This window comes from Quercus lobata, chromosome 5, assembly GCF_001633185.2.
Source record: "Quercus lobata isolate SW786 chromosome 5, ValleyOak3.0 Primary Assembly, whole genome shotgun sequence".
Taxonomy (NCBI): Eukaryota; Viridiplantae; Streptophyta; class Magnoliopsida; order Fagales; family Fagaceae; genus Quercus; species Quercus lobata.
This window is the reverse complement of record NC_044908.1, coordinates 36,171,494-36,235,659: the sequence shown is the minus strand read 5'-3', so window position 1 is coordinate 36,235,659 and position 64,166 is coordinate 36,171,494. Positions and strand designations below refer to the sequence as shown.

The window sequence follows — 64,166 nt, the reverse complement described above, 5'->3', positions numbered from 1 at the left end:
ATTTTCAATCTGATATTGATGATAGAAAATCCATTTCTGGATTTGTATTCACTCTTGGCAATGGAGCAATAAGTTAGAGAAGTTGCAAGCAAGAAACTACTGTAGACTCTACTATAGAAGCAGAGTATATAGTTGCAAGTGAAGTTGCAAAGGAAGCTGTGTGGATTTGTAAGTTCATTCAAGAACTTGAAGTTGTTCCTTCTGTTGAGTCACCCATTACTATCTATTGTGACAATAGTGGGGCTGTTGCAAATGCAGTAGAACCAAGGGCTCATCAAAGGACAAAACATATTGCACGTAAATATCACTTGATACATGATATCATACATAAAGCAAATGTAGCAATAAGAAAGATTGCCTTTGCCAATAATGTTGCAGATCCACTCACAAAGGCATTGTCTCAAAAGGTGTTTGAGAAACATTTGGAAGCAATGGGTATTAAATACATGTATGATTGGTTTTAAGTGCAAGTGGGAGATTGTTAGAATTATGTGCCCTAAAAAACAATACTATGCATTTTTATTTGATAATAAAATTTTATTTTCACATTCATAATTTTTATAGGTATATTTCATTGTTTAAATGTGGCATGTGATGTCACCTCTGTAGAAAAATCATGTTAATGGTTAAAGAACCAAAGATAGGGAGTAATGATTTTTCATAGATTATTAAATTGTTCTAGGTTGTGGATAGTGGGTGTAATGTAACAAGTACATACACTGAATCAGATCCGATCAAGAACACCTTATGGAGTGATCATTGTTAATTAAAAGGTTGTTCTATCACAAATTTTCTATTGTCCTCAAACATGAGAGATTTGTGTATATTTATTTATTATGCACATAATTTTGACAATGTCAACTAGTGATGATAATTTTAAAGGCTATATACAGACATGTTAGGTTATGTGTTTAATGAGTAAAATATGTAAATGCTCAACAATGAATCCGCCAGTCTCTAAAGAAGATAGTATATTCAGTTGATTTTTATATTGAAGTTGGACTCAAAACAAAACCGGTCGATGACATTTTTCAAAAATGTTTTTCATATATATGATATTGTGTGTGTATATATATATATATATATATATATTTAAAGAGTTTTTCAAAGATATTTTGGAGTCCAATAGAAATTATGAAATCAAGAAATTAAGGGTTACATAAGCTAGGGACATTACAGTGATATTAATCTAGTCCTAGTGGCTTGTGGGAATATAGCGTGGCAGAAGAACATAGATATAAAATTGAAAGCAATGGGACCTCAATTGTAATTCTCTAATCTTCAGGGGTGAATTGCAATGTGTTGATGGACATTATTGCAATCTATAGAAGTTCAACTATTTTCTTGATATGGTGGGGAAAATTAAGGAATAATTTTGAAAGAGTTTCAAGATAAGTAAATAACATTCAAAAAGTTATTGATTAATCCTATAGCTGAAGATTATGATCCCTACGGATCTCACGTCCAATCTCTCTCTCAGGTTTCTAGAAGTCTTAAATAAAAATAAGATTAATATATATATATATATATATATCATATCAGTTGTTGGCCATCAGAACTACTGAGTGATACTGTAGTCTTTTGAAAATCAGAACTATAGTAGGTGCAGTCACGTCTACCCTTCATTGAAGACTCAAGTTCATCTCTAAAAATCAGTTGATCATTATTTTGACTGAAGAGCCCATGACTATCTTGCAAGAGACATCTATTCCTTACATCAATGCCAACGCCTTCCTTAAAACATTTGTCCATAGCTTCGAGCTAGTTTCCATGATCCATAATGGTTCAAAGCCTGAGTCCAGCTAGCCCGCAGTAGTTCTAATGGCCATGAAAGAAATGCTCAAGTTTGGTTACAAATTAGGCCAAGGCCTTGGAGCCATAGGATGTGGGAGCCCTACTCTCGTTGAACTCTCAGATAACAAAGGAAGATTTGGTTTGGGGTACGAACCCACTTATGAAGAACTCTTTCAAGCTTCTAGAGCCAAGAAGAGGAATTGTGACACTTCAGAGATGTCTATTCCCCATATTAGAACCACTTTTCTGACTCCAGCCGAAGTCATTTTGCTAGAACCTTTGAAGGAGTTGGAAGATGAAGAGCCAAATCTAGTTTGCATTATTTGGTTTTGTCCCGAAGAGTTCTCCATGAACGCTATCATATTTCCCAAAGATATCTGACTTCTACTATCTGACCAAGGATACTAGGTGAGATGGCAGACCTTTGGACCATCGAGCCTTGCTTTGTGGTTGCACTAGTTGAGTAAGGAGTATTCCCTCATTGAGTGATTGAGCCTCCTGATCACCTGGAAAGGTTGGAATAGCATATCTAGTTTGTTTTGCATGCTTATGTTATTTCCTGCTCTATTTGTATTCCTTGTTCATTTCCCCAATTTGTTTTCCCAGAAACAACAAAAAAGCGCATTTTCCTTTTATCATTATCAGGCATGAACTTTATTTCCCCCTACCCATAATCCATTAATGAAATATTCAATGTATTATTCAGGAAATTCTTGCATCTCTCTTTATTTACTTTCCTATGAATATGTGTGTGCAAATTATCTTATGTTTCTCTGTATATGTTTCGCTCTATAGGATCTGCTTTAATTCCTAAGTGGGTACATCGTCCTTTTGCCATAACGAAGGTGTAGATGATGTGAATGAGACAATAAAGTTGGATCACGATATTGAAGGATGGAAGAGGTCTCGAACTTACCTTGGGACATCCTAGAAGCTCTGAACAGAGGGAGCGAAGGTTCTAAGCCCAATATAGAGGAGATGGAGGTGATAAACCTAGCCGATGAAGGCAAGATAGAAAAACCTGTCAAGATCGGGGTGAACTTTCCTAAAGACGTGAAAGACCAGCTCATGGCTCTACCGAAGGAATTCAAGGAAATATTTTCTTGGTATTATCAAGATATGCCAGGACTAGATATTGAGATCATTGTTTGCAAGATTCCAGTTAAATCTGAATATCCCGGTATGGCAAGCCCTTTGAAGGATAAAGTCAAAGATTATCCTGTAAAACAAAGAAGAAGTAGAAAAGAAGTTGAAATCCCATTTTCTAACCACCATAGCCTACTTTGACTAGGTTGCCAACATTGTTCCCATGCAAAATAAAGATGGGAAAGTACACATGTGCGTTGATTATGGAGATTTGAATCGGGCTAGCTCGAAGGATAGTTTTCCCTTGCCATATATCGATACCTTAATTGATAAAACCACGACCAACATGTTCTTCTCCTTAATGGATGGATTCTCGGGTTGTAATTAGATCAAGATGGGTGAAGAAGACAAATCCAAAACAACGTTCACCACTCATTAGGGAACTTACACCTACGATGTCATGCCATTCAGTTTGAAGAATACCAAGGCAACCTACCTACGAGTCGTGGTAACCTTATTCCATGATATGATGCACAAGGAGATTGAAGTCTACGTGGACAATATGGTCGCCAAGTCGCGCACTTCTAGAGATCATTTGACAGATTTAAGAAAGTTATTCAAGCACCTCGTCAAGTACAGGTTAAGGCTTAACCCTAACAAGTGTGTCTTCCAAGCCAGTTCAAGGAAATTGCTCAGTTCATCGTCAACCAGAGAGGAAAAGTCCAGTCCATTAGGGACATGTCTGCACCAAAAACCAAGAAACAAGTTCGAAGCTTCTTAGGAAGGATTAATTACATAGCCTGCTACATAGTGCAATTGACCACCATGTGTGATCCCTTGTTCAAGATCTTGAAGAAGGATACGAAGATATAATAGATAGATGAATGTCAAGTGGCCTTTGACAAGATTAAGCAGTATTTGTTGAACCGCCTATTCTGGTTCCCCTAACGCCGGAACATCCATTGATTCTCTACCTAGCAGTGCAAGAGGCATCCATGGGTTGCATGTTAGGCCAGCTAAATGAATCTGATAAAAAAGAGAAGGTGATTTAATACCTGAGTAAGAAGTTAACTAGTTGTGAGATCAACTACATTGCTATTGAGAAGATGTGCTGCGCCCTAACATGGGCCTTATGCAAGTTGCGGCAGTACATGCTCTACTATACCACATGGTTGATTTCCCACATAGACCTTATCAAGTACATCTTTGAAAAGCCTTCCCTTACAGGGAAGATCTCCCATTGGCAAATGTTGCTATTCGAATTCGATATTGTGTTTATGACGCGAAAGGCTGTAAGGTTGAATTTATTCAACCATCTAATTGGTTTTATTCCGTGTCAAATTTGCTTGTAATTCAGCATTTAGTAACCCTGTATTTAGGTGGGTTTGATGTAAGGGTAGTGAGTGAGAGAGAGTGAAGATTGCTCAAGAGTGTGCAAGAAAACAGAGACTCGCGGTTGGGACTCGCGGGTGACTCGCGGCTGCAAGCCGCCAGACGCAGCACACGTGCCAAGCATGCTGGAAGGTGAACAGTCATGCAAGCTGGAGCACTACAGGACAAAACAGGACAACTGGCCATACGGTTATCTCGCGACTGGATCTCGCGACTTAGTCAAGCCGCGAGGTCAAGCCACGAGCCACCCCTGTTTTGTTAAACCTGACGTTTCACATTCCTCTCCCACTCCCAGTATAAATACCCCTTTTACCCACGATTGTGAGAGAGCTTCCAGAGAGAATTTTGAGAGAGAAACCCTAAAGAAAAACAAGATTGATTCACCCACAATCTATACCTTAGAGCCTCTTCAAATTCCTCAACTCTCTTCCTCTCCATTGTCAAATCCTTGAGAGGCATTATACCAAACCTGGTTCTCACCATCATCATCACTGTGAGACAGTGTTTGGATTTCTGGGAAGCAGTTAGGAAGGAACCAATCTTCATTGGTTGATGCTATGGTCTAGTAGCGGAATCCGGAAGCTAGAAAAGAAAAAGGTTCGGCGCAACCTCGTTGGAGCAAGAAGCTTGGAGGGCTTAGGTGCACTGGGTAGATTAGGCTTGGAGGGTCTATTGCTGTCCATGTATCCCAACTGTATTTTCTAGTGGATTGTTTACCGCTTGGAGGGCGGCGGAGAGGTTTTACGCCGAGGGCTTCGGTTTCCTCTTCGATAACACATCGCGTGTTGTTTTTGTGTTTGCATCTTCCTTCCTCTCTATCTTTGCCTTTTTATTATTTGCTGTGGATTATGTTTTGTTTTGGCTTAGATAGTTTTTAACCAATTTCATATTATAGCATATGTTAAGTTTCCGCACACTAATTGTTTGACATATTGCTTGAATTGGTTAAGTTGTAATTTGAGGGTCTAAACATTCAAAGGTGTTTATACACGTTTTTGAACTTTCAAAGGCCATTAAGGGCCAAGCCATAGCCGATTACCTAGCGGACCAATCGTTGAACGATCTAGAATTTTCAGAATCCCTCTTCCCAGATGAGGGTGTTTTGGCAATAGAGCCTGAACCAAGCAATGTAGAACCATGGCATTTGATGCTTTATTTTGATGGAGCTACAAATAGCATTGGAAATGGGGTGGGAGCAGTTCTAGTATCCTTGAAAGGCTAACAAATCCCTGTTTTAGTCAAGCTAAATTTTGATTGCACCAACAATGTCAAAGTATGAGGCGTGCATAGTAGGCCTGCAAGTTGCCTTAGAGTTCGGTGTGTACGATCTAAGTGTCTTTAGAGATTCCCTGTTGATCATCTCCCAAATAGAGGGAAAGTGGGAAGCTTGAGACACCAAGTTGATTTCGTATCAGAAATGTGTCAGTCGTTTAATCTCGAAGTTCCAGAAAAATACCTTTGCTTATTTGCCCCGCAAATACAACCAGTTCGTAGATGCTTTAGCCAACTTGGCTAGCATGATTAAGTTGGCAAAAGGAGATGATATGCTACAATTGCGCATAAAGTTCTGTGGCGTGCCAGCCTATTGCATGAATATCAAAGAATGCATGAACGTCAAAATTGCAGTCGATAGGAAGCCATGGTACCATGATATCAAGGCTTATATCAAAGATAGTGAATACTCGCCTGGGCCACAAACATTGAGAAGAAGTTCATTAAGTGCATGGTGTGCCAATTCTTGTTGAGTGGGGAAGTCCTGTACAAAAGGAACCATGATACAACCTCGCTTTGATGCATAAATGCCCCTGAGGCTAACCATTTGATGGAAGAGATGCATGAAGGCTTGCTTGGAGCCCATGCCAGTGGACCCCTATTGGCCCGAAAAATCATAAAAGCCAGCTACTATTGGCTCACCATGGAAAGCAATTGCATCAAGCATGTCAGGACGTGCCACTGTTGCCAAGTCTATTAGAATAGAATGAATGTTCCTCCCTAACCTCTGCACTCTCTAGTAGTGCCATGGCCTTTTTCAACCTGGGGAATGGACATCATTGAACCCGTGATTCCAAAAGTGTCCAATGGGCATGTGTATATCTTGGTGACCATCAATTACTTCACCAAGTAGGTCCATTTCCTACAAAAGTGTCACCTAAGCTGTGGTGGCTAGATTCTTGAAACAGAACATCATTTATCGCTACGACATACTAGGGGAGCTCAATACCAATAATGGGAAAAACCTAAATGGGAAAATGATCGAGCAACTTTGCCAACAATGATAGATTGAACATTGGAATTCGGTTCCCTACCGTCCTTGGATGAATGGTGTAGTAGAAGCTTCCAACAAGAACATAAAGATGATTTTAGTGTAGATGACAGACACCTATAAGGATTGGCACGAGTTCTTTCCGTTTACCTTGTATGCCTATTGCACTTCTATTTGTACTTCCATGGGGGAAACCTCGTATTCCTTGATCTACGGTATGGAAGCCGTCCTCCCTGTAGAGGTAGAGATCCCATCTATCAGAATCTTGTCACAAATAGAGCTGTCAAAAGCTGAATGGGCTCGTTCCCGATATGAACAATTGAACATGATAGACGAGAAGTGCATGACCATAACGTGCCATGTTCAACTCCCAAAAGTGACAAAAATGCCCTCAGTAGGCAAGGAGCACAAAGACCCTAAAAGAGCATCCCCAATGGATCGAAAGCATCAAAACATCCCTTGATGGACCAGAAATCATCATGAAAACTTCTCTATGAGTCAAGAACATCAACTAAATTCCAAGTAAATCCAGTATCATAGACCGACTCCCCAGTGAATCCAAGGCACAAAAGCAGCTCCCTCAATTGTTGCAAAGCAAAATTTCCCTAATAGAATTTGGTAAAACCCCTTCGAGGGTGAATTAAACATCAATCCTCAATGACTCACAAGAAAGAAGAAGATAGTTATTTCCCAAAGGAAGAAAGTTCCCTAGTGAACAACACACCATCAGAAAATCCCTAGTAAGCTACCCCTTCTTCAGTGGGCCGTACACCATCAAGACTTCGTGGTAGGTCGGAATCATCAGCCAAAACACTTTTCAATAGAATTATACTCCCCAGTGAGTCCTCCCGCATTCCCATTGGATCTTTCATCTAAAAATAGTCAAGCATGTTAGAACACAAAACTTTTGCACATATCCTCTAGGAATTGAATATGAAGGCATGAAACCCCATACAAGTCATAAAGGTAGAACACAAAACTTGTACACATATCCTCCTGGAATTGAATATGCAAGCATAGATCCCATACAACATAGAATCCGTGCACATATCCTACGAGAATTAAATGTGCAGGCACGAAACCCCATGCAAGTCAGAAAGGAAGAAAACAGAACTTGTGCACATATCCTTTGGGAGTTGAACATGTAGGCACATCATACAAATTTCGTGCACATATCCTACAAGAATTGAACATGCAGGCATGGTAGAAAAGGTAGAGATAGAGATGGAAACCAAGGTCACCCCGAGGAAAGAGCCTCACCGTAACTAGAAGAGACAGAGATGGAGATGGAAGACAAGTACCACTCGGAGAAGTTTGAGGTAAGAGCCCCAAATGGACATCACAAATATATATATATATATATATATCCTTTTTAAGCTCGTAAAAGCACCCTTGTTTGTTTGTTTAAGCTCATAAGAGCACCTTTATTTTTGTTTTTATTTTTAGTGACTCTAGGATAATGAGTCACTTACCTTTTGCTTGCAATTGGCAAGACAAGTTCTAGGATAGTGAACCTGTCATTGCTCATTTCCCGAGCAGCAAAGGTGGGAATTCAGACATACGAATCCCACGCAACTCTTCATAGTTGCACCTCGCTCCATGTATGTGTAATGTGTGTCGTGTGCATGGGTTGGGCTCAAGCTGTACGTCGAAACAAAATGTTTTGTCTCTTATTCTTTTAATTCCATTAATGAAGCTCACGAATCAAAAGAGGAGCATTTGTAGACACCACATTTTGTACCCCTTACGAATTGGGCCCCCATTCCCCAATAATGTTGAATTCTAAGACCCAAGGTTGGTTTGAGGCCCAATTAGATGTTAGAATGACTTAAGAAATGTTAAAATGAAAAATATAACTTTTAATGAGCAAATAAATATATTTTTGAAAAGGTGAGGCCAACGAAACCCTCACTATGCACACGCAAAAATCAGCTTGCACACGCAAGCACGATCCTACACGCACATAACGAATTCTAGAAACTAAACAAGGCATATTTTTAGCATTAATGTTGAGATTTAGAGCGAATGCCACATCGTCTGAGAGTCGTTCCAAACCCCTATTTTCACATTATAAGTAGCCTAACATGGTATATTTTTGGAACACACAGAAATCCCATAGGAAAACACAGATTCACTAGAAATAGTGAATCAAAGAGGGAGTTTTTCACAAAACATCCTCAAGTCAATTTTCTTTTGATTAGAGCCTTTTCTGCCTTGATCTTTGAGTTTAAGATTACTAATCACTCTTTTATTGAAATTATGAATAAATTTGACTGAGGGGAATGATCAAAAATGAATCTTGAAGAGCTCTTCGAGGTATAATTCTAAACTTTTTCTTTTATTTTCTTTAGTCTAATTCTGCTTTTGTTTGTTTCTTTGCTTGTTTTATGTTTCAATATGTTTATGTAGTCTAGGTTTACATTTTTGTATGTCTAAAGTGCATGTTAGGACGTTAGATTTAGCGTTCTAAATCTTTGCTGTGTTTCTAGGGTTTATGGATAGAAACTCACATACGCATAATCTTGCCTGTGCACGCAAGCTTGATTATGTGCACGCAGGGTTGTTCATGTGTGCACATGAACCTGCCTAGAAAACCTTAATTTTGTTTTTTCTGTTTTTGCTGTTGGTTTCAATTGTATACCTCTGTTTAGATCCTTTTTCATGTATTCATGGTTCTAGGTCTTTGTTTCACATGTTTGTTTGCTTGTTTGCTTTTCACATGTTAAAATTTGGGTTTATCTTGTGTTTTCCTTGTTTGATGCCATTAACATGCATTCACATGCTCATGCAAAATGTCATAGGTGTTGAGTTACTGCAAGGTAAGTGAGGTAAGTCATGCATCAGTATGAACATGCATTTTAATGATGTAATGTGTTTGTTTGATGTTTGATTTCATGTCGAAAATCTTGGAATACATGTGATGATATATGTTTGCTTGCCATGCCTATGTTTCTACCTTGAATGGATATAATGATAGTAACATGCTAGGGTTTATGCCATGCCATGCTAAATGGATGCTAGTTTGGTTGACATATATGCTAGATGAATGTTAGGATTAATGACTTGATGAGATGCTTGATTAGATGAATGTTAGGCTTTGGTTGACAAGCATGATGGATGTATGGTTAGGGATGATTGATGCCATGTTGTGTGTTTAGATGCATGTTAGTGTGTGTGTGTGTGTGTGTGTGTGTGAGTTAGGTAGCAATATTGAGTGTGCCTTTAATAGGGTTAAGACATAAGACACAATGAGAGGAAGCCAACCTTAGGGTTAGGCGGTTTTGGGTGCCTAACACCTTCCCATAACCGTACCTTGATTGCGAACCCATATATCTAGTAGTAAGATCAATGGCCCTTCCTTAAGATGACGCTATATATATGATTCCTAGACCATTGTAAAAACTAGGTGGAGACTCCCATTTTCGTTGTGTCCACACCCCAAGGTATGTTCATCCTCAAACACTCCATGCGGATTTGAGGCTCATCGATAAGCCCAAAGTACAGTCTCATTGCCGAAGTAAAGGGATAGTTGATGCCCAAAAGCTCACTCATAACATCGAAGTCCACAAACTCAGTCGTGACTAGATACCCACCGACTAAGGCCCAAGATGGCCGTCTAGTCAAGGGGAAGGACTGCATACTCCCCACAGCTCTCCACGTGGAACCACTGCACCAAAGTCTTGCTATCGTGTACCTCAAAGCCCTGCTCAATAAAAAATGCACAGTAGCGCACATGAGTCATAGAGTCAAATGAGCGAATAAGGAATGAAGACCAAGCTCCCTAACCATGAGTCCCTACAGCAACCTGCACTTGAAATCAGAAAAACTACCAGTTAGCATGTATATCTACATATCCAGAATTGACAGGTGGAAGAGAAAAAGGAACATACCTGACCCTTCCAAGCCTGAGTAGAAGGATGCCTCTTCAGATCATGCTGAAGATAGGTATCATCTATGCTATCATTAATCTCTCCAGTGTATGCCTTGGCCCCAACCAGGCAAGGCGAAAATCTTGGCTTACAACTATAGTGCCTCAGATCACCTGGACCCCATCTGGCCATGTCATTAGCCTCCAAATCCACATCTAGATCGAACATGAGCTCATCCTTTAGATCCACGCCCCCTGAGCCTCCTCCCTCCTCAGTCTAAGGGAACTATGAAGAACCGCCTCTTGAACTAGTGCGGGACTAAGATAAGGCATTGGCTATCTCCACTAAACATCGGCTCCTGGTGCGATGTGCTATGTATATGCCCCCAGGGGGCACAGTGTCATCACCACCTTGGTCAAAACGCTGCTGAAGGATCCACGTAACCTGCACACTAGCCGAGACAGTGTCATCATCACTACAAATGAGTCTACTCAAGATGGAACAATAGCAGGAGCCTTCTCGCGATCCCCGCTAGATCTCACCCATTAAGACATGATCTACAAAAGCAAATTCAGATTTGATAAGTAAGCCCAAAACATATGGCAATGCAAATAAGCGAGTAAGTATGTCTAATCCTACTGCCTAACATATATCATGCATGTTCATACCAAAATGTCATGTTTTCTCATAATATCAAAGTTTTCAAAATGCCTCTCTTAGGATTTATATTCAGCGGCGGTCGTTTAATCCTATCTCTTTTGCCTCAAAAGTATTCATGTTTTCAAAATGCCTCTCTCAAGATTTATATTCGGTGGCAATCGTTTAATCCTATCTCTATTTTCTCAAAATATCAAAATTTTCAAAATGCCTCTCTTTGAATTTATAGTCGGTGGTGGTCGTTTAATCTATCTCTTTTGCCTCAAAAGTATTCAAGTTTTCAAAATGCCTCTTTCCCAGGATTTATATTTGGTTGCGGTCGTTTAATCCTATCTCTTTGCCTCAAAAGTATTCAAGTTTTCAAAATGCCTCTCTCAGGGTTTATATTCTGTGGCAATCTTTTAATCCTATCTCTTTTGCCTCAAAAGTATTCAAGTTTTCAAAATTCCTATCTTAGGATTTATATTCGGCAGCGGTCGTTTAATCCTATTTCTTTTGCCTCAAAAGTTTTCAAGTTTTCAAAATACCTATCTCAAGATTTATATTCAGCGACGGTAATTTAATCCTATCTCTTTTGCCTCAAAAGTATTCAAGTTTTCAATATGCCTCTCTCTTAGGATTTATAGTCGATGGCAGTCATTTAATCCTATCTCTTTTGCCTCAAAAGTATTCAAGTTTTCAAAATGCCTCTCTTAGGATTTATATTCGGTGGAGGTCGTTTAATCTCTTCTAGGGTTTATATTCGGTGATGGTCGTTTAATCCTATCCATCTTTTCTAGATTAATATTTGGTGGCGGTCATTTAATCTCTTTCAGGGTTTATATTTGGCAGCAATCATTTAATCCTATCCATCTTTTTGAGATTTATATTCCACAGCAGTCGTTTAATCTCTTTTAGGGTATATATTCAGCGGCGATCGTTTAATCCTATCCATCTTTTCGAGATTTATATTTGGCGGCGGTTGTTTATTCTTTTCCAGGGTTTATATTCAGCGGTGGTCGTTTAATCTCTTTCAGGGTTTATATTCGACGACAGTTGTTTAATCCTATCCATCTCTTTCAGGGTTTATATCTGGTGGTAGTCGTCTAATCCTACGTTTCCAAAATTACTTCCATCTCAAAATCACATTGTTTTCACATGTTCAATTCACTCAAAATTTTCCATCTTTATCATGCATAGTCTCTCATATTTACCTAGCTTTTCTTTTAGATTTCATAGAGTTCATGTGTTCTCTTAGCATCCAACATATGCAAGTTCGCCAGTGCTACTTAAATATGTGAATAGATATATTTTCCAACATCATCATAGCATAAATAAATAAAAAGAAAAAAGAAAAGAAAAGAAAAAACAACAACAACAACAACGTATATGCAAAATACCAAAAAAATAATAAAATAAACTCTAGCATGCTTTCTTAGTTGCTTTGCTGCTAACATATTTGCAGAAAATAAGAAGAGAGAGAAAATAGACACTGACCTCAAGTGCATAACAGAAGACTGAAGCTGTGAACTAAAGTTGAAAGCTAGACCCACTAAACCACGACTTGCTCTAGAGAACTTTTAGAAGTGAGAACTCAGAGAAATGGAGTTGAAATGGGAAAAACAAAGCCTCGGGACCCCTTTTATAGGCCCTTGTACAGCCTAGGCAACTCGGTGCACCTTATGTGGCTGCTAGGTCTATCCGGCATACATTGTATGGCCGTCGGTCAGCATTGACCTGGTCAACGTTTATCGATTAACCTTTGACCCAAAAAAAAAAAAAAAACAAGAGTGTTTTACCAAATTCCGAGGACTAAGTGAGAAAATTTCTCCATACCAACTATAGCAGCTCAACCTTGTCAAGTAAAACCAGTCTCGATCCTTGAACGGCGCGATTTCCGCACGAAATTTTGGGGCAAAAAAATGCAAAATTACGTTCTTTATCTGACAGCTCTCATTTCACTCAAGATATTAGATAAGAAGGGGCAGCTGTAAATACTGTATTTTGTTTGCCCTCGATTTGCGTGTTGAACCACGAAAATTCCAAAAATATTATCTTTTCTCCATAGGGCCATGGAAACATCTAACTTGACATGGCTCAACTTGTTCAAGCATCGAAGCACTAGAAGTGCCTTTCCCGGTCAAATTGACTAAAATGCCCCACATCTACCTTGGGTTGACTGAAAGTCAAACGAGGTCAAAGTCCACTTGAATCATTATTTTCCATGCTTTTACATCAAACCCAAGCCACTTGGATATTTTTCTCAACTTTGACCAAGTTTAATCGAGTTTGACCCGACATTGACTCTCAAGGGCCCCAATAACCCTAATTTTGATTCGGCCATCAGAATGGGTTGTGACCAACTCCATTGCGAAGATTATCAAATTCCATTTCCAACGACTATTCATGGGTCGAAATTGGAGTTAAAACGATTGAGATATCCAAAAAACCGTGCAAAGCGCATCAGCACACTTCCCGAGACCATAACTTTTGATTTAACTGTCTGATTTCCAATTTTTTAAGTGTTCTAAAAACTAGACATCCAAATATTTCCAAGGACACCAAGATCAGCTCATTCCAAGTCTGGGAAGACCTTCAAATACATGTCTAAAGTTGAACTAGAAAAAGCTAAAACTGCTGATGTCAGTAAAGGTGGCTGGTAGCCCTTGTGTGGCCGACAGCGATGGCCGGCGCACATTGTATGGCCGCCAGAAGCTAAAGGGTCATAATTCAACTATAAATGCTTCTAGACCCCTCATTTTGCAAAAAATAAAAATAAAATAATAATAATAATAATTATTATTATTATGGGTAGCTTTTTGGCCAGATTCTCTCTCTCATCTCTCTAATTTCTCTCCCAAACACATCCAAACACATCTAAACACATCCAAACACCTTTGATTCTTCTCTTTTCTCCACAATCACAAGGTAGGGTTCTTGCACCCAACCTTTGTCTCCTTGGTTCCATACCTTGGATTTGAGGTTTAGGGGTATAGATGTAGATTTTTAGCTACAATTCACACCCTTTTTTAATAGATTTTTCTACCATTTTCTTGTTTAATAATATGCTTTATTGCTTTTGCTGGCATGTTTTATGGTTTTTCTAGCTTGTTTCCTTGCTTTTTTCCATGATTTACCACTTTGATGTTGTTGGCCTAGCCTAAGAAGGCTAGGATATGTCTAAATTTAATTTTTATGCTTAGATCCACATGATTTTAGGCTCCTTGCCATGTTGATGCTTAGATCTACATGCCTATGTGTTCTTTGCCATGTTTATGCTTAGATCCATGTGTTTATGTACTTTGTGCCTTGTTTATGTACTTAGGTTGCTATGCCATGTGTTTCTAAAACCCTTTTGCTCCCTGATGTCTCTCTTTCTTGTGTTTTGGCCCTTGTAGGTGGGGTGCAGATCTAGATCCTGTGGTCTAAGCCTACAGCTATACACCTAGGCCTATATCAAAGTGTTTAGATCATTTCCTTTATGCATGTTTTCTTGCTTGATTCTATGTTTTATCTCCATGTTTGCATGTCTAGATCTAGGCTTTACCATGCTTTGTGTCCTCTGTGGGCTTGTGCTTGTCAGTCTTTGGGGCCATTTGCTTGTGTGGCTACATCTATCCTTCCTAGGGCTTGTTTGGATGTAACCACTTGTGAGATACACCTCTATGGTATTGGTATGCCTGATACACACCTTTCTCCACTCCGTGAAATGTTGATATGCTTGCCTTGCTTGTTTTGTGCCACCCATTTGGCTTTCTTTGCTTCTTCGCATACTTGCTTGCTTGTGTCGTCAATACTCCAATCTAATGGATCTATGGACACTTGATCCAAACCTATATTTGTCCTCCTAGGACACCCTCTTTTGTTTGATAACATGCTTGTTTGCCCTTTCATATGCTTAGCATGCTTTGTTTGTCCCTGTTTGGCTCTCTTTATTAGTATGTTCTTTGCATGCTCTCCTTATCTCCTTTGCTTGTCTGCTAGCTTGTTTCCTTGTCTGTTGCATGTACACTCATAGAGCATGGACACTTGGAGCAAGGGTATGACCTCCTAGGTGCAAGCAAAAAGGGCGAGGATGCAAAAAAGAAAATGGAAGCCCACAAAGGGCAAAGTTCAATAAATTAGGGGGCCTAGCCCCTCCAGAGTGGATTTCTCTTTCTCTCTTTCTTTAAGCCTCTTCTCTAGATCAGGGTTCCCCCTCCCCTTGTACCCTTTATCTTTTCTTGCTCTTTGCTTGGGCCGCGTTCCCTAGGTATGGAAATGTTTGTTTTACTTTCCTACTTTGTGTGATAGCCTTGTGCATGATGTATGTGTGTGTATGTGTGTGTGTATATATATGCCTACGTGTGTGTGGATGATTGTGCACTTTGTATGATGGACTCTCATGATTACATGAATGACCCTCTTTGGCCATAAGCACTCTTGACCTTGTGGCATGAGTATGTGCTCAAGGCGATTGCAGTAGGTGCATATTCGTGTCATACTATGTGCATAGTCACCGCGGTGTGATCGTCCCGATCCATGTACCAAGTGACATTGATTTCCTCGTGTATGCATCACATACCAATGTGTTTAAACTCTTTGAGGGGCTCCGACTCGTCCTAGCATGAGCATGTCGGCACACGTCGTATGCATAGGCACGAAACCCTACTGATGCACCATAGTGCACCAAACGTGAAACTCTACCCGATTTTCACCATGAAAATGGGGCATCTTCAATGCCATATTCTCATGTCGAAAGCTTGGTGAGAATAAAATTTTGTGTGCTATGACGCATTTAAGGCAAAGTGCTGTTGGATTTCCACCACGAAAATAAGGTGAAATGCTGCTGGATATTCACCATGGAAATTTGGCAACGATTCCAAACACATTTGGAAAGCATCGATTGAGACCACACCCATTCTGAAACCAAACCTCAAAGTCCAATGCGTTTAAAGCCTCGAAAGTTAATGCCAATAGCTCATATTCAATTGCCAATGTCCAAAAATTATGATTTTACCAAAACAAAGGATTGTCTACAGACAGGCGTTGTGGGGTGCCTAACACCTTCCACACACGTAACTAGACTTCCGAACTCAAGAATAAAGATTTTTTACCCATCCATATTAGATTAGGAAAAATGTCATTTTTCTTAGCCTAGGATCAGTAATAAAATCAAATAGAGTCAGGTGACTAATTACACCTTAGAAAACCCAATGATTGGTAGCGACTTCACTTACCCTTGGTAATTTCCTTAAAAACGACTCATATTCCAATCACACACGCGAGGTACAACACCCCTCCATATCCATATATTCTCACACCAAGAAAGGTGTGCAAGCGTCACCATGATGGGTGGTTGAGCAGCCATAAGGCGTCGACATATAGAACAATAGAGATAAAGAGTGCAATAAATAAAGGGGGTGAGGATGAGTAAAATGTAAATGGGATGACAAATAAATAAAACGCATGCGGATGAGCATAAATGTAAATGGGATGATAAATAAATAATGGGGATGGAGATGATAATAAATGTAAATGGGATGACAAATAAATAAAGGGGATGGGGATGAACATATATTTAAATAGGAAGCAAATAAATAAAGGGGATGGAGATGAACATAAATGTAAATGGGAAGACAAGTAAATAAAGGGGATGAGGATGAACATAAATGTAAATGGGTAACAAATATATAACAATGTAAATAAATGAGCAATAAAGTAAATGGAACAACAAAAATGTTCCTAGATGCCTAGAAGAGATGCGACCTCTTCCCCCTAAGGGTGCTTCTGATACAATGCCTAAGTGAATGTTCAATACCCATCTAGGAACCCACAATAATATAACAAGATAAACATTTACCAACAAATAGAATATGAGCAAGGAAATAGAGATATAGATATAAACAATAACAAAAATAAAGAACTAGAAATATAAAGCAAGATTCTAATGAAACAATAAGTAAGAAGAGTACTTTCATATATGGAATGTGTGATATTACAAAGGAAAAGAGGAGATAAGGGATGGGTGTAGCTATATAGAAGCGACCCCATCCCTATACAACTTACCCACTTACCAAAAATATTACAAAAAAGGAAAGGAGCTGAAATTTTGGGAGGGGTTTCCTAAATAAGAGAGAGAATTATTTTAGAATTTTTCTAGGGTTCTTTTTCCTGATTTTCTAGTCTCCAAAAACTTACTAAAACTTTTTTTTTTTTCATACAAAATGGGAGGAGTATTTATAGAGAAACAAATGGGGGGTGGAGGCTATGTGATTGTGTTCCAGGACACCATCACATAACCTCCTAATTGTCCTCCAAGTTTTAGCTATTTGTCTTTTTCTCAGTTTCTGGTTTGATATTCGTGCTATTATTTGAAGGCTTTTTCGAGCTCAGATTTCTTTAAAATTGATATCCATGAAAATCTTTGGATGTCTAGTTTCCATAAACTCTGACTTTGCAAGCATCCGGAAGAAAGGTGACTAGTGTCTGAAATTCTATAACATTTTTCCTTGAAGAATTCATTTCTTCCAATTCGTAGTAGATATTGTCGAGCCCTTTTTGTGAGAGGTAGTTGAGACCTCATACTTCAAGTTGGATTAAACGGATTGCTCCAATTCTTACTCAATCGGTACAATTTTTTTGCACAAAATTGGTCAAACAATAGCCCTTTTAACTTGAAAAAAAAAAAAAAAAGAAAGAAAGAAAGAAAGAAAAAGAAAAAGAAAGGTGAAACATTTAATCAAGGTTTTGAAGTTTTATTGATATCTCATCCGTTTCAATTCCAATTTTGGCCCATGAACTATTTTTTTGAAGGGAAAAATATGTCCTACGAGATGGTCCAAACTTCAGCTTGATTAGACGGTCGGATCAAAAAGTCAACTTTTTGACCACCCTATAGTTAGAGTTTTTGGTCTCAATTCTAATCAAAAGGGTTTTAATTGTTGCGAATTTTTGATTTACCATCCGATCATGTTGCATTTATTTACTACCCTTTTTTTGGCTTTGAAACTTCTGATTTGCACTTTTTTTTTTTTAATTTTCTTTTTTTTTTGGATTTTGATATTTGTTTTGACGCATTAATCGGATCTAGATAAAATACAGTATCGACAATAGCTATTGTAAAAGACTCCCATAATATGAATATTTTTCCAAGTTTTATCTGGCTTTTTCCACTTACAATTTTTCTTTTAAATTAACTTAACGAGTTAGGGACAAGGATTATTGGATGAGAAGGTTAAAAGGACAAATTTTTTTCTGCATTCCTACTCCACTCCCATCCCAAACTAGGGAAGTGGACCTCACATCAGATAAATGACTTTTGAAGGTAACATTAATGCTCTGTTTGGATGTTAGAGAAAGGAGGGGGAGTAATTAAATTACTTTGTTTAGAAGCTTTTTAAGGAAGGAGGGGGAGGGGTTTGAAGGGGCTTGGAGGGGTTTTAACTACCTCTAACCCTTCATTTTTAATTCCCCCAAATTGGAGAGATTTGGAGGGAGAATAGAGTACAAAAATTCTTGTCCAAATGAATTACCTAATTTACCCTTGTCATTTTAATTAAATTACAAAGTGATATCAAATTAATTTGTAAAAAGGTTGTAAGGAGCATTAGCGAAAAGTAATTTGCAACATAATTTTTTTTTAATGCTGCACCAATTACATGCACCAAAAAATTCTTCACTACGTAAAATTGTTTGTAACGTTACAAATTATACTTTTACCCAAAAAAAAAAAATTAACGATAAAAAATTAATGACATGCACCAAAAAGTTTTTTTAATGCTGCACCAATGACATGCACCAAAAAAATTAATTTGTAATGTTAAAAATTTTTAACGATAAAAATTAAAATCTGTAACGTTACAAATTAATGACCCTTTTACAAAACAATTTTTAACATTACAAAATAATTTTCTAAGGTTACAAATTATATTTCAAAAAATTGACTGTTTTTAGTTTGCATTACTTTTTTTTTTTTTTTTTTTGAGAAATATATATTCTGCAATTAATCAACTACTTCTTGAACCTTTTTTGGTCAGCAAGGAGTAGCAGTGAAAAAAAAAAAATAGTAATTATAGACATATAATTATTTAATCTAACAAATTAATCATATTAATCATAGGCCAATATTGCAAGTCCATTTTTAAATAGAGGTAAATTCGTCTATTTAAATATATTTAATCATTTCCATCCTAATTTTTAGAATATCCAAACAAAATGAATAGTTAACTATTCTCCTCCCCTTACTTAATTTTAAAAACATCAAAACAAAGTAGGGGATAATCATTCTCCTTTACTCTCATTTCTACTGCTCTCCTCCCTCTCCAAACTTCCAAACATAGCATAACTAAGATTATGTTGTTCAATAAAATAAAAAATTTAAATTAAAAAAAAAAAAAAAAAAAAAAAAAAAAAAAAAAACCTAAGATTATGGTCCTGCTTGCCAAGCAGTGTTTGGTCAGAGATTTGGGCCTGTCAGCATATCATCTCCCTTCTTGGGCTGGTTCTGAAAAGGATGGTAGGTTACGCTCTGGCCTTCTTTTATATATATATATATATATATATATATATATTATTTTATATATATATATATATATATTTTTTTTTTCTCTTTTGAGGCAAAAAAGCTTTTTATACTCGGTATAGAACTAAACTTGTGTAACTACACTACACTACTTTAGGATAAAACTAAGGAAGAGTAGCTCAGTGCAGTATATTTGCTATACAACTAAATTCGATGACGTAATTGTATAATTGTATTGACCAATAAAATATAAATACAAATACACCGATATTATTCTTAAGCATAATTAAATTTCAATACATTTATGTATTACACCTAATATATTATACTTAAGTTTTACCACTAATTTTGTTGTATACTGTCGAGAGAGGGAAAAAAAAAAAAAAAAGTTACATGTCTGACTATTCATTCAATACAGACTGATATGAGAAATATCACGAACATCCATTACGAAGGCAAAAGTGAAAAAAGAAAATGCATACGTGAACGTAGAAATTAGTTGCCAAAATTCCAGTAGTACACTGGATATTTGTTCCCCAATCGCTTTCAGAGTACAGTCATCAGTCATCACGTATTCTCAATACAAAAACTTTTCAATTTGGCGGGGGTGGGAATCAATTTTGGTTCCATTCCATCAGCTAGCTGCCTCGTTCACTTTCATACCTCCAGAGTAAATTTGTTCTTAGACTCTCTGTGTGCGCATATATCCCTTTCAAGGAGAGTTCAAGTTCCATATTGATTCACCAACTCTGGAGAAGAATGCCTAATTAGTACACTTTATGTCACTCTCATGTACAGGGGAATCCAGAGAACTTCAGGGTTCATCTTGAATTTTGACTACCAAGACTTTGTTGATAATGGATCATGACCTAAATGTAAATGCATGCATAATTTTTTTTTTTTTTTTTTTTAAAAAAAAAAAAAAACATTGCTTGAGGGTAAATAAAAAAAAGAAAAAGAAGAAGAAGAAGAAGAAAAATATGTTTTGAAGTACTTAATATATATTAATATTACTAATTTTATCTTATTATACATTGACATGATGTATGTGAATATTTTTGGGTTTTTGAGCTACTAGGAAACCTTGACCAGAAGAGCATATATAAAAAAAACTTGTCAACGTTTTGAACTAATCGTATACCATACTGCTTCCTAACATGTTGATGGTATTGGTATGTGGGCACGACCTGGGAGAAACAATTATTTGTCTTAGTTCTGTTTCTCTTATTCTTACCTTTTTCATTTTTCAATCCAATCACGTAATTGGACATGGTAAAAATACTATTCAAGCTCCGTGTGAAAGTTGTAGAAGTTGAAGATAAATAGCATCTTAAAAATCATGTTATTATTTCAAGTTCATTGGACCAACATGAGGTTTTGAAAAAGAATCTCCCAGGTTATCGAGAGGTCAAACCTCGTGTTTATTCCTTTGACTATCTGTTTGGCATTATGCTTATACAATTCTATTTTTGGACCAATCAGTGTCACTCAACTTGGATTAAACGTACAGGGCCGGCTATACATGTTCGGCCTGATATAAAAGTCACGCAGTCTATATATGATAACTTCCCAAACAACCTTGTGGTTGAATCAATAAGCAAACATGATCATTTGTCAAAGGTGTGCTGAGAAGTAAGACCACAACATTTGAATTCTAATGCTTTTCTTAGAGTCGAGTTCCCAAAACTGGTCGTGGTATTAATTGGACGTGGACATGAAAAACCCATTCATGAATGTGAACATGGTTAGACTATTTTTCTTTTGGGTTCATTGGACTGACTACATTACCAATATTACTGGTATTAAGTCGGTCATGATGGTCCAGACTCCAGAGTATAGTCTTCTTGTACTTAAATTTTGGATTAGGTACATGACTTTTTATGCTTATGTGATGTAGCCCATGACCTAATTGCCATGGGTTACCGCATCATCCAAATTTAAACTTGTGTCTTCAATTATAGAAACTAACTTATAACCTCATGTATATACATAGATACACTTAAAGATATATAATAAGATGTATAATATAATTCATAAATATATAATTTAATACTATTGATAGTCATTTTTATATTTTATTAACTCTTTAAAAAATTTTGTAAAGATATTATTAGGTATAAAATGTAAATTGTCCATATATTTTTTTTAAATTATTGTGAAGCACTTTTTTTTTATGATTCATTTATTCTAAACTCTTTGGTTTTTATACTTAATAACTTACTTGGATAAATATTTATGATGTGGTCTCACATTTGATTCTAAAATTAAAAAATAAAACTCTTTAAGAAAAAAAATTTAAGACACAGTGCAAAATTGGAACTCTAATTTGGAATTCTAATTTGAGTTTCTCTCAGTTTCATCTATTATTATACATATAGATTAATGAAAATAAATTTTCCAAATGTATAAAAGTTTATTTTTGATATTTAAAATATATATATATATATATATATTCTATATTTTGTGTTGACTGATCTTAAAAAATTACATGTAAATTAAACACTAGATTGGTGATATACTAATCTAGTGTAATATTCACATTAAACACTAGATTGGTCGTATAGGCAATTGTTGTCTCATGTGGTATAACGTAATGGAGCTTTTGGTTTGTCGATAATTTACAACCACAATACTTTTTTTTTTTTTGAGAAAATACAACCACAATACTTTAATGTGAATATTACAGTTATTGGTTCGTTTATTATACACAACATTACAATAATGTAATATTCCCAACATTTTAACATTACCATAAATTATGGTAATCATTTTTTTTTTAAGAAAAAGACACACACACTGGGAAAATTATTAGATACTCCTAGAGTACCATAAATGCGTACTCCCCCCTCTCACATGAATGGTGGGTCCCACCATAAATTTAATTAGTGTGACCCACCATTCATGTGAGAGGAGTTGGTGGGACCCACCATTCATGTGAGAGGAGTGAGTACACATTTATGATACTCCGGGAGTACACAATAATTTCCCCACACACTGACACAAACAAGAGAGAGAGAAAGAGATTCTAACAAAAATGCACACCATCAATTCCATTCAAAAGCCACAATAAATTTTAAGGGAGAGTAATTTGATTACCTTATTAAACAATAGTAATCTTATATTACATATTTACGAAAATATGATAACTTTTTCAATTGCGAATTGTCTTGCATATATTTTTTTAAGACCTTATCTAGTTGTCCTCTCTCTCCCTCACTCTTTTGCCAAATTCAAACCCTAGAAAATTCTCTCTCTCTCTCTCTCTCCAAATTCAAACCCTAGAGAATTTTCTCACTCAAACTCTCTCTCCACTCCATCAAAAACCACTGCGGTTGTATATTTATTCTTATCTCACTACCTCTCTCTCTCTTTTTCTCTCACATTTTCTAAGCAACAAAACAAATCTTAACCATACTACCAAACAAACAAACTCAAATGGCTTCAAAAACACTGCTAAATGTAATGCAACAACACATTCTTATGCGATAAGTTGGAATCAATTGGGAGAGAGATCAACAAGCCACCAAGCATCAAAATCAAATTGAGGTCTCTCTTGCCATGTAGACATTCGGTTGGTGAGAAAGTGAAATAAAATTTTATTTAGTTGTTTTGTTGTTATTTACTCATGAATATGATGGGTTACAATTGTTTGAGTGGTGAGAAAGTGCAAGAAATTTGTATTATTTTTTATAGATCTGAGTTGATTGGTAGAAAATAGAAGAAGGTAAATAAATTTTTTTATTTTTTCATTAAAAATATAATTTTGTTTAGTTATTTCGAATGGAAATTTGTGAAAATTCATTCTAAAAATTTTAATGATTGCTAAGAATGTTAAGAACCTACCAAACAAAGCAATGTTACATTCTTGGAATGTCATGGGAATCTATATATATATATATATATATATATATATAAAAAGGTAAAGATAAGAAAAAATCCAATTAAATTTCAAATTAGATTAAAAATGTAGTCTAATTTTGAACCATGTGTCCTATCTATATATATTTTTTAACCTTCTAGGTGAGTTAATATTGTGCAAAAGACAGTCAAAAAAAAAAAAAAAAAAAACCCAATAAAAAGGAGTAAACTCATGTTTATATCCAAAAAATAAAATAAATAAAGAAGAAAGAAAGAGTAAAAAACTAATGTATATATCTATAACTTAAAAAAGGTATAATTTGAATTCATATATGTGTAATTATGTTGTTTTTAATTGTACCATGCATATGATGAATTATATACATGTATATATTAATAGGTAAAGCTTAGAGAAAGTTCAATTAGAATTTGAAATTAGACTCTAATTTTGCACTATATGTCTAAATTTATGTAGAGATCACATCATAATTATTCACTTAAATTTGTACCATGTGTCCACTTAAGTTTTTTAATCTCTGTGTCAAGTGACTTAATGAGTGCAAAATATTAAGAATCTAATATTAATGAACTATAAAATAAATAAATAAACAATCACATATACTCAATAAAAGTCACCACTAAAAAAATCACCACATGTTCTATTTTATTAAAAATTAGAAGAAAAAAATGATCATAAGTAGTATTAAATTTATGTAAGAATTTTAATATGTGACTATTTACGTTTACTTTTAAAAAATATATATAGTTTGACTAATTACCTGTATTTTTATGATAAAAATTGTGTTTAATTTTAAATGTATCTATATGTATGCATTAATGCATACGTTGCATGCTGTTTTTTTATTTTTTATTTTATATATATATATATATATAATAATTTGACTAATAATTTATATTTTTATAATAAAAATTATGTTTAATTTTAAATGCATCAATGCGTTTGCATAAGTAACATGTTAGTGTAACTAATGAACCAAACATTACAATGCAATGTAATATTACGTGATCCAAATGCCCTTTGAGTGTAATGTGTCAAATGACATGCTTTTGCCATTTAACTCATTATAAATATATTTAAATTATTAATATAGAATGAAGGTCTTTAACTTTTTTCTTTTTTTCTTTTACGTCTTGTAATATTACCACATAAATTGTTAAAATCCTACATTTTAATGGATACTTTTTATTTGATTTTTAGAATCATAAATAATGTTAAATTAATTTTTAAAAGTAATTTTCTTTTTAGATAAAAGACTCTATTGCTCTAACTCTAAATAAATTCTAATTATTTTAGGTATTTTCTCTTTTACATATTCTTATAATTTGAGTTTATACGTACTTATTAATATTTATTAATTAAATTCATGATATAGAAATATTTTTCTATTTAATATTTTAGTGCTACATTTACAATATTTTCACAATAAATTATATGTAGTAAACTGTTATTGATTATAATTTAAACCTGCCATTAAAATTAATTTCTAACTCATTAATAACAAACCAATGAAAATCTCAAATTTAAAATTTGTTTGGAAAGTTTTTTTTTTTTTTTGGAAAGGATTTGTTTGGAAAGTTTAATATATATTTATTTATTTGCTAAAGTAATCGATAAGACGGTTTATATTCAAAGACGAGTGGAAAACGTGTGATCCCCACCCCAAAAATAAAAAAATAAAATCCGAGAAAGTACTTGTCAAGTCAAACTAGAAAGTTTACATGACTTATCTAGATATTAATATAACACGTGTGACGTGCCTTTCACGATGTCAAATTGCGAGTAGATTGCTGAGTAGTAAGTAGTTGTACTTATAGTCAACTCCCACTCCTAGACTTTGCTTCTTCTTTTTTAATAAATGGCTGAGAAAATGAGATGACTTTGCAATTCTCAAACAATTTAAACGATCACCATTATATATTGCTAGTACTGTTCCGATTTCGGCTAGAGTATTATCCCAACAGGTTTTAAGCAATTCAAATGTTTTGGAATTTGATATTTTGAAAATGTTTTTGCCCCAAATTTTCCTTTTTAAAGTATAAAAAGACAAAAAAACGTCACTTACAAGTTACAAATAAAGAACTCATGATCATGAATGACTTGTTAAATCGGAATAAGAATCGATGAAAATTAATCATATAATTTCAAAAGAATATGAAATTGACGGACAAACTGCTTTCAAAGAAATCGAGAATAAGTAGGTGAAGCTTGAAAATAGTGGTATGAACGCAGTGTGTACACAACCAATGGTTGCGTGTACTGCTTATCTCATGCATGGCATCATATGCAATCTGTTGTATTTATGCCTAAAATGGTATTGGGTGAAGCGTCAACTCGTGGCACTTGGGCAGTGGGTTTGATCCATCAATCTAAAATACAAGACGGTTATGGATTGTTCAGAGGTGGCTTCTAGCTATGGTTGGCCTGCTTGCTTGAATTCAACCTATTTTTAGTTGTTTAACTATCCCAAAGTAGGTGTAGCTTTGGTACTAAATTTAAGAGATTAAATTTAAATGATACGGTTCAATAGCATTTAAACAATTTCTTAGAGACATTCAAGTGATGGGTTAAATTGATTTGAAAGTTGTGTTGTAAATTTGAATGTTCTAAGTTCCATTTTCAACACTATCTGTTCATAAGATTTTTAGAATGTTTTAAAGGTAGGGAGTGGAATAAAATTGTACAACAAAAACTTCCTCTACAATAAACTCCAATTATTTTAATTATAATTTTGATATAATGATATTAATGTTTTTGCAATAAAAAATTTATTACTTCGAATGTCTTATAAAAATAAGCTATTAATTACTTCACGAATCTTAATTGTAATAGATTGTAAATAATTGACGAAAATTATTTGAATCAAATAATTACATCATATAAGTGGGTAGACCTTGTGAAAATGGACAAATTAGAGAAAGAAATAACATACATTAAAAATTTGACAATATTTTTTACACTTACCAATGGCAAGCTTGTATAGTATTGATTCTCATTTAAACTCATTATTGACATCACTTTTTTTAACTACTATTAATAATCTATCATATCAGCAAGTGTCAATTTTTTTTGTGTCTATAGACTTTCTCTTAAGAGAAATGCTACAAGAAGAAATGTTAATTGGAACAAAATAATAATAAGTACAATAACATCAGAATCATCATAATAGTTTTTGTGATGTTTTGCAATAAAATTTGAGGCAATAAGTTTATGCAACGAAAAATTCGGTTCCAATAAACTTCATATATTTTAATGATAACTTTGATACAATAATATATAAGTTGTTGCAATAAACAATTTATTGCTTCTAATATCTTGTAACTATAGATTATTGTTTCACGAATCTTATTGCAATGATACATTCTTTGCAATAGATAATTGTTTCAAATTTGTCATTAAATTAGATTGTAAAATTATTTATATTAGGTTATTGCAATGATATCTTCATTGCAACTTTATGTTTTTCATTACAAAAATAAATTGTAAAATAATTAATATCAATCTATTACAATGATATCTTCATCGTAGCTCTTTATGTTTATGATTACAATAGATTGTAACATAACTAGTATTAAGTTATTATAATGATATATTCATTGCAATAAGCTATCGCTTTAAAACTTTTGTTCTGGTAGATTGCAAAAATAATTTGTATCAAGTTATTGGAATGATCTCTTTATTTTAAGTTATTTCAACAAATTATTCTAGTGCAATAAGGTATTTAAGCCACTATTTTAATTGAAAATTATAAGTTATTGCAACTAATAATTGTTGATACAATAATTGATCACTTTTAAGTTACTATTGCAACAACTTTTAATTTGTAGATGTGATATTGTGTCTAATACCACCACACTAATTTTGTTGAATTAACACTTGTTGTAATAGACTTATTTTGCTATAGTGAGGTGATATATATATTGTATCGACCATTAAACTAGTATCAATACCCTTCTGAAAAGTATCAAATAAAATATCAAGTTGTACTATAAATTTTTCAGGTGTTTAGGTTGGTATTGATGTTTTAGACAATACAATAAAAATGAATAATTAAAAAATAATATAATATATTATTTAAGCTAATATACTGGGTTAATATACCTCTATAAGCTAAAATTTAAGCATATAAAATATATGCATTTTAAATTATATCTTTATAAACATATAAATAAATACACAAATATATAAATAATGGTAATCTTGAAATGGTACACCAAAATTCATCAATACCAAAACATTTTGTTCTCCATGTTAAAAACCAAAATAGTATTCGGTACAATACTAACTCCCTTCTTCTTCTTCTTCTTCTTCTTATTATTATTATTATTATTATTATTATTATTATTATTATTATTATTATTAACTTAAATGGTTTAAATAAACAGTAGCAATCTTCAATGTTTGGAGGGAATCTTGAGATCATGACTTCAAGGTGATCCATTGACTAGGGGTGGCAAAATTGGACACGATCCATAAACCTGACATGACACAACATGAAATTAGTAGGTTATGAGTTGAGACTTAATGGATTCGTGTCATATTCGAGTTGACATGACTAATTCATTTAATAAACGAATTGGGTTAGTGTTCAACCTATGAAACCCGTTTGACCTGTTTAATTAAATGACATTTTACTAATATACCCTTCAAACCCTAGGTATATAAATTTATTAGTTGTTGTGGTTGATTTTCTTTGACATAATGTGATCGATTATTTATGATATTGAGATATGCTTTTGTGGGGCCCAATAATTTAAGGACCAAGCCCGATTGTTCCTGGAAAATCCGAAGGCCCAGTCCGAGGAGAGCTGTGGCCCAAGCTCTACAGTACAGAGCACAAAACAATTTTGGAAGGCAGCCGAGGACAGTTTGGTCCTCGGTAGATCCTGAATCCCACCGAAATAAAGGGGTAAAACTGGTATAGGGACGAATTTGTAAGGAGATCCAAAATATCTTGGGGAAGTTATCCTTACTACCCTTCCAGATAAGACCCAACACATGACAGAGCCGTACTCTGCAGCCTTATCAACCATACCCAACAATTCTGGGATTAGACTGATGGGACAAATATCAGTCTTGTAAAGATTGACCCTACACGTGGACGAAGGACAATTAACGCAGACGAGTATAAAAGAAGAAAGCAAGTAAATCTAAAGGGGGATCCCATCCCACCTCCGAAAAAGGAGGATCACATGGGAGAGAACATCTCAACAACACCGGACTTCACTGAAGAAAGTCCGTCTTTGGATAACCGGGGTTAGGCCTCAATGGTCCTCGGATCAACTCCGAGGAGTCCCATCCATATGGTGCGATGTCTTAGGGCTTAAATGTTCAGGCCCAACACCTTTTTTTACCTGAATTCCTCTAAAACCAGGATCGGACATCGCCCCGCGACCAGCGGCTAGCTTTTTAAGCCCACTCTCTACAAATTATATTGTGAGGGATCTTCCGTGCGCGAGCCCAACATCCTTATTGGGCCGCCAGAGAATCGTGTCCTTACAATTGGCGCCGTCTGTGGGAACGCTTGCGCGTTGGCGCAGGTGGCGGTGGAATCAACTCATTGGCAAGCAGAAATTTCTGGGATCTCCTCCATCTCCGGCGGCATATAGTTGTTGCTCCGACGTAAACTTCTGCTAGGGGCTACGCCTCGCAGTGCTAAGGGCGCGGGCGTCTCTAGGGGCTTCCAGCCCCAGGCCAACTGTCCCCGCCTTGGTGTAGGGGCTGGTGGTTGAAAAATAAAACAAATAAAAAGATCATAAGTTTTGGACAGAACCAAGGCCTTGCATGGTCCTCGGACTCAAGCCTATGGGGAAACCAAGTACATAAAACGATCATAAGTTTTGGACAGAACCAAGGCCTTGCATGGTCCTCGGACTCAAGCCTATGGGGAAACCAAGTACATAAAAAGATCATAAGTTTTGGACAGAACCAAGGCCTTGCATGGTCCTCGGACTCAAGCCTATGGGGAAACCAAGTACATAAAAAGATCATAAGTTTTGGACAGAACCAAGGCCTTGCATGGTCCTCGGACTCAAGCCTATGGGGAAACCAAGTACAAAAAATCTAAGTTTTGGACAGAACAAGGCCTTGCATGGTCCTCGGACTCAAGCCTATGGGGAAACCAAGTACAAAAAAGATCATAAGTTTTGGACAGAACCAAGGCCTTGCATGGTCCTCGGACTCAAGCCTATGAAACCAAGTGGTTTTGGACAGAACCAAGGCCTTGCATGGTCCACGGACTCAAGCCTATGGGGAAACCAAGTACATAAAAGAAATCATAAGTTTTGGACAGAACCAAGGCCTTGCATGGTCTCGGACTCAAGCCTAAAACCAGTACATAAAAGGGGACAGACCAAGGCCTTGCATGGTCCACGGACTCAAGCCTAAAAACCAAGTACAAAAAGATCATAAGTTTTGGACAGAACCAAGGCCTTGCATGGTCCTCGGACTCAAGCCTATGGGGAAACCAAGTACATTAAAAGGATCATAAGTTTTGGACAGAACCAAGGCCTTGCATGGTCCTCGGACTCAAGCCTATGGGAAACCAAGTACATTAAAAAGATCATAAGTTTTGGACAGAACCAAGGCCTTGCATGGTCCTCGGACTCAAGCCTATGGGGAAACCAAGTACATTAAAAAGATCATAAGTTTTGGACAGAACCAAGGCCTTGCATGGTCCTCGGACTCAAGCCTATGGGGAAACCAAGTACATTAAAAGATCATAAGTTTTGGACAGAACCAAGGCCTTGCATGGTCCTCGGACTCAAGCCTATGGGGAAACCAAGTACATTAAAAGATCATAAGTTTTGGACAGAACCAAGGCCTTGCATGGTCCTCGGACTCAAGCCTATGGGGAAACCAAGTACATTAAAAGATCATAAGTTTTGGACAGAACCAAGGCCTTGCATGGTCCACGGACTCAAGCCTATGGGGAAACCAAGTACATAAAAAAGACCACAAGTTTTGGACAGAACCAAGGCCTCGCATGGTCCACGGACTCAAGCCTATGGGGAAACCAACTAAAAAAAAAAAAAAAAGAGAAAGAAACTACTATGGCATATAAACCTCAAAATCCATCCGAAGAGAACTTCTCGTTAACAGTTGGGTCAATCTTTAATTGCACGGGTTCCCCGGTCTACCCTCAGATCCCCAGTGCCAAAGGGGCTAATACGATACGGCACAGTATGTTACCCCAAGGGCACGATCCAAATCCATCGCTGCTCGGCTGCCCTCTCGGATATTCGTTTAGCGTGCATCACGCAGCGCTCAGCAGCTATCTCGGTTAGTTCCATGAATTCAATCTATTGAGGATTGCCATTGTTATACTTGATAATATTTGCGAGTTTAAACTAATAAGGGTTTGTATTAAAGTGTTCTTCCGTCCAGAATATTGTTAAAGGCAGGCTTAGACTTAATATTCAGACCCAAAGTGGTAGTTGCAAAAAAAAAAAAAGTATGTATAAAGAAATAAACACATCTTTTATTAAGACAAAAGAACAGTACAGTGTACAATAAAAGCTGAAACCAGCTTACATTAGAGTTAACTGCGTAAGCAAAAGAAAAGTACAAAAGAGTGAAGATGGTGCCGAGGAGATATCTCAGAGGAGAGGTTGGCTACTGTTCCAAGATGTCGTCTAAGGAAACTATTCCTCGACGCTTCTACATGCCCATAACTCAGGCAGCCAAAGAACCTGACCTCAGGCTAACACCATCTACGGAAAAGATGCAGGGAGCCGGAAGTTGGGAAGCCCCCGCAGAAATTTGCCTGCTACAAGGCAGACGGCGCTGATGGCGGAAATTCCTTCTTCGGGCATACCAAAAATCTGGCATGACCAGAACCTGCTTCGGATTTTGACTAAAAGAGGGAGAAACATCCTTTCCCCTCTCTCGAACTGAAATATTCTCTTGAGTCTACGCCTCCCTGGCCCGCACCTCACTATCTGGAGTCGCAGGAAGACACGACGCTTTCGTGGCGGAGAGAGCTCCTTTGCCCCAATCCTCGCCTCAAACATGATGTACTAAGAGGGGAGACTGAAGAATTCGTGTGAAAGTAAAGCAACCTTCTCTCCTATTTATTTAAAAGATGAGGTGATGGCATTTAATTCACGCAGCGTCCCAAGGAACGCTACAGACAAAATGTCTCCGGCTCGATTTCCAATGCCGTCTGCAACCCTGAGATTAAAGGAGCCTCGTGAAGACGCACCTCGAATACTGGGACGCCAAAAAGTACCGCGTGACCAAAGACTACGGAAATGCCTCTAAATCTGTGGGCCTAATAAATTCGCGGCTCAGGCCCGTTCTGCATGGAAGCCCGCGGACTATGGCCCACACCAAGGAATAACCGTTACCGAGGACAACTTCCTGGTCGGCAACTTATGAGACACCTGAGGAAAGACAGGTGCAAAGAGAAAAAGGGAAGGGCATAAAGTTTTGGACAGAACCAAGGCCTTGTATGGTCCTCGGACTCAAGCCTATGGGGAAACCAAGTACGAAAAGTTATTATTATTACAAGTTTTGGACAGAACCAAGGCCTTGTATGGTCCTCGGACTCAAGCCTATGGGGAAACCAAGTACAAAAAGTTATTATTATTACAAGTTTTGGACAGAACCAAGGCCTTGTATGGTCCTCGGACTCAAGCCTATGGGGAAACCAAGTACGAAAAGTTATTATTATTACAAGTTTTGGACAGAACCAAGGCCTTGTATGGTCCTCGGACTCAAGCCTATGGGGAAACCAAGTACAAAAAGTTATTATTATTACAAGTTTTGGACAGAACCAAGGCCTTGTATGGTCCTCGGACTCAAGCCTATGGGGAAACCAAGTACAAAAAGTTATTATTATTACAAGTTTTGGACAGAACCAAGGCCTTGTATGGTCCTCGGACTCAAGCCTATGGGGAAACCAAATACAAAAAATTATTATTATTACAAGTTTTGGACAGAACCAAGGCCTTGTATGGTCCTCGGACTCAAACCTATGGGGAAACCAAGTACAAAAATTATTATTATTACAAGTTCTGGACATAACCGAGGCCTTGTATGGTCCTCGGACCCAAGCCAAGGTGGTAAGTACTACTTTTTATTGGTCTGCCCTATTGTGCCAAGCACTCCTATTAAGATTATGGCAACATCTTTTTATTATTAAGTATTTTGGTCTTAGTCGTCATTGATTTAGATGCGGTATTATTGAGCCGAGCAGCACTTGCAAATTTATAAAAACAAAGAGACAGAACATGTAAAGTGAAATAGAAACAACTTTTATTAATATAAAAAAATTATTACAATGTACAAAAAGAGGCTTCAACAAGCCTATACAAAAGAGGGGCTGCCGAAGCAATACTAACATCCACAGTACAGATAAGCAAACGATCAAGCGCCTTTTTGAACTTGTCTTCAAAGTCTCTCCAATCTCTGCCTCAGTGTTGCTCATACTAAAAGAAGAACTCACTTCAAAAAAAAAAAGAGAACGAAGAAGAAGGAAATAGTAAGGAAGAAATCAATGAAGAAGATGGAGGACATGAGTAAGAGAAGGAGGAGAAGAAGAGTGGGAGAAATGAAAAGACAAAGAGAGGAGCAAAAGAGGGAGAAGGACAGCACCAAGGCGGAACTGGTGCTGGGAAGACTATAAGAGGAAGACGGAGGAGGGCACCAGTGAGCAAGGAAAGGGAGAAGCAGAAGCACTTCGCCCCTGCCTCAACCCTGACTCCTAACACACTGGTGCCATGTTAGGTACGCTCGTGAGGAGCCGAGTGGTGCTGATATTGGGTGTTCTCGACTCAGTCACGCCAAGAGTTTGACATGACGAGCCCTTGCTTCGGATTTTGGCTGAAAGAGAGGCGGGACAGATCTTAAGTCTACGCCACCCTTGCCCCGATCGAGCCATTTCAAGCTTTATCGGAACATGGTGTTTTGAGGAAGGGCATGGTTCCTTCATCGTTCGTTATGGTAGGCGTGTACTGATATGGCGTATAACAAACGGGCTAAGCAGGCGCTAAAGGAGGCTACGGGTTTCAGATCTTAGAGGGAAGGAGAGGAATCTGCACGAAAGTGATGGCCTCCTGCTTGCCTTCTTATAGGAAGGGCAGAACGGAGGGTATTAAATGCATTCAAGTTTCCCAAAGGAATCTGAAGAAAAAAGAGGCGTCCGTTCCACTTCCCCACCTTATCAAATGAGCCGCCGGACATAAATGAGCCTCGTAAAGGGGATTCATTAAGGGCGCGTCTGGGATAGCCAAGCGGCAGGAGTAGATCACGAGCAAATTAAACGGAATCCCTAGAAAACCGGCTAACCTCCTGGACAGGTGGAAAACCGCTCACATAAATGCGGGGTTGAACTAAACAAACCGTATTAAGGGCCCGGGTTTGCCAAAACCCTCCCTTCCAACCCGGAAGTCGGATAGAAGGGTTTTGAGGGGCTATTGTGGGGCCCAATAATTTAAGGACCAAGCCCGATTGCTCCTGGAAAATCTGAAGGCCCAGTCCGAGGAGAGCTGTGGCCCAAGCTCTACAGTACAGAGCACAAAACAATTTTGGAAGGCAGCCGAGGACCAAACTGTCCTCGGCAGATCCTGAATCCCACCGAAATAAAGGGGTAAAACTGGTATAGGGACGAATTTGTAAGGAGATCCAAAATATCTTGGGGAAGTTATCCTTACTACCCTTCCAGATAAGACCCAACACATGATAGAGCCGTACTCTGCAGCCTTATCAACCATACCCAACAATTCTGGGATTAGACTGATGGGACAAATATCAGTCTTGTAAAGATTGACCCTACACGTGGACGAAGGACAATTAACACAGACGAGTATAAAAGAAGAGAGCAAGTAAATCTAAAGAGGATCCCATCCCACCTCCGAAAAAGGAGGATCACATGGGAGAGAACATCTCAACAATACCGGACTTCACTGAAGAAAGTCCGTTTTTGGATAACCGGGGTTAGGCCTCAATGGTCCTCGGATCAACTCCGAGGAGTCCCATCCCATATGGTGCGACGTCTTAGGGCTTAAATGTTCAGACCCAACATCTTTTTCTACCTGAATTCCTCTAAAACCAGGATCGGACATCGCCCCGCGACCAGCGGCTAGCTTTTTAAGCCCACTCTCTACAAATTATATTGTGAGGGATCTTCCGTGCGCGAGCCCAACATCCTTATTGGGCCGCCAGAGAATCGTGTCCTTACAAATATAAAATCCTATTAATTCTTTTAATATGTATTTAAATATATTATATAATTAAAAAATTTAAAAATTTTAGATATATTTTGTTTATAACTGAGTTAGGAACTCGTGTATATTTTGTTTATAAATAAATTAGGATACTAGTTCATTTATATTTTGTTGATTAACTCAGTTGGATACTTTTTTTTTTTTTTTTTGAGAATCACAGTTGGATACTTAAACATATTTTGTTTACAACTAAGTTGAAATATTAGTTTATATATTAATATATATTTTGTTTATTAATTCAGGTGACAAGTGTGATATATTTTTTCTGCTCAATTTAATAATAATAGTAATAAAAAAATTGTCCAATCCAAGGTTAAACCCGACCCTTGGGTTGGGTTGAATTTTTTTGACCTACCATGATAGGTTGGGTCAAAAAATCCCCCGAGCCATTCACAACCCTACTATATAGAATGTACTGTACTATATAAGACTAAAAACTTGTTGTGCTGTCGTTTTGGTTGGTACGACTTTACGAGTGCTATTACCCATTTTATAACTATCAGGTCAGAAACTCAGAGAGAGAGAGAGAGAGAGAGAGAAACGAAAAAGAAAAAATGGGTTTTGTTCTTCGAGTGAGATTGGCATCGTTCTTCACAGGAGCTGCAGTGGCGTCGTTTCTGGGGCTTTACATTCTTCACAATGATTACAAGGTTGCCCATGACTCCATTTCCCAACAGGTATAAGCAAAACCCCGAAAGATCAAAACTTTTTTGATATTTGTTGGTGGGTATCGTTGAATTTTGCTTGTATGAATGAAATTTTCGATTTCTGAATGTGGGTTTTCAAAATTTTTACTCATTTTGTAGTATTTCACAAAACCCATTTCGTGGATTACGGGAATTCTAACATTTGGGAAGAATAGAAATATATATCAAGAAGTGAAGCTAGAAACTAGGTTGATAATTAGTTGATTGATAAATCATGAATTTGCAAATAATAGGAGACAATGCTTGATGCTTAGCAAGTTTTTATATGTAAAAAGTTGTATGAATGTGTGGATAAATGGTATGCTTTATTTTGAAGCAAGCTAGATAGACTAGATAATTGGGGTTTTGGAGGAGAATGATTGTTGAGAGTTTGAGATAACAAACATTTTGGCTTCCTTCCAGATAGGCTTTGTTAGTTTATTTGTGGGCTTTTTGCCTTTTTGTGAAACTAGAAGTATATGGGAGAAGTTGTGTGTATTTCATGTTTGTTTAATTTGGTAGAAGTATTGGAGGTGGTGAATGTTTGCTTGTCATGGTTCAGTAAAGGCGAATATGTGATGTGGATTCTGATAACTGCGTAAAATTCTTACCATTTTGGTTTGATCTTCGTGTTTATGAGTTCTAATGAGCTGTACAGTGAGTTGCTTTTGTTTGGTTGAGTTTGGGGTTTAGAATTCCTTTAGGTGTTTATGGCATTGGTTTTGTGGTGCACACTGCACAATCAACCAATGGAATAGGATTGGGATCTTCCTCTGGTGCATGATAAAACACCATTTTAGATTGAATAGTATGGATTTGAAAAATTATGGATTTTTAATTGGTGGATTCCATGTGCACCCGGTGGATTTTGAACTTATGTCCTCACCTTACACCTTGCTCTTACTGGGGAACGAGGTGCAATTTGAGTTAGAGTTCATTGGCTTGAAAAGTAGGGATTTGGGGCAATTAAAACCAAGCCATGTCGGTAGTAGTAAATGAGTACACTAAGAGGCTCACTAAAACTGAGAGATGCAATGGGATTTAACTGGTATTGTTAAGCCATGTTCCCGATGTGTTTTCAACCCTATACCTATATTCATCCTTGGACTATGAAGTGCTTACTTTTTATTAACAAATTTCATGTACTCCACCTGAACTACCTGTGTTTCCAGGTTGTGTAAAGCCATTAGAAAGCATTTCCAAATTCAAATTTGGTGCTAATGTGATTAGGCAATGCATGACTGTGCTTTTAATATGATGTGACTGAAATGATTCATCAAAGCATGCCAGTGCCTATGACACTAAACCATTGAATGCATATATGGAGACATGCATGTATGCAGCAATGTAACCTGTAAGAATCCAATTACTTCTGGAAAAACAAAACAGGAGTAGATTACTGAAAGAGGCTCTGTGATATAATGACAAACTGCCAAAAATTATTAGTCTTCACATGAAACTGTATTGGATGTCCTTTTTTTTTTGGTTTATAATGATTTTGAGAAAGATTGTATTTGGAGTAAAAAATGAAAAAAAAAATTTGTGCATTAGATAGGTTCATTTTGCATCTTTTGTCACGGCCTAAAGCATGTGGTATAAAGAGGGATTGTTTCCATTTTAGGTCAGTAAGGTCTCCTGTATTTTCAGGCTATATGAACCATACTGAAAATTATTTAGGAGCTGTTTGGTAGAGGTGTTTGAGTATTGTTGTTCAAAATGATGTGAAAATTGTGGTTTAAAAATTGTTGTGAAAACACGTATTTAAAGTACTTATAATGCAAAAAATGTGTTTGGTACTATATTTCTAATAATGCCTTTTCAAAAATGAAAAAAATATAATTGTGTGTTTGGTATGTGCATGTATTTTTAAGAAAAAGTAAGTACTTTTCTGACATGAATAGTAAAATAACTATTTATTTATTCCACTCAAAGACAAGACAGCAGCTCCTCCCTCTCTCTCCTTCCTTTCTCTGCTTCCTCTTTGTCTAGCTCATCCCATCTCCCTCTCTGATCTTCCAAAAACAATCCAAACTACAACGCAACCCACAATTATATACCACATATCAAATTAACACAACCTACAAGGCCAAAACACAGCAGCAGCAAAACAAGAGAAATTTCAACCATAGCCCCACACACACACACACAAAAAATCAATGACCCATGTTAGATCAGAGACCCAAAGAAATTTCAACCATAGCCCAAAATTTATGCTTCCTTGTCCAATGCTTAAGGCTCTTGGCTAGCAGTGGCATGGTTGTGGTCATTGCCAGTGACCCTTATTCGACAGTTTTGCATGAAGGCAAAGCCCAGGACTGTTGAGAGAGAGGGAGCCAATTGAAGAGAAAAGAGAGAGAGGGGTCTGAGTGAAGAGAGAGAAAGAGATATGAGTATGAGTTTGTGAGAGAGAGACGTTTGCGTTAAAGTCGAAATCAAGTCAGTTTGTGGGTCCCACACTTTTCTAAATATTTACAAAAATTCCATTGAACAATGTTACTTGAAAACTAAAAATTGGTATGGATGAGTTCTCTAAATACAGTGCTTAAACACCCTAAATTGAGAATTGTGACTAAACACTCCAAAATAAACACTCTTACCGAACATGTTTTTTTTTTTTTGGCTCCACAATTTTCGGTGTTTAAACACTGAAAACTGTTGTTTGGAATCGCTTACCAAACAGGCCCTTAGGCATTTCAACGGGTGGCCTAAATAAAAATGACCTTTGTTCTTTTGTCTTTTGCTTGTCTCTGAGAAAACATAGCAGTAAGGTCTCTTGTATTTTTTTTTGGCTATATGAACTATACTGAAATTTATTTTAGGCATTTCATTGGGTGGCCTGAATAAAAATGGCCTTTGTTCTCTTGTCTTTTGCTCCTCTGAGAACATATTTGTATGATCCTTAATTATGACTCTCTCTCTCTCTCTCTCTTCAGGTGAAAGGCCTCACTGAGTCACTGGATAGACGGATTTCAGCATTGGAAAAGTTGAAAGAAAATGAAACTTCACAAAGCGTGGAGGCAACAGAATAGGTGTATTGAGGCCTGCTTTTGCAGTTGATGTTATGGCTCCCAGCATTATTTTTCTTAGTATGCAAATGGTTGCAGAGTAGTTAACATCCCGCCACCCCCTTTTTCTCCTCTCCCTCTCTTGAGGAATAATTACTTGTCTTTTGGCATACTTGATCTAATTAAAAACTTGAGTTCTTGTGTTTGTATTGGATGAAAACTTCTGCTGAATTTGAATCGTGATGTTCATGGCATTCAAATTGTGTTTGTTGTAGCTTTTGTTCTCAGCAGCTATCTGCAAGAAGTGATGCACCATCTCCATTAGTTATTTTATTTGTGGTTGAGGAGTTGTTTAATGATAACGAAATTGCACTATAAAGTTAACTGCAGCATCTGAATGAGCAAGACATCCCTGAGAATGGCAATGTATAAATAAGATGTAGAAATATTCAGCAGCCTGATTTTATGAATCCTTGCAAATAATCTGTAAATATCTAGAGTTTAATCATGTAGCGATGTCAAATGCTTCTTTAAAAAAAGTGTGGCTTCCTTAATGCCATTTGATGCACAGTTTTGGGTGCAGATGATGTATCCACTTGCGGGCTAATTGCGCTCAGTTCTTCTAGAGACAATTTTTGTCACAACTTGTTTAAGCAGTGTCTATGAGTGGTTAACAATTGCTTTGACATGAACATAATTTCTTTTCTACTGCTCACATTCCATCACTTTATCAAGTTGTGGCAAAAGTTGTCTCCCTACACTATTGTGGTATCAAATTGCACGCCTTTTGGTTATAAAGTGGTAGTATCTGGATTGCGTAGACCTCCATTCTAGATTATGGGGAAATTAAGCTGAAAATGTATTGAAGGACCAACGTTATCTTTGCATTCTTTGACGGGGTATGCTATTAACATGTATCTCTTGGGTTAGAAGCATGGTCACGTAGGAAATGACCCTAAAAGCTGATGGCGAATTTGGTCATGCTTAAGGGAGGGTACACCTCAATATCTTATAACCCTTGAAAGCTAATGGTGAATTTGCTTGTGAAGATTTCTAGTGAAAATGATAGAATATGTGAATGATGGAATCTTAAACCTTCAACTTTATATATAGGAAGTCACCATACAAATCCATGGAAAATTTCAGGAGCAAAGGCCTGAGTGCATGATGCGTGTCAAAGCTATCTTTCTATTCTAAGAAGCTCAGATTCGCGTGCGCTGCAGAAAGGCACAATTTATTAGTGAATTCACTGTTTTTTTAATATTATAATTTTCTTCACATAAAAAGCAACGTGAAAGCTGTAGAAGATTTTGTATCAAACTCTATTCTAAACCCTTGAACTCTGTCTATCATGTATGGTTCTTTCATGCTTATCGTTCATCTTGATAAGGAATGCTACTACATCTCTCATGGAGGGTCTTCTCTCTGCCATTTGTTCAGTGCACTCAAGCGCCAAGTCTAACATCTTCAATGCCTTCTGTTGTTCATCTCCATCCCAGTAACTGATTTCCTCATCAAGGAAGCAAATGCACTCATCATTTTCCTGCAGGTTCTTCCTTGTCCAGGAGACAATATCTAGGCCTTCTTCAAAGCAAGGGTCCACTGGCAATTTTCGGCAAAGAAGCTCTAGTAGAATGACTCCATAGCTATATACATCACATTTCTCTGTCAACCGAGTGGAGTATGCATTCTCTAAAATGTAAATGAAAAGCACAAAGGCAAAGAAGACAGAATGTTAGCTTCTATTATCAATGTATCAATGTTGACAATAAAATGTAAGTCGTTATACTGATTTGTGACCAACCTGGTGCCATGTAGCCTAAGGTTCCTACAATTACAGACCTTGTGGTTGTGGAGCTTGAATCAGAATCATTAACCAATTTTGCCATCCCAAAATCTCCGATCTTTGGTTCCAATTCAGAATCCATTAGAATGTTATCTGATTTGATATCTCTATGGATAATTTGTACCACACAATCATGGTGAAGGTAGGAAAGACCTTGTGCAATACCAAAAGCAATTCGATATCTAGTGTCCCAGTCTAAAGCCAAGCAGGGTTCACTCTGGTGTAGTACATCAGAAAGGGTTCCTCCTGGCATGTACTTGGTGACAATGTAGCCATATCCATCTTTGATGCAATACCCTGCCATTCTTACCACATTCCGGTGCCTAATTAAGCTTAATGTCCTCAGTTCATGTCTAAAGCTTGACTTGGACAAGTCCACCCTCTTGACTGCCCAGTGCTTTCTGGAGTTTGCAGATTCTGTGCGGTAAACAGTCCCGTGTTTGCCTCTCCCAATCACATATTTGTCACTCAAGCCTTCTGTGGCACGCATAATGTCTTCAAATTTTAGATCATCAGGTAAATCTTCGGTCATTGATTGACAATGATGAAGAAGAGATTGATCAGGAGTAAGTTTCTTCCCAAGGCCTCTAACCATTAATATGTAAATTAGAGCACAGAGTAGTGTCACTGAGATTACAACACCAATAATCACACCAGCCAACACTTGCCCCCTTTTATGAATATTTCTAGCTTCAACACAATATTTCTCTTCAATACCAAGCAAGCAAAGTCCTGTGTTTCCAAGGAAAGATCCTGGATATGAAGCCACCAATTTTAACCAAGTAGAAGGGAGTTTTCCTGAGATATTATTGAATGATATGTTCACAAATGTAAGGGAGATCATGTTGTTTAGTTCAGTTGGTATCTCACCAGAGAAACTGTTACCTGATAGGTCAAGAATTTGTAACTTGTCTAGATTGCCAAGACATGCTGGGATACTACCAGAGAGCCTATTGTTGCTTAAATTGAGAACTGAACTGAAATGATGAAGTTTAGCCAAACTGCAAGGAATAGTGCCTTCTAGCATGTTGCTTCCAAGTTGCAATTCAAACAGACTATGTAGGGAAGAGAAAGTGTCAGGAATAGCTCCACTGAATTTGTTCTCTTCAAGGTGAAGGTTTTGCAGTTTTGTAAGAGAGGTGATCTCCAACGGAATGCTTCCTGAAAGATAATTCTTGCTCAGGTCCAGTTTGATCAATCTTTTACAATGTCCCAACTCAGAAGGGATACTTCCAGCTAGTCCATTGGAAGAAAGTCTCAAGATTTGAAGATCCTCGAGTTTACTGAGCTCTGGAGGTATGGTGCCAGATAGACCATTTTCTGAAAGATCAAGCATTGTTAAATTGCTCCAATAACCTAATACTGGAGGTATTGTTCCTACGAGCAAGTTATTTCGAACTTCTAAGAAAGATATTCCAGAGTTCTTACTCAAATCAGCTTGTATATTTCCTTGTAAAAGATTGTTTCTAAGAATCACCCTCCTAAGAGATGAACATTTTTCAATGCCAATTGGAAAACTTCCATTAAACTGGTTGTTTCCCAGTGCCAAAACCGAAAGACGATTGCCAGTACATATACTAGAAGGGATTGGTCCAAATAGATTGTTCCCAGTTAAATCCAATTTAATTAGACCAGGAGAGTTGTTCTTCCCAAGCTTGGATGGCACCTGTCCAACGAGACTATTATGAGCTAAGGACAGGAATGTGAGCTTTTTCAAATGGATAATTCCAGATGGGATTCTACCAGTCAAGCTATTGTTATACAGAGCCAACTCCACAAGACTACTCATTCTACCAATCTGTAGTGGAATATGGCCTTCAATATGATTATTGAACAGAAGGAGGACCTCAAGATTCTCAAGGTTGCAAATTTCCTGAGGAATTGTTCCTCTGATTAAGTTATTTTGAAGCCTAAGTTCAACAAGTGAAGAACAGTTTCCAAGCTGAGGAGGTAATGAGCCATCAAGCATGTTATCAAAGAGAAACAGATTGTTCAAATCTTTTAAGTTTCCAATTGAAGGAGGAATCTGACCCACCAGCTTATTATCAGAGAGAGCAATAGTTTTTAGCCATTGGCATTGAGCAATTCTTTCAGATAAAGTTCCATTTAGCTTGTTGCTTGCAAGAACAAGCTCTTGCAATCTTTCAAGACCCCACAAAGTCTCTGGTATTTCCCCTTCAATATTGTTTTCATTAAGATGGAGAACTTCAAGTTGCAAAAGACCCTTGAAGATCTCTGGTGGAATGACACCTCCAAACTTGTTATTGGATGCCATAAACATAGTGAGGTTGTGACAGTTGCTCAAAGTATGAGGTAAAGATCCAGAAAATGCATTTTCATGAATCCAAAGATTAGATATTGCACATAAAGGTGAAAAATCTGGTAAAGATCCAGTAAAGTTGTTTGTGTTCAAATAAAGATGCTTCAGTTTTGGTAGATAGAACAGTTCACTTGGAGGCTCTCCATTCAAATAATTATTGTACAATCCAATATATTCAAGGTTGATGCAGAGGCTTACCTCAGGAGGAATATTACCAGAGAGAGAATTATAGCCCAAATCAAGCTGTAAAAGTCTCTTTGATTGAAAAATCTCAGGAGGGATTGGTCCTTGGAAGCCATTGTCATTGAGAAGAATAGTATTCAGTTGGCCACAGTTTCCAAGCAACTGAGGGATGCCACCAGTAAAATTGTTGCCATTGAAGTCAAGAGAGAGCAAATTTTTATGAAGGCAGAGATAGGAAATGGAATGGTTTAAGACACCAGAAAGTCCAAAGCCTGAGAGGTTTAAGGCCTTGACTTGAAAGCCATTGTTGTGGTAGCAATAAACTCCTGGCCATTTGCAAGGTGAAGAAGGCGAATTGGACTTGTTCCATGGCAAGAGATTCTGAGAATGTTTGGGAAGGCTATCACGGAATTCGAGAAGGTATATGGTTGATGGAGCTAATGAGACGGACAAAGCTAACATGAACCTAAGAGAGAATAGAACATGGTATGAAAAGATCAACATGGTACAATTTCTAAACATAGTGGATGAAAAAAACGAACATGGTAATTCTGTAGATGAGCTAATGAATTTTCTTCTCATGGAGTTTGGTTGCTACTCCTTGTATTTGCTATTTGTGGGTACTGAATGAAGTCTTTAAAGTGTTGCTAATGCTAAATGTTTTCCTTTTTGTTTTTCTTTTCCGAGAGGAATATTTGATGTGTTTCCACAACTTTTAAGAAAGTGTGGGATGCTTTACGCGAGTGAGAGTGGGTGGAAAATGACAGCAGCTTTAAGAAACATGCACAACATATTAGGTTGGTCGTATTCTGTGGCACTCAAATCAGAACATTGAGTACATTGCCAAAAAAGGATATCAGAATATTGAGTGTGTCACACTTGAATTCAAAGAAAAGTCTCTATGATGGGCCAGGTTGGCGAGCAACAGAGAGAACATGATGAAAACAAACATGACTCTCTCTCTCTCTCTCTCTCTCTCTCTCACACACACTTCATTTCATGGACAAAAGCCTTTCTGTTAAGTTAGATTTTGCTGAAGCAATAAGTAATGTGTTTTTTCAATTTCTAAAAGGAAGTTATAATTTATTTTTCAAGTGAAGGTGATTTGGAAGGTCAAATACAATAATTGCTCTAATAGAGCTCAAATAGAGCGTCACATAGCAGGACCTCAAACTCTCTCGCATGATGCCTCTGCTTTTATATATATACTAGTCGCAGACCCACGCGATGCGTGAGAATATATAATTATTTTGTAATATGATATAATCCATAATTTATTCTCTAAAATTTATTGAAGATAGTTTTCTCCTAAAAAATTGAACTATTTCTAAAAGTATTTGCCAACTCTCTATCTCTACAAATATATCATTATATTATTTTGGTTTGTTTTTTAGATATGATATTTGTAACCCAATAATGGAGGGACATGCCAACACAACATTCGATTTCCTATTTTTCTTCCCATGATGAGATTGTATCATATTTTAATTCTTCTAAATTTTGAGGTGCAACCTTCATATCAGTTGCTAAATCCATAATTCCTAAAAGTGATGTCTAATTAGTTGCCAACAGATAAGAATAAGACCATAAAAAAAGAAAGTAAAGTGAAGTTTTATATGTTAGAATCATCATGTACAAAAACTTATTTACAATAAGGTAAATAAATAAAATACATATTAAACAAACCTTACTTCAGCAAAATGATCAAATTTAATTGACACTCACTTAAATCAATTTCCATCAAAAACAAAATTGTCAAATTGTAATGTGCCATTGATTCCACCCATGTCCACTATAGACTTTTACCAATGTGTCCATGTACAGATCACTTAATTGTCATTGTTCTGAATTCCCACAAAAAATCAAAATAGAACGTATACAAATTGTAAGTAAGTGAGTCACTTGTATTGCCATAACATGGTCAAAATTGATGGAAAACTTGCTAAACTCGGCCAATTGTTCTTGCCTCGGAGAATATGTATATTAGCATTCCAGGTTATGAATTTCAAATGGCTACAGGAAGTTATCATATTGTATCAATTGCTATGCGCCAAAAATAGCAATTGCTTCTAACTTCATTGGAACACATCAGCTATATCATATTGTGTTTAATAAGGAAAGAAATAGAAAAATCCAAAAGAAATAGTATTGTTAAGTTTTGTCTAAAACTCATGTACATAATATTCTACATATTCAAGAAGAGAAAATTCTAAAAATAAAATCAAGTTGTTGAAAAAATAGCATAATTCAAAATCTAAAACTAAAAACCTAATTATTGTTCATGTACACAGTATTGTAGATAGGTATTCAAAAATCAAGAACCAATTAGTTTTTCTATCCACACAACAATTAGCATAAAGTTAGGTACTAATAGAATTTAAAATAATTCAGTTCTTTGAATTTCCTCACTCCTAAAATACCAAAAAATTTCTCATAAGCTAAACAATCCCCACAGTTATTCATCTACCAAACAGGCCAACTAAGGTCCCAAACACAAAAATTCTAGCCACAACACAATAGTCTACTTAAGTTGATGTACTTTGAAGAATTAGAATTTCCTTTAAAAATTTAAGATTAAAAAAAAAAAAAAAAAAAAAAAAGAGAGAGAAGAAGATTCAAACTCTACTCTCTTTTCTCTTCCATTTTCCCACAATTTTTGGGACACCAAATAGTCAAATTAAACAATAAAACAAATTATTAGTATAAGGAAATGAAAATCTATTATAGCTGATGTGTATTGAACCATAAAAAGCAAATTATCAAGCACCACCCAAGAAAAGCAACAAATTCATTCCTTTTTCCTTCAAAAGGTTCTAAGAAAAGAATGGTTACCAATTGATTAGTATGACCTTCAATAGATTAAAAAGCCTCCAATGATAGCGAGCCTTGATCATTGACATCTGTCGAGGAATTGACAAATGAAATAGAGATAAAAATGTAATTTAGTTCAACATAAAAGACAACTGGAAAAAGAGAAAAATAGCAATTTCTCTTTGATGAAAATGAATAACACTCTTACTATAAAACAAAGACCAAAATAAAACATCACATTGAATTTAATTATCATACATTATAGCAAACATATTGAGAGTAACATTCCCACAATCTAAAGAAGGCAACCATAAATAAAAAAATAAAAAAATAGCAAAACTAATTTTGAGAAATTTTTTTTTTTTTAATGAGATGGGAATAAAAAAAAAGAAAAAAGAAGAAGAATAATATAAATAGCAGAACTCATTTTTAGTTTATACCCTTTGGACTTGGGGTATTAATGTTCACCTCTCATTTGCTTTAGTTTCACCTGCAAGCTCTAGAGTCACTATCTGTCTTTTGCACTCATTTGATTGGGTTTTGGTAGACAGACGTGAGCCATGACTGAAAGAACAGAAAAAACACTTAAGAAACTATCCCATTGAAGGCCATACCAATCAATTTGTAAAGAGAGAACAAATGAAAATTTATAGGAAAAAAAAATGAGAGATGAGGAGGTGAGGAGGTTGCAATCTATTGGTGACTATAAGAATTCCGTATAATAGTGGCATCTCAAGAGTCTGGGTTAATAGAGAGGCGCGCAATAGATTTGGAGATAAGTGACTTTAAGAATTCCATATAATAGTGGCATCTCAAAAGTTTGGGTTAATGGAGAGACACACGATAGATTTGGAGATAAAGTAAAACCTAAATTTAAGAAGAGACTCAATAAATGGCAATCAGTAAAACAAAAAATAAAAAAGAAAGAAAGAAAGAAAATAAATGATGGCACTGATGTGGCTTAACACTTGTGGCTTAACTGGAGCATAGCAACAATAAATGCTACGTTTAAGCTTTTATATATATATATATATATATATTGTTGGCCAAAATGGCAATATCACTGTTTTTAAAAATATTTTATAATTTACCACTGTTTTTGAAATATGTAGGGATCTGCCACTAATTGGAAACTCAAGTTTAGGGAACTCGAGTTTTCCATGGTACTCAAGTTCCATGGAAAATTTTTGAATTTTTTTTTTTTATGTAACTTCAGTTTTAGGAACTCGAGTTCTATAAAAAATAGTACGGCAAATTTGAAGGCAATTTTTCAAAGAACTCGAGTTACATGGCAAACTCGAGTTTCACAAACTCATGTTTCAAAAAAATGGTAGATTGCTAAATTTTTCACAAACTGTGGTAGATCTATATATATTTTTCCAAACAGTGATATATGGCCATTTTGGTCTTAAATTGTTTATGGTATACTTTTGACTAGGATACTTTGGTATGGATTAATGTTGGATGCTCTAATTGTTGAAATGAAAGTGACGTCTTTAATGGCTATTTTTTTACTATATGCTCTAGTATGTGTATAGTGGATCTTATGCTGGGTATATTTTGATAGTAGGAGCTAGGCCTAGGGTTAGTCTTAAATGGGATTACAACATAATTAGGCATCTTGGGCAATCAATCAATCTATATATAAAAGCAGAGATCTTATGTGGGAAAACATGAGATTTTTTTGTGTAACATATTCTTTGAAATTCTCTTTATATATTTAGGCTTTTACCTTAATAAAGTTTGCATTTATATCAAGGTATTAATTCATTGATTTAGCCAATAGAGTAAATGCATCTACTATTAAGTATTTGTTATACTAATTATTTTTAGTGATGCATTAATTATTAAGTATAATGAAACTTTGATGTTATTTTTAAAGATTTATATGAAAAACAATTGATTTGAAATATGATATTTTTGCCCAAATTTAGCTGCTTTTGCATCAATTGAAGCAAAGTCCAACAAAAGAAAAAATAAATTTAATAACAAACAATCAAAAAAAAAAAAAAAAGAATGATATTTGCATTTTTATTTTATCGAAACACTATTTGCACTTTTTGGTAGACATGAAACATGTGTATATGTATCGGTCACTATATCATGCAATTTCAAGTTTGCAAACACATATGGTATGATTAAATCACTACACTAATTTGTTTTTCTATTTTCATTAGAAAATAAAATGCTAGAGATTAAAATTTTTTACAAAGAAAATTATCGAAATATTTTTTTTTATCCATTGATAGTTGGAGGTGGGGTAATTTGAATCTGAGCGTCTCTTGTGGAACACCAAGAAGTGTCAACTAATTGAGCTCTCTTGATGAAAATTATCGAAATATTGGAGGAAACTAATAACAACTAACACCGAAATGTGATTGTAATGTAAGACTATATTTAATCTTTATTTGGTTACATAGTGCATGGCAGAGAACACAGGATACTGGTAAACAAATTTTTGTTTTAATCTACTTAATTTTTTCTAATAAAACTCTTAAGAATGTCATAAATATGTGTAGGCTTTGATGATTGACACATGGAAAGACAATTCCTGCAATTAATTTTTAGACAGAGAGGAAAATGTTTATTGTTGTGATCACTTTCTTGATAATTGAGATATACAAAGAAAATGACCACGATTAATTCTCAAATACAGAAAAAAATGCACAAAGAAAACGTTAAAATTGAAGAAGGAAAGAATAGTGGCATGAGCAAAGTAAAGAAGAAAATAACAGAAAAGGATCAAGGGAGTCCATGTGTCAGAGAAAGAAGAAAAGGGAAGTTGGAAATAGCTATCAAGTAATAAAGAAGCCAAGTGTCAAAATGTGATTTGTTGTATTGATAAATCTATTAGTTAGTTATTTTAGGCAGGAAATGTTAGCACCTGTTATGTGTGTATATATATAGTAGTTGCTAATTATTTCGGTAATCACTTTTACTCATCTGAATAACAATTTTTTCAGTTTCTTCAATTCCTTTTTCTCTCTTTCTCTTTGTTTTACATGGTATCAGAGCAAGTTTTCTGATTTGAGAGATTTTCTTTCGTTTTCTCAGTTCCCAAACAAAGTTTAGTTTGTTTTCTTTCTCATTCATGGCTTCCGATTCCACAACTAATACTCAATCTTAAACTGCGCACTTAGTGTCTTCTTCAAGTGCAACAATGGCAGATGACTCTGTGAATAATCCCTTCTTTCTTCCAGCAAATAAGAATCTTGGTCTCATTCTTACTTCGCAACCTCTCATTGGTCCAGAAAACTATATGGGTTGGGCAAGATCTGTGTTATTGGCCTTGAGTTCCATAAACAAGTTTGGTTTTGTGGATGGATCAATTCCTGAGCCTGATTCATCTTCTCCATTGTACAATTCTTGGAGCATATGCAACACTATAGTGCATTCTTCGTTAACTAATTCACTTAGTTTGGATTTGAAGGCCAGTGTTATGTACATCAACAATGTAAAAGATTTGTGGATTGATCTTAAGGACAAGTTGTCTCAGGGTAACACTCCAAGGCTATTTGAGCTTGGGAAGGAGATTTCACATCTTGCACAAGGATCACTATCGATGAGTTCTTATTTCACAAAGTTTAAGACTTTGTGGGATGAATATGCTAATTACCAGCCTTTCACAGTCTGTACTTGTGCTTGTACTTGTGGTTCTAAGTCTTCTCAAATGTTTTTAGGTTTTTGAGGGGACTGAATGATAGTTATGGACATATTATTAGTTAGATTTTGTTAATTGAGCATTTTCCTTCTCTTAGCAAAGTATGTTCTCTGGTTTTGCAAGAAGAGAAAAGAAGGAATATTGGTCAAGGTTTTAACATGATTCAATTAGGTGATGATGTTGCTATGTATGTGAATAATAGCAAAGGTTTTCTTGGTCATCAAGGACACAAGAATGGTGGTAAAGGGGGTTATGGCAAGAAAGCTAGGCTTGTCTGCACTTAATGTGGGTTTATTGGACATATAGCATATAAATGCTATAAACTCCAAGTTACATACCAAAAGAAGGCAACAAGGCTATGGCAAATCAGGCTGCTTCAATGCAGACTTCAGGGAATTGTGGATTGGATATTCTTTCCCCAAATGTGCATTCTAGTTTCCTGCCTACTGGAGTCTTACAAAATGTTGGTGTTCAACCTTCTTGTGCTTGTATTCAATCGGATATTGCTTAATAGAACCATGTTGGTCACTCTGTTGAAGGTCTTATGTGCAAGCTAGCCCACAGGTTCCACTATCACAAGCTTAATGTCAGCGATTTCTGAATTTTCTAAAGACTTATATGGCTTTTGGATCAGGCAATGATGCTCAGACTACTCACTAAGCTGCTTCTGTTATGGCACCTTATCCTTCTATTTCACAGCCTTTACCTTCCACATCATCTTCCCCCTCCTGTTCATCTAATTTCTCAAGTAATCCTTATTGGATTCCACCTAATCTTTCTTATTCTATATTTGTTGCTCAAGTTGTTGATAGGCATGCTTACAAGTCTAATACTTGGATCATTGACACTAGAGCAACATATCATATGGTTTATTCTGTTGCTTAATTGACCATAATCACTTCAATTGTCCATACTTGTGTCTATTTGCCAAATGGGGAACAAGCTTTAGTCACACATATAGGCACAGTGCATGTTTCTTCTACATTAATTCTCATTGATGTTCTGTGTGTGCCATCTTTTACATTCAATTTGATTTTAGTTAGCAAACTTACTAAATCTCTTTGTTGTTGTCTCATTTTTCTTGGTGATTGTTGTTTTGTTCAGGACCTTGCTCAATGGAGCACGATTGGTCTGGGTAAAGCACACAATGGCTTATTTCTGCTGCAAGATTTAGATTGTAGACCTCATGCATATGTTCTTGCTGCTGCTGTTAGTTCTGTTTCTTTATCAGCCTTATGGCATAGTAGATTAGGACACCCTTTTCATTCCAAACTTCACTTGTTGAAGCAATTTGTACATGTTGTAGATACTAATAAAACTGCTTCTTGTTGTGACATTTGTCATTTTTCAAAACAGAAGAAGCTTCCTTTTGCTTCTAGTACTCATGTATCCAATAAACCTTTTGATTTGATCCATTGTGATCTCTGGGGTCCATTTGCTACTAGTACTATTGATGGTTTTTTTTTTTTTTTTTTTTAAACTATTGTGGATGATTTTACTAGATGTATTTGGGTATATCTGTTTAAACACAAGTCTGAAACACAACTTTATCTTCCACAGTTTGCTTTTATGGCAAATACTTAGTTTAATTGCAAAATTAAATCTATTAGAAGTGATAATGGCACTGAGTTTTACCTTAAGGATTTCTTTCAATCTCATGGCATCTTGCATCAATTGACATGTGTTGATACCCCTCAACAATATGTTGTTTTTGAGAGGAAGCATCAACATATTCTCAATGTTACAAGGGCTTTAAGGTTTCAATCACAGATTCCCTTGTATTTTTGGGGAGATTGTATTTTAACTACTGTTTACTTGATCAATAGGCTTCCTTCTAGGTCTTTAGGTAACAAAAGTCCATATGAACTTCTTTTCAACTCTCCATCATCTTATAATCATCTCAAATGTTTTGGTTGTTTGTGCTTTATTTCTACTTTACCTCATAATAGGGACAAGTTTGCACTTAGGGCTAGAAAGTGTGTGTTCTTAGGATATCCCCATGGCATCAAGGGTTACAAAGTTTTGGACCTTACTTCCAATTCCATTCACATTTCTAGAAATATCATTTTCTATGAGCATATATTTCCCTATGCTCTTTCTTCCCAACCTTCCAATTCATATCTAGATGACATGATTTTTCCTCATTGCACTTCAGACTGTTCTTCCCACTCTATTGACATTGCATCCCCTTCATCTCTTCTTACTTCCGATCCACATTTGTCTGTTGACCCTAATTCCACACTTGCTGTAGACACTACTTCCACATTTGTTGTGGACATTGATGTCTTTCTTGTTGCAGAACTTGCTGCCCTTCCTACACCTATTCCTCCTGCAGCCACTACTAACATATTACCCTCTTCTATTTCCCAATCTGACCATCTTTCCTTGCCTACTGACCCTATCATTGATGTCTCACCTTCTTCCTTACCTATTGCTATTTTCCCTACTCTTAGAAGGTCCTCTAGATCTCATAAACCTCCCTCTTATCTCTCTAAGTATTCTTGCAAGTCTATTAGCACTAAGCCTAGTTCTGGTATGCCATATGATCTTATTTGGACTATTCTCACCTTGGCCCTACCTTTCATTCCTTTGTCATGGTAGTCAATTCCACTCCTTCAGAACCTGCTTCTTTTCATCAGGCAGTTCAATATCCTGAACGGAGGGCTACTATGGATAAGGAAATAGAGGCCTTAGAGGTTAATAATACTTGGACTTTGGTTCCTTTACCTCTTGGTAAGTGCTCTATTGGTTGTAAATGGGTTTATAGGGTTAAATATCTCTTTGATGGCTCCATTGAAAGGTATAAGGCTTGGTTAGTTGCTAAAGGTTTCACTCAAAAGTTTGGCTTGGACTATTCTAAAATTTTTTCTCCTGTGGCTAAATCTGTATCTGTCAGGATTGTGCTTTCTTTGGCTGTTGTGAAAGGGTGGTTTCTTCATCAATTGGATGTTAATAATGATTTCTTGCATGGTGATTTGGTTGAAGATGTCTATATGTGCTTACCACCTGGTTTTCACAGCAAGAGGGAGAACATTGTATGCAAATTAAACAAGAGTCTTTATGGTCTTAAATAGGCATCAAGGCAATGGTTTAACAAATTCTCCAAGACTATTCTTCAAATGGGATTTGTTCGATCAAAATTTGATTACTAATTGTTTACTCACACTCAAGGGTCTTCTTTTACAATGCTCTTAGTATATGTTGATGATATATTACTCACAGGAAACAATCCTGCCTATGTTGATAGTTTGAAGAAGGTGCTTGATGACAGGTTTGGGTTGAAAGACCTTGGTTCCATAAGGTACTTTTTAGGTCTTGAAGTGGCAAGGACTGATGAAGGTATAAGTTTGAATCAAAGGAAGTATGCCCTTGAAATTTTGAAAGATACTAGTTTTCTTGGATCCAAACTAGTTAGATTTCCTATAGAGCAGAACTTAAGGTTTTCAAAATATGAAGGGAAGCTATTGGCAAACTCTAGGCAATTTAGAAGGCTAATTGGGAGATTATTATACTTAACCTTGACAAGACCTGACATTACCTATGCTGTGCATAGGTTAAGTTAGTTTGTTTCAAAGCCAAGGGAGCCTCATTTGCTTGCAACTCATAGAATTCTTCAGTATATCAAAGGGTCACCAAGAAAGGGACTCTTCTTCTCAAGCAATTCTAATTTGCACATTAAATCATTTTGTGATGTAGATTGGGCTGGATGCCCTGATACAAGGAGATCTCTGACAGATTATGCAATCTATTTGAGAGAGTTTTTAATATCATGGAGATCAAAGAAATAAGGGGTGGTCTCAGGATCCTCAGCAAAAGCTGAATATAGAGCAATGGCTAGTGTAGCATGTGAGATTACTTGGGTGCTTCAATTACTCAAGGATTTGAAGATTGAACATCCTAAACCAGCTATGCTTTTCTATGACAATCAAGCAGCATTATACATAGCTGCTAATCCAGTCTTCCATGAGAGGATTAAACATATTGAAGTGGATTGTCATCTGGTTTGAGACAAGATTTTGGAAGGAATGATTAAGACCTTTCATGTGGCCACAAATGCTAAAGTAGCTGATGTTTTCACTAAAGCTTTAGGCTCTAATTCTTTCACAAGATTAACAGGGAAGTTGGACTTAAAGGATATTTTCATGCCAAAGCAATTACAGACTAAAGCTCTACTTCAAGTCCCTGATCTTCCAGTTCAGGACTTGAGGGGGAGTGTTAAAATTGAAGAAGGAAAGAACAGTGGCATGAGCAAAGTAAAGAAGAAAATAACTGGAAAAGGATCAAAGGGAGTCCACATGTCAGAGAAAGAAGAAAAGGGGAGTTGGAAATAACTGTCAAGTAATAAAGAAGCCAAGTGTCAAAATGTGATTTGTTGTATTGATAAATCTGTTAGTTAGTTAGTTATTTTAGGTGAGAAATGTTAGTCCCTGTTATGTGTATATATACAAAGTAGTTGCTAATTATTTTGGTAACCACTTTTACTCATCTGAATAACAATTTTTCAATTTCTTCAATTCCTTTTTCTCTCTTTCACTTTGTTTTACAAAAAATGCAGATGTTTGTGGTTTCAAATTTTTGGATGTGTGTAATATTGATAAGTTTTCTTTTGTTTTTCTAGATTGCTGTCAAAATAGTAAACGCATTGTAAATGTCTGATTGGTCAAATACAAAAAATGATAAAATTATATATTTTTAAAAAAACCAAAACAAACCAAAGTAAACTCAAATATAATGAAAGTTCGGTTAGTTGGATGGTTTGTTTGTTTGTCTATTTATTTTTTTATATTTTTTTTTTGCATATTTCATTTCAAACAAAGTTCATTTTCTTTTGTAGTATAGCAATGCATGAGCTCCACCTATGAAAAAAATCTGGGTTGGCTGAAGTGATAAAGCCCCTTGGTCTTTTATTGCCATCCCCTCAAAAGATTGTCGATAGTCTTTCGTCTTCAAATTCTTTACTTCGTGTATTATCCATAAATCTATATACCAAAACTTTTACCAGATCTCATTGGCCTCCAAATAATAACTTTTAGTAGCTCTTTTTCCTTAATATGTGGGTAGAACCAGAATTTTAAAGCATCCCCATGACCCAACAAAAGCAGAATAGAGAAAGATAGTGGAAGTTATTAACTGTTCTATCAATACATCAGGTCCCATAACTTTTGAACTTAATACATCATACCTATAATGAAGTATGATACATAGTCACCACTCAAAGTTTAACATGTATTGTAAGATATGGAACATATTTGAGCTTAATTGCCTACAAGGTATATAAATCTCCACAACTCCATTGTGTTACAGCCAATAGAATTAGTCCATGAAAGGGGAGAGGCCAGAGGGGTAAGGGAAGAACAGTTTTGATTCTACTCCTGTTATAGAATGTTGTGTGTGAAATATTGGACATAATTCAATTGTCTTATATGTGACATAGTAAAACTACAACCCCTAATAACTTATAAGCCTTAAACTCTAAAACTACAGTCTGTCCAATATATTATTTTCATGCACTATTCAAATGATTTTCAACAACTACATCCAAAATTTGATCAAAGGATTAGTGTGGTTGCTGGAAATGTAGACAGTAACTTTGCTTCCTATTCATGACTGGGTTATTCAGGCCCGACATGCCGAAGAACCATTTTTGTGAGGCCAATTGTCAACACAAGGAGGTTAACTTACTCAGGATGAAGCATGAGAGTTTAGAGTTTGATCTTTTTGTTGCCATACGATACAAGCATAAACCATGTTTTTTTTTTCCATGTGAATATGTGATATATGTAATTCCTCTCCTTTAGTATTTTATCCATGTGCAGCAGTGTAGTTTGCTGGTGGAATCTGTGTTGCTGATGAAGAGATGAACATTCTGTGTTCATTCTGTCCTTCATACTGATTGTTCTGCAGATCTTTCCCTTTGTGCTGTTGCAAAACAATTAAGCCACACTTAAATCCAACACAAGTAATACGTTTTCCTAGTTTCTGGTCCCGATTAACTTTTTTTTTTTTCGTCAGCAAATTTATTATTATATAGTATACACCTATAATTGCATTGCAACTTATAGAATAGAGACATTGTCAAGATACACCATGTCATAAAGGTAAAGTGGTGCATAAGGATCATTTTTCTCACTAGGAAAGAATTTGAATTTCGTGTATATACCTAGAAATGCATAAAACTAAAAGACTAACGCAGGGAAGTCTGTTTTACATGACAAGGCTACTTGTTCTCTGGAGTTAAATTTCTTGGTTGGGAATTCTGATATATAATTGAGAGCTATCTTTTAAGTGTTTAAGTACACTATTTTGTAATCCATTATGTAGTTAAGTTATTAATTTTGATTTTAAGAATTCATGTTGGTGCATTGGATTTGTTCTGTGGATGATTCATTGATTCTTGACTTCTTATGACACTCCTAGTTAGATACTTCCCAAGCAGAAATTAAATGATTGCTCCAATTCATTCAGCATGCTACTATTGAGACTTTTATCTCAATGCACAGACCATTTGTTTTCAGGAGAAGTTTGAATCCTATGTCATAGTTAAGAATAGCATAAAGTTCCAATTTAACTACATGGCTTTTGGCTGTTCTTCTCTCATTCTTGTATGAGTTCTTCTCATATTGTAGATTTCAGTTAGCTCAATTAGTAAAATTTGTTATCCTCGAATAAAAAATATGAGGTTTAAACCCCTATTTACATAAAAATAAATAAATAAAAACTGGTATTTTAGCTTGATGATAAAGAGCAATCATCATGAATATAATGTGAAAGGTTAAAATTCTATAGTTATCACACCATATCACTAAAACGATTATTGGACAAAAATTGCTTTAAAAAAAAAATTGGTGTTCATACTTCATACGCCATGAGTCCTTGTAAAGTGAGCATTCAATTTCTTGAATAATTACTTGCAAGAATGTCAAGCTAAAAAAGGGGGTTTGGCTTGGGTCAATGCACAAGGACCTAAGTTTCTCCCTAAAAAGAGAAAGCAGGTCATGTATATGACTATTTTCCATTCCTCTATAAACATTATCAAAAAAATTTAGTCAGTCCTATTTCTGTATAATATTAGGCCTATCAATGGATCAGATTTAATCTAGTGAGTTTGAAATTTATATTTTTTAATAAATTCAGATGTAGAATAAGTATTCTTAACCAAAACTTGTCTTTTCTTATTCTTAAATAAATGCATTAAAATGGACCGAATGGATTGAATTAGACCAAAATAACTGAAATGCTATGCTAATGTAGCTCAACAAGAGTGTAGTAATAATAAATATAATGTTCCAGATTTTAAAAAAAATTGTTATATATGAATGAATTGGAGTAGACCGGTCTGTCCAACTGGTTCAACTAAGAATCGGACACTAGTTCGATCTAATAAAAAGCATCAAAACCGATCAAAAACAGTAAAAACAGGTAAAAAAAAAAACCAGGTTGAACTGGAAGTTGGGATAAAAACAATTTTTTGCTGTTCCAGTTTTAAAACCATGATTAATTTTATTACTAATGATCCCAGTTACTTTAGGTCCAGTTGCACATATATTAACATGTTTATTACCATTGTTCTCTCTAATCATTTTCTATTTTACCTTTTTAAAATATTGTGTAGATGGATTGGAAATTGAAAAGCCTAATAATAGAAGGGATATAGAATTAAATTAAATGACATGTACCTCTCTATTTGATGACAACAGCACCTAGAGAAAGGGAGGACGGTAGGACAAGTAGGGTGGCGCCGTGGGGACATTGTGGTATGGGGATTCTTTTCCTTTCACCGCCCAAAAGATAACATAAGAACATGGGGTTGGGAACCAATATTCGACAAAATTGTGGGCTCGCTTGCCGAGGTAAACAATTAAAATTTGGCTTCTGTTATGCTAGTCTCTCGTTATAATAAGGGTTGTGGTTAATTTGTGCCTAAACCTTCTATTTTAAGAAATATTTTTTCAATTCTTGAGATTTTTTTTTTTCAAAAATAGTTAATTATGAGTTATTCAAACTTCTTTGAGTATTATTATTTTCTCGGGTGTATATAATTTTTCGTTCTACATATCAGGTTATTGTGAAAGAAAGAAGTTTCGAACTCAAATTTCATAAATATCAAGACTTTAGGAACCATTTATCCAAATTCTTGAGTTAATGCATGTTTGATCTTAATCCCCCTTCGTTAACACATTCATAATCAAACGTTTCCTGACCGTCTGATTCAGCATCAATCAACAAAAAGAGGTGGAGTACAAGTCACGTTTCCAACTCTCGAAGTTTGTCGATACTAGATAGTAATAATAATAAATAAAGAGAAGAGGAAAAGGAAAGGTTTTTGAAGGCTATAGGAGATAAGAGAAGAGAAAGAGTAGTTTGTTTTTGTGCATGCATTTGATATTGATAGGGACAGCCCCCATTTGCAACTACAGCTGTCTCCCTCTACAACCCCTCCTATTTTTGGACTCTCATCAAGGCAAGAGCTAGACAGTCCTACTCCTATTTTCCTAGGTGCCACGTCTTTCCCTTCCCATACTTTCCTCAATCTTCCTTGGGAACCTACAACTCCTACTCTATCAATTTTTATCTTTTTGGTCTCTCCAATTTCAAAATTGTTAATGGATTGATTTTAAAAAAAAAAATTATAAAAAAAATTTTATTAACGAATAGTTTTAAGATAATTATTAAAAAATTTTAACACTATTTTTATAAAAAATATATAAAAAAAATTTCAATAACATTTATTATTTTATCATTCTTTTAATAAAATATTTTTAAAAATAGTACCTAAACCAATATTTTAAAATTTTCTGTTAACATTCATCTAAAAAAATTAATTATATATTTTTATAAAAATAATATTAAATTTTTTTAAAAATAACATATTAATTAATGCTCTAGGAGCATTTATTAACTAAACCTAATTATTAATGAGCAATTGATAGAGGAGCACACTTTTCCTACATTTTCTATATTTCATATGGGTAAAGTCAACTTCGGTTCTTATTTTCAAATGAACATTTACTACTCTAATGGAAAGTGATAGCATCAACTTGATGTTGGCGAGGAATGTCATGTAGTGAACGCTTAGTGAGCGTTTGGGTAGAGCTGAAACGCAAATGTCATGTAGTGAACGCTTAGTGAGCGTTTGGGTAGAGCTGAAACTTGCGTTTCAGCTCTACGTTTTCATGCCTTTTTTTTTTTTTCTCTGCATGTGAACAGTAAAAATACTGTACAGGGGACAAAAATACTATTCACGTACTGTTTACGTACTGTTCATACACTGTTCATGGGTCCCACGATACTATTCACACATTTAAAAATTATTTTGTTACAGTGTTTTCAGTTTTCAATTCCAACAACAATAAACTCAATCCAAACGGACCCTTAATCTTTTAATGGAATGAAAACGGTGGAGTGATGTTGACTAATTAACATTAAATTTTAAAAAAATAAAAAATCTTTTTTAAAAAAAAAAGAGTCAATATGATGAAGATGTCGGTTACTCAAAGCGTGCCGATAGTTATTATTAACTTTTTGACCATAAAAAATTGTTACTTTTACATTTCTATATCATTATATTTGCCTTTTTGATATGTAAAAGTATTCTATGTTCTATATTTGCCTTTTTCTTTTCTTTAGAGGAAATTAAGCTCACTCTAGAAGGAAATGTTGGTGAATCCAACCCACACTCAGTCATTTTCGAAAGGGAGATTGATGTACAGTTTAAACCAAAAATGTCATTGGCACATGCATAAGTTTGTAACATTGATTGATGGGCTAAGTACCAGTCTAGTTCCCTCCAACACTTCCTTGCAGTGGGTTCCATATACTTTTGGAGTCTAAATATTATGAGAGGTCTACTTCATGTACAATGCACGTAGAAGATATTATATCAGGTTTCGGATACATGAGTCTTCTGCTTTATATAAATGTGGATTGTATAAGAAATATGATACTTCTTCCATTTTATTTTATTTGTCCTCTATTCTATTTTGAGATGTCCCAAAATATTGTCCTGTTTCTAAAAATAAAAGTCATTAATTTACTAATGTTACTATTATACCCCTATTAATTTACTAATTCAATTTTTTAATAAATTTATTTAAGGGTAGTTTTGGAAACTTATACATTTTTAAAAGGTAGGCAAAACAATATAAAAAGTTTGACTTTTTAAACAGGACAAACAAAGTGAGACGGAGGAAGTATATTTTTTACTCTTTGTAATACAAGATTAAAAAAAAATGCACACAATATATGAAAGATATTTTTCTATGATGTCTAAATAAGCAATATGGAGATTTTGATCAAAGGCAAGATAGAGTTCATTCTCACCTATAGCATGAGATGCAATCTTTTATCAGACAAATTCTATAAATATCTTGCAAGAATGATCAACGGTTATTGGTAGTGTCAGGGATTTAAAAGAGAATAAAATTCACTGGTTAAGCTGACCAAACTGTGCATGTCAAAGGATTCAAAAGTATGGGTTTCAAAATATTCGGAGTTTTAATTTGACAGTGCCAAAGTAAGGATGATGGGTCTTGAGTGGGGTCTTGAGTGATCTTGATACTTACTATTGAAATGGGTCTCTCATTGATCAATTTTCCCCTCTCATTAAGTAGCTATTATGTTATGTGTCAAATAGTCTATAAGCTTGTGGAGCGTCCTTAAACAACTCACAATCTTACCACTTATGGAAGCAACTTTGGAAACTTTGACTACCCAACAAAACTAAGGTATTCCTGCTATGTGATAGAAAGTTTTATTTAATTCTTGATTCTTTATTATAGAAACTGTATATCATTGCATAACTCTATTTAAAGCCACGACAATTGCATAATTCTTGCTTAGGTTGTACAAACCATGGTTTTAAAAACCAAATCAGACAAGCCGGTTCAATTGAGAACTGAATCTCAATCTAGTTCAATAAACTCTGTAAAAATATAGTCAATTCAATCGATAATCAAACCCTTTTTTTGGTTCTTTGACTAGTCCGATTTTAAAAACCATGATACGAACAATGTAGTTTTTTTTTTTTAATAAAATATTTTTGTCAATTTTAATCATAATAAAAAAATAAAATAAAAAAAGGGGTTTGCAAACACATCTAAATGCTGTGAAAAACTTTAAAAAAAAATTACCAATTTTAATCCATTTAACGTGAATATTAAGATTATCAAGTTGAATTAAAGAATGTTAACCAAACTTAAGCCACCTTAATAAAGTAGGATTATTGTAGGTGGGTGGAATGGAGAATGGAAATCTAAGTGAAAATTTTGACCAACTCAGAGTTCAAACATTCAATAACTCACTTTGTACCACATAGTATTAGAAACTACTAATTACAACTGTAAGGACCTGACTTGAAAAAGCTAGCCCAGCACGTGGACAGACTTTGGCCCAAGAGGCTTAAAACAATGAATTTGTAGAGGAATGGGTTGAAACACTGGGCTTTAGTTAATCAGACAACGACATGAATAGGCTTCATGACAAAAAGATAAAAATAGACTATTATGAAATGAAGAAGGAACGTCCTCGGCGAAGTCCGAGGACAATAGTTCTAATATAATGTTCTTAGAAAGTGTTACAAGTTTGATTGTGGATTGCTACAGTGTTTTTTCTCTCTAATTTTTGATCTCCCCTTTTGTTCTTTCTCCTCTTCTTTTAAACTCCCTTCTCCCTTCACCTTAACCGTCCACCTGTATGTTAGATGGTTAGGGTTGATACTTGTCCCATCAGTCCTTCTCATAATTCTTCAAACAGTAGCTGTAAGGCTGAAATACACTATTCAAGCATTACTTCCACATTAATACTGTCAGGGGATTAGCTACAGTGCATTTAATGCGGAGGCAGCAGCTTTCTCCCCAGATATTTTGGGGTTCATTTTTATCTCATATCTCTGCCGTGCTTGTCCACCCCAAACGAAGTTCAGGGATTGCCATCTTTGTTGTCAATCCATTTCCCAAGACCTCGGCCAAGCTCGGCCGAGGAAGTTTTTGTCCTCGGCAAACTTTCCAGAGCTTTTAGGACTAAACCCCACCATTTATTCATCAGTGTAATTTCCTCTAACGAAGACATCTCATCCTCGGGCGGATCTTTGTTCTCGGCTTGGGCCATAGGCCCAAAATATGAATAAATAATATACTTCTGGGCCTAAGGACCCTACAGCAACACTTAGTATATTGGCTCAACATAAAATTATGAAATATTTATGATTATATATATTTTTAAATAAAATTGTTTGTTAGAATTCTTTAAATATTCAAGACACATGCCAAGGGAGAACTAATCCAAAAAATGAATTCTTTAAAATACATAATTTTGTCTATCATGAGACAAATAGGTAATGTCGCAGTCATAAGGTTTGGAGATATTAGTTGAGGAAATGATTTTTTTTTTTTTTTGGGTGAAAAGATGCTACTTAGAATTGACAAGTAGGTAAGAGAGTAGAGCATTCGAACCCGTTCGTGTAATTTTTTTTTTTTTTTGTCTATTTTAACATAAGAACTTATGTTTTTTTATTTATTTTATATACTCACTTTTTAAAATACCCTGCATCATATTATTTATTTTATACTTTATTTCATTAAAAATATCAAATTTTCTTATTTTTTTAAAAATTATTTCTCTTTCTTTATATACAACAACCATCATTCATTCATTCATCCTTAGGATATGTAAAGAAAAAATAAAAAATAAAATGCAAATGAATAGTTTTAGTGTAAAATTACATAGTCACTTTTGCAAACCTGTAATTACACCATCATACATAGACTAATATAGGTCATTTTGAGACAAAACTGTATAAATTTTTCACATTTTTTTTTTATTATACACCCACTTATATATGAGTGCTCTTATATGATTTTTTATTTTCATGTATTTTTAAAAGCCCATTTCGTAATGTTGTTTTAGTAATGTTATTTGTATTTTTTTAAAATACATGTGTGTGAAAATACATATAATATTGTTTAAACATTAAAAACTGTAATTCAAAATACACTATCAAACTCTCTAAAGTGTCGTAAAAATACATATTATATTATTTAAACAACAAAAATGGTTGTTTAATGCAACCAATCATGGCCTAAGTCATTTAAAACATCTTGTGGAATATTAACAAAACCATGCATCGTCAACCCCATCAAGGACCGATTTCTCACCCAATAAGATCCAAGAAGCCACCAATAAGTCCACGAGAGAGAGAGAGCATCTAAAAGAAATGTATCTTTTATCTTTGGACTTTTATTTTATCATTTCCCGATGATACAACTCCAATCCAAAATCTATAAAAATTGTTATATAGCCTAGCTCAAAGTTTCATCTCTTCGTCATACACATAGTCCCCACACCTCATGTCTTGTCTTGTCTAAAATCTCATCCAAACACACCAAAACAAATTACCTACACTCTCTATCATAGAGTTTGCTCTACACTTGCCAATCAAAATGCATTTGTCAGAATAGGCATTTTGATTTTGGTATATAAAATGCTGAAGAGAGAGTGGTGGTGGAGTGTTTTTTTTGGCTATATGGGTGTAGTATAAAGGGTAATAATCCACGAGACAATTAGTTAGTGCATCACGTCTACGGCCCAGTGGGCCCAATCGGTGAGTTTTTCGAGGCACAAAAGGGATTTTGAGTTTTGACGGTGCATTTGTAAAGAGGAAAAGTATACCGTTTTGAAACTCTACCAATTAAGTGCCCAACAATAAATATACTATAAAGAATATCTTTCTTATTTCGTGAATATTATTTATTATATATTGGTGAAAATAAATTTCTTTTTTTAAGAGGATATGAATCTATGATATATAGGTACATACACATAAAAGTTAAAAGTTAATGGTAAACATCTTTCAATAATAAAATAAAAAAAGATATTAAAGGTGTCATTTTGATTATCTATATTTCATAATAAATTTCGGTTAATATATATCTTAATCATTCATTTTTAGATAATTTTTTATGAAAAATTGAAAAAAATTATTAACTTTTTTATTTTTTCTTAAAAAAGTCATAAAATAGTTTATTAATATATATTCTAAGAGCATGATTAATCTACCTAAAACCCTTCATAATAAAACATCTTGAAAAATTTATTAGTAACAGCTTTATATTCTACTCCTTTTACTACAAAAACAAATTATCTATAAATAGATTAGTGACAACTCATATCTTATTCATTAAAAAAAAAAAAAAAAAAAACTCAAATTATATCATATCTATCCCTCCCAAAAAAAAAAAAAAAACTAGAAGTTATATACTTAAATTCATCATAATAGGAAAAATAAGTTTTTTTTTTTTTTTTTTTTTGCTGGGTAATTGTTTATTGTGGGGGATAGAACCCCATGCTAACGGTTACAAGGAGAATCGAGTACCACTAGGCTACAAGGCCCGATGGTGGAAAAATAAGTTTCATTGAGTAGCAGTAAAGAAAGTCTTCTCATTGGCCTTGGTTCACTAAACAAATTCCTTCTCGTTATTAAGTCTAGAAACAACTAAAACCATAGTAAGCAGATCACATATATTATTTATCAAATATATTTCATGTGCCTTAAATTTATTGTACGAGTACATGTAACATACTGTTTATTATAACTAGGGGCGGAGGTACATATAGTCTAGCCCCACCCCCCCCCCCCCCCAAAAAAAACTTTTGAAATCCTCATATAGTGCTATATAAAAATAAATTGGGCCCCTACAAATTATAATGATTGGCCTCTCCAAAATATTTCATAGAACCTTCTTGCTATCAATGGAAGAAAATTGGTCTAGTATAGTTGGATAAGCCACCTAATACATGAGTCTAGACTACTCTTAACTCAATTTAAATTATAATAAAAGAGAAAGTAACCAAGTGGCTCACCTACTTGTAGAACATGACAAGAACTTGGAGTTTCCAAACTATTGAACGGAAGATAGTCTTTGGTTTTAGAGTTCCAATTAGCTATGAATATTCATCATCTTCACAATTCATGCTATTTTTTTTTTTTTTTTTTTTTTTTTTTTTTTTTTT

The 64,166-nt window shown here is 35.4% G+C and overlaps 1 protein-coding gene and 1 long non-coding RNA gene across 2 annotated transcripts; one reads left to right on the top strand and one right to left on the bottom strand.

Annotated features, from left to right (window-relative positions):
* Positions 1–35,099: 35,099 nt before the first annotated feature.
* Positions 35,100–38,718, top strand: LOC115989182. Its single transcript, XR_004091835.1, has 2 exons — positions 35,100–35,325; positions 38,268–38,718. It is a non-coding gene; the product is annotated as an uncharacterized LOC115989182 (long non-coding RNA).
* A 917-nt stretch (positions 38,719–39,635) lies between these two features.
* On the bottom strand, positions 39,636–43,294 carry LOC115992617 (probable leucine-rich repeat receptor-like protein kinase At5g63930). Its single transcript, XM_031116839.1, has 2 exons — positions 40,144–43,294; positions 39,636–40,031 (listed from the first exon to the last, which is right to left on the bottom strand). Exons 1-2 carry the CDS (start codon positions 43,268–43,270, stop codon positions 39,667–39,669), a joined length of 3,492 nt encoding a protein of 1,163 aa, XP_030972699.1. The 5' UTR covers positions 43,271–43,294; the 3' UTR covers positions 39,636–39,666.
* Between the last annotated feature and the right edge of the window lie 20,872 nt (positions 43,295–64,166).

What these genes read in the sequence shown, in the direction of transcription:
- LOC115992617 (XM_031116839.1), bottom strand. Translation starts at nt 43,270, where the DNA reads ATGAGAAGAAAATTCATTAGCTCATCTACAGAATTACCATGTTCGTTT. An exon ending in CTTAGGCTACATGGCACCAG is followed by an intron (nt 40,032 to 40,143) that starts GTTGGTCACAAA and finishes TTTACATTTTAG; the next exon opens with AGAATGCATACTCCACTCGG.